General features: G+C 42.0%; 4 protein-coding genes and 1 pseudogene across 4 annotated transcripts; 4 read left to right on the top strand and 1 right to left on the bottom strand.

The window, feature by feature from the left end:
• Positions 1-1,126: 1,126 nt before the first annotated feature.
• Positions 1,127-6,129, top strand: LOC136149058 (keratin, type I microfibrillar, 47.6 kDa). Its single transcript, XM_065908927.1, has 7 exons — positions 1,127-1,474; positions 2,463-2,545; positions 3,666-3,822; positions 5,020-5,181; positions 5,276-5,401; positions 5,573-5,793; positions 6,012-6,129. Exons 1-7 carry the CDS (start codon positions 1,127-1,129, stop codon positions 6,127-6,129), a joined length of 1,215 nt encoding a protein of 404 aa, XP_065764999.1.
• Positions 6,130-31,290: 25,161 nt separating this feature from the next.
• KRTAP17-1 (keratin associated protein 17-1) lies at positions 31,291-31,617 on the top strand. The gene has a single exon (XM_065909847.1). The coding sequence runs from the start codon at positions 31,291-31,293 to the stop codon at positions 31,615-31,617; it is 327 nt and encodes a 108-aa protein (XP_065765919.1).
• Positions 31,618-39,434: 7,817 nt separating this feature from the next.
• Positions 39,435-41,450, top strand: KRTAP16-1 (keratin associated protein 16-1). The gene is made up of 2 exons (XM_065910894.1): positions 39,435-39,769; positions 40,235-41,450. The coding sequence occupies exons 1-2, from the start codon at positions 39,435-39,437 to the stop codon at positions 41,448-41,450; spliced, it is 1,551 nt and encodes a 516-aa protein (XP_065766966.1).
• A 6,183-nt stretch (positions 41,451-47,633) lies between these two features.
• Positions 47,634-48,620, top strand: KRTAP29-1 (keratin associated like protein 29-1). Its single transcript, XM_065910895.1, has one exon. It carries the CDS (start codon positions 47,634-47,636, stop codon positions 48,618-48,620), a length of 987 nt encoding a protein of 328 aa, XP_065766967.1.
• Positions 48,621-70,605: 21,985 nt separating this feature from the next.
• Positions 70,606-71,120, bottom strand: LOC136150127 (keratin-associated protein 9-3-like; annotated as a pseudogene).
• Positions 71,121-71,650: the final 530 nt, after the last annotated feature.

A 71,650-nucleotide genomic window follows, 5' to 3' on the forward strand; every position in this document is an offset into this window, starting at 1 on the left:
TCATTTATTTAAGCAGCATGGTATGATGGAAAGAACAGAGATCTGTGTTGGAATCCCGGCTTCACAACTTATTAATCCCTGTCCTGTATGTCTCCATTTTCCCATCTGTAAAATGAGGATATTACCAGGTACCTTGAAGAGTCATGGTAAGATGTGAATAATAGCATGATTGTGAAGAGTGTCTAGTACCACTTTGGGCTAGTACAGGTGTTCAACAAGTATGAGCTCCTTCTGACCACAGCCCTGGTCCTGTCTTCTGTTTCTCACAGTGCCCTGTATGAACTTTGATCTTGGTGACCATCTGCTATTTTATTGATTGACATGATTATGGATATGTTTCCTGATATGCCTATCATATTAGGAAACAAAACCACTAGGAACTATTTTAATGGTCTGAGAGGATCTTTCCTGGTGGCTCAGATGGTAAAGAATCCACCTTTAATGCAGGAGAACTGGATTCAATCCCTAGGTTGGGAAGATCCCCTGGAGGAGGGCATGGCAACCCATTCCAGTATTCTTGCCTGGAGAATCCCCATGGCCAGGGGAGCCTGGTGGGCTACAGTCCATGGGGTCACAAAGTCGAACACAACTGAGTGACTAAGCGCAGCACAGCACAGAAGGGATCTATTCCTCTTTCTAAAACCATGAATTTGGAATTTGACTTAGCGAATGATAAATGGGCAAGAGTTATGTTTTTCCATCTCAGCAAGAAGAACCAGAGGCTTGCCATAGTCAGGGCTGTCAAGCCAGAAAGAGAAGAAGCAATAGTGTCCCTGGACCAACCACACCCCAGTAATGAAGGTCAGGGCTTTCATGAGTCCAGCCCTTTGAAGCCACACCATGAAGCTCTTATTTCACTGATGCCCAGCATGGAAGAGGAGTTCTGACTTTGCAAGAAGCCCAAGTAAAGTCTTTTATGAGTTGAGGGACTCTTCTGAGGAAACATAGCAAACCAAGGGGAAGGGCTTTTGACAACCAAATGAGTAAGAAAATAAGGGTTGTCTTCCACATCCACACCCTCTGCAGAGCAGGTATAAATGCTCCCAAGAGGAGGGGGACCCACAACTCTGTGACTTGGTGAACTTGGACTCTGTGTTCAGTTGGGCACCTCTCTCCCTCCAGCACCATGTCTTACAACTTCTGCCTGCCCAACCTGAGCTTCCGCTCCAGCTGCTCCTCCAGGCCCTGCGTACCCTCCAGCTGCTGTGGTACCACCCTGCCTGGGGCCTGCAACATCCCTGCCAACGTGGGCAGCTGCAACTGGTTCTGCGAGGGCTCTTTCAATGGCAACGAGAAGGAGACCATGCAGTTCCTGAACGACCGGCTGGCCAGCTACCTGGAGAAGGTGCGACAGCTGGAGCGGGAGAATGCGGAGCTGGAGAGCCGCATCCTGGAGCGGAGCCAGCAGCAGGAGCCCCTCGTGTGCCCCAACTACCAGTCCTACTTCCAGACCATCGAGGAGCTCCAGCAGAAGGTGAGGGGGTGGGCACTCCATTGCTTCCAGCAGGAAATTGTAGGGAGAGAATCCGAGATATGGTTAAGGAACAATATTCCATAACCTATTTGATTGCCGTCTTGTTTTTTCATTCTGTTTTCCTGAGGATCCTGTTTTAGGACCAGGACTGTTAGATCTGAGTATTTGCATAGTGTTAGTCTTTGTGGAGGTAGCAGCACTTTGCATAAATAAACTATAATTAAAAGCTGCCTCTGAATGCTTCCGTGTATTTGCCAACTCTGGAATTATTACCCTGAGGTGAGAGAAAAGACTGAGCCCAAGAAGGACGCTGAGAAAGTGAGACATTTTGTAAGAACTGGGCTAAATTCTTTCTCCCTTATCTGGGCTTTTGGCTGCTCTGACCTCTTCTTGATGTCCTCTTCTGGGTACTTAATTATCCTGACCCCATCATCTTGACCTAGAAGCCTCTGGGCTTCTCCTGGTGCCCAGTGCCCAGTGAGGGCATAGAATAGTTAATTAGAACAAGAAAAAGTATAAACTCCTTAGGAGGACCCAGCTATACAGGATGGCTGGCAACACATGGCTCTGTCTCTGACTCAACCCCCTCCAATTGCTAGTTGACATATTGATCTTCTCCACTGAATTGGAAGTTTCTTGAGGGCAAGATTTAGTGCTCACTCATTTTTGTATCTTTAGCTCCTGCAACCATGCCAAATACAGAGTAGGTTTTTAAAGAGATATGTTAGTTATTATTGTCAGCTTCTCAATATTTCTTATGAGGAAAGAAAAGGAAAAACTGTGTATGTACTGATACTTTTCTGGCATATGTCTGCATTCTTCCTCCCCTCAAGTTTGAGTTTTCTAATATTGAACAACTATTGCACATGGGCAATAATCTTATATAAGATCTACCGTGATTTCTCATTCTGTTTCTTCCAGTGAATTAGTAGGGATGCTGTTAGCTAAAGATAACCAAACTCATTCTAGAATGTTTTGGGTCTTCTAGATCCTGTGCAGCAAGTCTGAGAACGCCAGGTTGGTGGTACAGATTGACAATGCCAAGCTGGCCTCAGATGACTTCAGGACCAAGTGAGTGGGCAAGGGGGCTGTTGTCTTGCCTCTTTGCTCTCCTTCCTCTTAGCCTGTCTTCTATACCAATAAACATTGACAAACTTTTGCCAACCAGAACTCGGACAACTCTTCTCCAGAGTCAGACTCCTTGCCTGCTTCTCTTTTCAGAGGACATCTTTGAATCCCATCCAGTGTAGAAGTCACGGTCCCCTGATGCTCTGCTAAGCACAGAATCTAATTAGGAGACTGGAGGAAGTGTATTACTTTTGGAAATCTCATGGTTTATGGACTTTTATCCCATTAAATCTGCTGTCTTTTCATTTATTAGAAAATACTTTTTGTTGTGCAGTCACCCAGTCGTGTCCAACTCTGTGACCCCAGGGGATGCAGCACACCAGGCCTCCCTGTCCCTTACCATCTCCTGGAGTTTGCCCAAGTTCATGTCCATTGCATTGGTGATGCCATCCAGCCATCTCATCCTCTGACGCCCTCATCTCCTTCTGCCCTCAATCTTTCCCAGCACCAGGGACTTTTCCAATGAATCAGCTGTTCACATCAGGTGACTGGAATACTGGAGCTTCAGCTTCAGCCTCAGTCCTTCCAATGAGTCAGTTCAGTTCTTCGGTTATGTCTGACTCTTTGCGATCCCATGGACTGCAGCACACCAGGCTTCCTTTTCTATCACCAACTCCCAGAGCTTGCTCAAACTCATGTCCATTGAGTTAGTGATGCTATCCAATTATCTCATCCTCTGATGCCTTCTTCTCCTTCTGCCCTCAGTCTTTCCTAACATCAGGGACTTTTCCAATGAACTGGCTGTTCGCATCAGGTGACCAAAATACTGGAGCTTCAGCTTCAGCATCAGTCCTTCCAATGAGTATTCAAGGTTGATTTCCTTTAGGATTGACTGGTTTGATCTCCTTGCAGTCCAAGGGACTCTCAAGAGTCTTCTACAGCACCACAGTTCGAAGGCATCAATTCTTATCAGTGCCTTTTCCTCCAGGAGCTTTGGCTCCATGCTGAAAACTTGAGTCAGCGAGATGGCTATAAAAACCACAAGCCCCAACTCCCAGATGTCTGACAAATTAAACCAAACTAGAGTCAAGGCCAGGCCTGACCCTGATTCTCTGCGTCACAGGTACGAGACAGAGGTGTCCTTGAGGCAACTGGTGGAGGCAGACCTGAATGGCCTGCGTAGGATCCTGGATGAACTGACCCTGTGCAAGTCTGACCTGGAGGCCCAGGTGGAGTCCCTGAAGGAGGAGCTGATCTGCCTCAAGCAGAACCACGAGCAGGTGAAGCTCCCCAACAGGACCAAACTTGCTAAGGCCTGTTTCCAACCACCGCGGGGTGCGGGAGAGGCTCAACTAGCTGAAGAATCTGTTTTCTAAACAAAAAGGGATTTGTAGAGAATGAGTCATATGATAGGAAGCAAGGATTTTTTCTGCTGGCAGCAAGAATGAGAGTGAAGGAAGTTTGCAAGCTCAGTAATAAGGAAAGGTCAACAGCCAGGCAGCACCCACAGCCTCTTTCATTCCCAGGGTGGAGCACACTGGGCCACAGAAATCTTTACCCCAATTCTTCATTTAGTCACTGGGGACACCAGCAAGACCACCCTGCAGAGAGGGCTGAGCTGGAAACACAACCCCACTCTCTTTTCTCATTCAGAGCTCCTTTTGTTATTCACTGAAAAGCACTCACATCATTGTTTGATTCGTTGCATGATAAAGAAGACAGATATTCTGTGCAAATTTTAAATTCCAGAACAATGTAAATGGTGATAGTTAATATTGGGTGCTTGTTGTGTGCCAAACACTGTGCTAAGTGCTTTAGAACTTCAGAGATAGTTCTCATCTTACAGATGAAGCACCTGAGGTTTCTAGAAGCTTCTAGCCTACAAAGTGGTAGGCATGAGATCCAATTTATATCTATCTGACACCCACTCAAGCCCAAGCACTAAGCTGTGTTGAGTCTGTGAAGAGATTAGCCTTGAAATGAGCACATAACTATTTCCTTTATCAAAAGTTCAACTAGTGAAATCAAGAAATGACCAGTTAGGTCTATTCTCTCCCAGGATGGCAGATTAAGAAGTATGCATTCTTTGTTTCCTCTTTAGCTGGACTCTATCCTTTTTATTACTCATGGCTAAGGTTCAAACCATAGGCTATATGGTATACTGGCAAGAACACTGGACTGGGTGTTTGGGCTTTTAAAATTATGGTCTAGTGCATGTTAAGTCAGCCCAAACCACCACACCTCCAAGTGAGGAGTGGTATACTGAGTACAAGGGTGGAAAGAGGCCATGGACTTGAAAACACTCTGTAAAGTAGAAGACACAGGTTACTCACTGAATATAGAACCCAGTTAATGAGAGGATCAGAGGGAATGGAGCTTCTGAAAGCTTAAGAATAATCACCAGTGGAATTGCACTCTCCCAGAAGAGAGCATCAGGATCTTCTGAGATACTTTGAATTGTCCCCTTCCTCCACCAGGAAGTCAACACCCTGCGGAGCCAGCTGGGAGACCGCCTCAATGTGGAGGTGGACGCCGCCCCCACTGTGGACCTCAACCGCGTGCTCAACGAGACCAGGGCTCAGTACGAGGCCTTGGTGGAGACCAACCGCAGGGACGTGGAGGAATGGTACATCAGGCAGGTGAGCATCTCAGCACGTGGTCTCTCAGGATCCTCAACTCCTTGGGGCCCTTCAGGTGGAATCTGATCCTGTCTTCTGCCCTTTGGTGTTTCAGACTGAGGAGCTGAACAAGCAGGTGGTGTCCAGCTCAGAGCAGTTGCAGTCCTGCCAGGCAGAGATCATCGAGCTGAGACGCACAGTCAATGCCCTGGAGGTGGAGCTTCAGGCCCAGCACAACCTGGTGGGTATTGATGAGACTCCTGGTGAGGAGGTGAGGTCAGGGAGTCAGGGGCACTGGGATGCCCTCCAGACCACCCTCTCTTGAGCTCTTGGGGCTTGTGACTTATTTGAAAGCGATGGAGAAGCCCCTGAAGGAGCAGCTCTGTGACCTTCCTCCCCTTTCCCCGGACAGAGAGACTCCCTGGAGAATACCCTGACAGAGACGGAGGCCCGCTACAGCTGCCAGCTGGCCCAAGTGCAGGGCCTGATCGGTAACGTGGAGTCACAGCTGGCGGAGATCAGGAGTGACCTGGAGCGGCAGAACCAGGAGTACCAGGTGCTGCTGGACGTGCGGGCCCGGCTGGAGTGTGAGATCAACACATACCGGGGTCTGCTGGACAGCGAGGACTGCAAGTGAGTAGGAGGCTAGTGATGTTCTCCTTGGGGGCTCATGAGGTTGCTATGAGGATGAAAGATTTTCCTGATGGAAATTAACTTATAGTTTCAAGGTTTTGACTGGAGGCACTCAGAGGAAGTAACAATACAATATTCTTATACAAAATATGTTTCATATCTTTCTAACTCTTCATTTCACTTTCCTGTAACATGCTCTAATGGTGTTCTGCCTCCAGGCTCCCCTGCAACCCATGTGCCACAACCAACGCTTGTGAAAGGCCCATCGGGCCCTGCATCTCCAATTCATGTGTCTCACGTGCTCGGTGTGGACCTTGCAACACCTTTGTTCACTAGAGGCCTCAGTGCCAACAAGAGGTCAAGGGCTCCAAAGTTACATCTCAGTTCTACTTCTGGGACCAGCCTTCAACGAGCATCAGCTTCCACTGAATTCCCAGCTAGATCCTTTAACACAAGAGGCTGCAAAGTCCACCAATGGCTCTGTCTTCTGAGTCCCACGAAGAAATCTACAGCAGGATCAAGTAATGTCTATGCTCACAAAGATATATTTGCCTAATGTGTTATGCTCTAACATATACTTATCTGTGATTTTAAATAATTACATTAAGTATGATTGAGCTGGTAGGGAAGCTATGAAACTGAACGTAATTGGAAGAAATCTTCCTTGTCACTCTTTTGGTCTTTGGAGAAGTGATAAATATCCCTTGTTAATCTCTTAATAAATTCTTATTCTGGCACAAAAATGGTAATTGTCCTTTTCATTCATTCATTTCAAAGTTGGGTGTCTTCTATAGATAAAAAAGAATCAGTGTTCTTCCCATCAGATGAAGGAGTCATCACCCCAATAGATGGTCTGTTGTTGTTTAGTTGCTAAGTTGTGTCTGACTCTTTGTGACCCCATGGACCGCAGCATGCCAGGCTTCCCTGTCCTTCACTATCTCTTGGAGTTTGTTCAAACTCATGTTCATTGAGTCCGTGATGCCATCCAACCATCTCATCCTCTGTCATCCGCTTCTCCTGCCTTCAGTCTTTCCCATCATCAGGGTCTTTTCCAATGAGTCAGCTCTTCACATCAGGTGGCCAAAGTATTGGGGCTTCAGCTTCAGCATGAATCCTTCCAATGAATATTCAGGGTTGGTTTCCTTTAGGATTGACTGGTTTCATCTCCTTGCTGTCCAAACTACCCTCAAAGATATCTCCCTCTGCCATGGATTTTGTGTTTTGGAGGAAGATGATAGGAAAGGATGAGAAATCCACCAGAGAGTATCTGCAAATATTTTCTGCCAACTTCTTCAAAGAGAATCTGAGAGAATCACAAGAAGGGACAACAGCATCATGTACCACTCTGACCTCAGGGAGCAGAGTCCTGTAGGAGGGAGAACAGATGTTTCTATTCTATTCCGAGATTTGAGAATCAGTGCCCTTTTCAGCAGAGAGGATCACTGGTTGAAATATCGACAGAGGACCACATGCACAAAACAATTCTTTAGTGTTCAGTAGAGAAGAATCAGTAGAAAATATTTTAAAAATTAACTTCAAAAATGATTAACATGGATACAAGATAGGTCTCAAATCCACATAGAAAGTCATATCATCATTATTAATAAATATCTTTTGCTTGCTTATAATAAGAAGAGAAATAAATGGGTCTGGAACTCTCTAGTTCTAGTTTAAAAACTCTCTAGTTTTTAAAATTGTCTTTCAGCAGCAACAAAGAGGCAGGAAGAGAAAAAGAGCTCTCTTATAGGTAAGTTCCTTCCATTCAACTCTGGGCTCTCTAGGCTTAAGATCAATTTCTTTCTTCCATGAGGGCCTCAGCCCACCATCACCAAGGTCATAAGTTCCTAGATACAGTGCTGTCATAGCCCAGAAGCAAGAGTACCAGAACCTGGGAACTGCCTCCCAAACCTTCTCTGCCCTCCATGTGAAATATGCAGCACAAGGCTGGGCAGAGTCTTACTCACCAGATGACAGCATCAGGTGTTGTTTACTTCCCTAACTTTCAGACTGTTCCTTTGAGAGAGCACCTGGGCTGGTGTCTCACGTTATGACGGTCACTGTACTTGGAGGCATGGCATTACATACGCATAATAAAAGAAAAAAAGTCACCAGAGAAGTCCCGTACTTGTAACAAGCCTTAATATTATTGCCATTGACCCTTTTAACCTTAAATACTAATTCTTGGGCTCTGAGTCTAATTTTAAGATTGTGTATTTCCTGCTTCCCCTTAGGTCCTTCTTTTCCTCCCTTTGACTGGTGTAAACTGGGCTCCTGTTTTTCAATGTGGAACTGGGTCATGCAAGACTAACTTCCCACTTCTCCTTAGAGATGACTAATCTCTTCCATTATTCCTGGTGTCCCTCTTCCCTGCATGTTCATGGAATTCTAGCACCCAGAGTAGTATGTGGTTGACATGAAAGGAGGAATCATAGAGACTGGAATGTAATGGGGAGCCTGGTGGTGAGCAATGAAAAGAATATTGTCTATGGGGAAATGTGGGAAGATGTGGGGTAAGAAATGTGGGATGGTCTGCCATCTTTCTCCTCCTGGATACATGTTTTAACCTCTTGTCTCTTATAGGAACCTGCATTAGTTCCCTTTTGAGGGTAGCTCTATATGGGTGACTCTGAGAGGGAGTCACTCACAGGATGGATTATCAAGAGGCTCAAGGGAGGACTTTGAACAGAAGCAACCTGGAAACATCCAGGACCTCCACTTGGCCAAGAAGATGTGGAATATCCACGTGTGGGGATTGCCGTTTATTTGGAAAATCCTATAGCTGCTAAGGCCCAGAAGTCTTGTTCCATTGTTCTGTTGAAGGAATTAACAGAATTCTTCTCAATCAGTCAGTCAGTCAGTCAGTTCAGTCAGTCAGTCAGTCAGTTCAGTCACTCAGTCATGTTCAACTCTTTGTGACCCCCTAGACAGCAGCATACCAGTCTTCCCTGTCCATCACCAATTCCTGGGGCTTGCTCAAACTCATGTCCATTGAGTCGGTGATGCCATCCAACCATCTCATCCTCTGTCATCTCCTTCTTCTGTCTTCAGTCTTTCCCAGCATCAGGGTCTTTTCAAATGAGTCAGTTCTTCACACCAAGTGGCCAAAATACGGGAGCTTCAGCTTCAGCATCAGTCCTTCCAATGAGTATTCAGGGTTGATTTCCTTTAGGATGGACTGATTGGATCTCCTTGCAGTCCAAGGGACTCTTAAGAGTATACTTCAACAGCACAGTTCAAAAGCATCAATTCTTCAGTGCTCAGCTTTCTTTATGGCATCCATACATGACTACTGGAAAAGCGATAGGTTTGGCTAGACGGACATTTGTTGACAAAGTGATGTCTCTGCTTTTTAATATACTGTCTAGGTTGGTCATAGCTTTTCTTACAAGAAGCAAGTGCCTTTTAATTTCATGGCTGCAGTCACCATCTGCAGTGATTTTGAAGCTCAAGAAGATAAAGTCTGTCAGGAGCCTTCATTTCCTCTCAGGAGGCTTCATTTTTCATCCAAGTCCTTGACTATTTCTAGAAGCCCATGTTTCATGGTTTTGGGTGCACCCAAGGTGAGATCTACTCCGTGAAGTCCTTGAATACAAAATACTGCTGATGTTGAAAGAGACTCAATCCCAAGCCCTGCCTCAGGCCACTGTTTGTTCCTCATCTGCCCATTTGGAATATTGACCCCACAACCTAGCCTGGTGGGTTGGACAGGCTTGTTTATCCAACTTGTGGAAGAGGAGCCTGCTCACAGATGGGGTGGTCTTGTTCCAAAACACCTGCTCCCAGCTGCACTCCCAGTCTGTGGGTCTTGTGCCGGTGAGGGCCCAGAATAGCAGAACCACTGTGGGTATTGGTACTTCCTTCTCAAATGTCCTCTTATCCACAACCACATCTGGGCTTGTTCTATGTGCCAAATGGGGATACATGGATATCACTATCTCCATTAAAATAAAGTTTCATCGATGGATAACTGACATACAATAAACTGCACATGTAAAGCATGCAGTTTGGTAAGGTTTGACAACAATACACACCAGGGAAGCATTACCACACATAGCCACCATCTCCCAAAGTTTCCTTGTGCTGCTTTATAATCCTCCCACTCCCACCCCCTCACCAGCCCCTTCTCCATTTTGCAAACAGGCAAACTGAGTTTTCTGAACATCTGGAGCAAGAACACAGACCACCTGTCTCTTCCCTTCTTCCTGCATATTGTGACTCATAAGGCCAGCAAGGTGGCCAGTAGCAGCAGTGTGGGGCTTCCAGTGCTTGATAAGAGAGGAGCTGACATCTATTTACTACCTACTTTTTGCTTTAAACCAGGGAGAGCAGTGAATTATGGCCACTCCATAGATGGAAAACTGAGAGTAGATTAAGGAAAGTTGGCCAAAACCTGCAGGTCAGTAGTGGAACCAGGTTCTCATCTTCCTATCCCTGAAATATGGCTTTTCTCCCCACACCAGCTTGGATCTGGTATGGTTGCTTTCACATCCATCCATCAAATGGAGCTTTTAAAAAAAATATTTATTTGACGGTGTTGGGTCTCAGCGGCAGCACACAGGATCTTCATTGCTTCATGAGGATATTTTGTTGCAGTACATGGACTCTATAGTTGTGGTGCATGAGCTCAGTAGTTGTAGAGAGTGGGCTTCGTTGCTCCACGGCATGTGGGCTCTTAGTCCCCTGACCAGGGATTGAACTCGCATCTCCTGCATCCAAGGCAGATTCTTAACTACTGGACCACTAGGGAAGTCCCTCCAATGGTGCCTTGACCTTCTCCCTCCATTCACAGGGGAGCTGATACCTTGACTTTTCCTAGACTGACACCTGTCCCACTGTGCCAGGCCTCCCAGGTACATGCATGTAAAGTACCCTTGCAACATGAGTCTTCCTTCCTTTGAAACAGAATGTCAGATGACACTTTGGAGATGGTTGAGAGATTCTGGAACATAGAGATGAATGAAGTGGGAAATGGACTTCTTCTAGGACAGGTTCATAGAAGAGACATATTTACAACATTACTTGGGCTTCCCTGGTGCCTTAGTGGTAAGGAATCTGCTTGCTAATGCAAGAGATGTAGGTTTGATCCCTAGGTTGGGAAGATCCCCGAGGAGGATATGGCTACCCACTCCAGTATTTTTGCCTGGGAGATCCCCATGGACAGAGGAGCCTAGTGGGCTACAGTCCATGGGGTTGCAAAAGAGTCAGGCACTACTTAGAGACCAAACAACATGGACAACATTACTTAGAAGTTCAATCAGTGGGAACACTGAGGATGTTTGGATTCATCTGTTTGCTCAGTGAATACTTATTAAGCACTTACACTGGGCCTGTTCTTGTTCTCAGCACCAGAGTGCCTCAGTGGAGAAGATAGGAAGGATCATGCTCACTGAGAGTTCACAGAACAGTGGAGGGGAGAGGCAGTAAGTAAGATGCACTGAGTAAGCCAGTCCAGCAGGAAGAGGATTTTATTTTATTTATTTATTTAAGAAGAGACTTTTAAACAATAGAAAGCATCGAGAAGAAAGGAAAGCAAGGTGATGGATGGGATCTGGGCAATAGTAGTTACCATGATCAAGGCTGGTCTTTCCAAGAGGTGGTATCTGAGCGGACCCTGAAAAGTGAGAAGAAACAGACCAGAGGAAAAGGGCATTCCAGACAGAAGGACATCATGGGAGGAAATGAGGCTGGTGCCTTTGAAGGAGGAGGGAAGGCCAGTGATGGAGTGACAAACCAGGGAGGAGCCATAGGACCTGGGGCTAGCGGTAGTCTCCCTGGCTCTGGGAACATCTGATTGCATTTTTAAGTGAAGAGGAAAGCCTTAGGAAGGCTAAAACAGTGCCCCTAGCACCAGAGACTTGGCAATATAATGCTGTTTTAAAATACTCGGTTAGGTAAGAAGATTCTGCCTAAATCAAACATAGAGACGATTCTTGGCTGAATTTAACATTGAGAACTGTACTACTGTTTAGAGATCGAGTCCCAGTATTTGCCTTCAATTGGCATCTTGGAGGCATTTATCTAGTTTAGACTTTCTTCCCATTTCAGTTCTTTATAAAGCGTTTACCTTCTCTGAAAAGAGTTTGGAGCCCAAACAATCATTTTTCACAGATTCTCCAGGCAAGAATACTGGAGTGGGTTGCCATTTCCTTCTCCAGGGGATCTTCCCGACCCAGGGATTGAACCCATGGCTCCCGTATTGCGGGCAGATGTTTTACCCTCAGAGCCACCAGGGAAGCCCCATCCAAGAACTCTAGTAGAGTCTAAAGGAGTATCTGAAAAAAGAAATATCTGCAAGTATCTGGAAAAGAAATAAAACGGTTAATAAAATTGTAACACTGAAAAATGCTTATTTTGGGGTTGTCTCAAGGCGGCTTCTGGGGACTAATCACTAAGTCATCAGCCAGGGAAATGACCTAAACTGAAGATACTCACTATTTTAACCTCCCAAGATCCACTGATGCTTAGAAACATTGATAGAAAAATTACATATCTCTGATCTTTCACACAGAGCACAGGATAGGAATTGACCAAATAATGATCAAATTTCCACCTCCTTCCCTTGTAAAAATAAGACAATAATCTTTCAAATACAGTCCTATGTTTGGCAAGTGATTTCACAAGAACTCTTGAAAATCTGGGGGAAGAAACAGGCTAATAAGACAGATTTGATTGACATTGATGTTAAAAGGAGCAATTAGTGGCTGAGTGGGAAATAGATCAGCTGACACTAACTTTTAAAACTAGAGGGTAGTGGATGACTTCCCAGGTTAAGAATCTGGGTGGTTCTTAACCTTAAGAACCTTAAGAATCTGGCAGGTGGTTAAGAATCCACCTGCCAATGCAGGAGACTCAAGAAACATGGGTTCCAATCCCTGGATCGGGAAGATCTCCTGGAGTAGGAAATGGCAACCCACTCCAGTATTCTTGCTTGGAAAATTTCATGGACAGAGGAGCCTGGCAGTCTACAGTCCCCCGGGCTGCAGAGAGCTGAACATGACTGAGCACAGAACACAGTGGATGATGTACATGTGTGTGTGTGTGTGTGTGTGTGTGTGTGAAGTTGCTTCAGTTGTGTCAGATTCTTTGTGACCCTATGGACTATTGCCCACCAGGCTCCTCTGTCCATGGGGATTCTCCAGGCAAGAATACTGGAGTGGGTTGCCAGGCCCTCCTCCAGGGGATCTTCCTCAGCCAGAGATCAAAGCCACATCCCACGTCTCCTGCCTTGGCAGGCAGGTTCTTTACCACTGGCACAGTGGATGGCAGTTCTAGTCAAATGCTTTGTTCTGTTTTGTTTTGTTTCAAAGAGTGTCACTGCGCTAACAACATCTCACAGTCCTCATCCAAAACAGGAAAGTCAGATAAGAAGTGCCCAAAGTTACAAGAACTGATAAAACAAAAAGAAGGTGTGATCGTGATGAGACCTGTCCTTTGTTATTGTGAAACTCACAGACACCTTGATGAGGGCGTGTCCCAGGCAGATGGATGGGCTCTTACCTGAGCCCACGGCAGGTGCTGCATGGTACTGCTCTCTTACTCTCATTTGTTGACATGCAGGGACAAGAATGGGTCTGAAATTTAAGGGAAGTCAGGACAGATTTGCCGCTCTCTTGGTCAAAGACAGATTTATAAGACATTAAACCATGTGTTCAGCAGCAGCAAGAAATGTTGGTGCCTATATGAGATGATTTCATGTGGCAGCAGAAATGAAATTGTGGTGCCCCAAAGGACTAAAGCTTGGAACGTGACACGCTGGAGGGTGCGTGTATTTAAAAAATTTTTAAGTTGTTCAAAGACCAGAAGAGAGAGAATATGAAGCAAGTCCCAGAAAAATCTTGCCTTTGGAAAAGTTTACTTCTGTTTACCATCACACATTGAGGACTGAGATTCAGATAGAGGCTGCTGGCTGAATCCCAATCTGGAATCAGGATTGCTGGGAGAAATATCAACAACCTCAGATATGCAGATGATACTACTCTAAAGGCAGAAAGTGAAGAGGAACTAAAGGGCCTCTTGATGAGGGTGAGGGAGGAGAGTGAGAAAGCTTACTTAAAACTCAACATTCAAAAAATTAAGACCATGGCATCCAGTCCTATCACTTCATGGAAAATAGATGGGGGAAAAGTGGAAACAGTGACAGATTTTAGTTTCTTGGGCTCCAAAATCACTGTGGATGATGACTACAGCCATAAAAATTTTAAAAGATGCTTGGTCTTTGGAAGGAAAGCCATGACAAACTTAGACAGCATATCAAAGAGCAGAGACATCACTATGCTGACAGAAGTCCATGTAGTCAAAGCTGATTTTTTTGGTAGTCATATATAGATGTGAGAGTTGGACCATAAAGAAGGCTGAGTGCCAAAGAATTGATGTTTCAAAACTGTGGTGCTAGAGAAGACTCTTTAGAGTCCTTTGGACAGCAAGGAGATCAAACTAGTCAATCCTAAAGGAAATCAACCCTGAATATTCATTGGAAGGACTGATGCTGAAGCTGAAGCTCCAATACTTTGGCCACCTTATGCAAAGAGTCAACTCATTGGAAAAGACTCTGATGTGGGAAAGATTGAAGGCAAGAGGAGAAGGGGATGACTGAGGATAAGATGGCTGGATGCCATCACTGACACAATGGAAATGAGTTTGAGCAAACACTGGGAGATGGTGAAGGACAGGGAAGCCTGGTGCACTGCTGTCCATGGGGTTGCAAAGTGTCGGACACAACTTAGTGACTGAACAACAACAACAGCAGTTCTCTATCCGAATGACAGCCTCTATCTGAATCTCAGCCCTCAGTGTGTGACTTGACCTGTCTGAGCTTCAGACTCTTAATCTTTCAAGTGGGGAGAAAAAGGCCCACCTCATAGCATTTTAAATAAGGATGAAATGATGCTGGTAAAGGTGCTTAACCCAATGCCTGATACACAGTATGTGCTCAGTCGCTTCAGCCCTGTCCAACTCTATGCAACCCTTTGGACTGTAGCCCATCAGGCTTCTTTGTCCATGGGATTCTCCAGGCAAGAATACTGGAGTGGGTTGCCATGCCCTCTTCCAGGGGATCTTCCTGACTGAGGGATCAAACCTCTCATGTCTCCTGCATTGGCAGGCAGGTCTTTTACCACTAGTGCCACTTAGGAAGCCCCTGAAAGGGAGTAAATTCCTAGTAAACGTTCATGTCCTTAGGGTTCTATCCCCGTGCTGTGATCCCCAGTTCTATTGACCAGGCCTGGGAGGCACAGCCTTGAGATTCAAAGGTTTTGCTGATGCAGATCCTTTGATGCCCAGGTTAGGAAGCTTGCTTTAAGTCCCCTCACGTTCGGGGCTGTAGGAAACTGACAAGATGAGGGTAACAGGCTGAGGAAACTGAGCTGGAGAGTGGAGACTCAGAAATAAGTCAATTCAGATGTGTGTGTGTGTGTGTGTGTGTGTAGTGTTGGGAGGGAGGAGGAGGGTTAAGAATATCAAGCTAGTGCCACTTTCACCAGTTGTGACAATCAGAATTTCCAAACTGAAAGATAAAAGTAAAGCAGAGATCTGGTGTCAAGGTCATGGTCTTTTAAGTCATGCATGGGTATTGTTTTCCCAAGCATATGCATATCCCATATCCCCATGGGATATCCCATGCATATCCCACTTATATCTATCTTCTACACGGGGAAGCAACGTTTAAGTTTATTGTGAAAGACTTGGATAAAATTTAACATGTATCTCATTTTAATAACAATTTCATACCAGCACATGCTACCTTCGTCATTGTTTGTGGAGCCTGGCTGGGTGTTGACCACGGAGATAAGTTTGTGCAGAAATATTGATTATCAGCAACCTGGACACTGGGGGATGGAGCCATGTGTGGTCCATCTTACAAGGGCACACTCGGGCCATATGCAGTAATGTGCAAGTACACACCACCACGGAGATCAGGTCTGAGGAGGGTGTGCTCTGGGGGTGGGGAGAGAGCATCAATGGGAGAGTTTCATGTCCGTTCTTGTTAAAGTCTTAATGAGGTTGGTTCTCCAAGGCAGCGTACCTTGTCCTTAGATGCAGAAGCACAGGTGGGCTGGTGGGAGGATGGGTGGGGATCTCTCCAGAATCACACAACTGAGATATGGCGAGCCCCATGCTGGCACGACTGGCTCTTGAGGCTTGACATTTGCACATCAAGGATTTTAGAAAAGAGAATGTCTGTTTTGTTCCTCATGTTTAACTGAGGGTTCACCTTTCTGCTCTGAGGCTGGTAGTGAGAGAGGAAGAGACAGAGAGACGGAGAGAGGAAGTCAGAGTTAGAAAGACAGAGAAGAGGAAGAGGAGAGAGGAGGAGAAGGAGGAGAGGGTGGGAGGAAAGGAAGGAAGCAAAGGGCCAGGCAACCCGAGTGACTCTTAGCCCCTCTCAGCGTACTTTTTATCACTTCGGCCTTTGTGACCCTGTTTCTGCCACTATCTTGGCCTTATCTCCCAATTCTAGCCTCAGATTTGCCCTTCATTTGTTGTCATTTAGTCACTAAGTCATGTCCGTCTCTTTGTGATCCCCACGAACTGCAGCACACCAGGCTTCCCTGTCCTTCACTATCTCCTGGGGTTTGCTGAAACTCCTGCTGCCCCCTTTACCTCTTTGCCCTTTATATTTAATGGGAAATCCAGTTTTTCTTATCCTCAATTTTGGTGCCCAGGGACACTGTCTGCCCCCATCCTCCAGCTCACGCTGCTCTTGTTCTCCCTAGCCAGGTCTATAATAACCCACGTGTGTCATTGGTGAAGTGGGAAAAGGCTCTCTTTCTGGCTGGACACACTCCACAGGTGCCTGGGTTGGCAAACAGGACATAAGCTGGCCTTCAGGTTCTATGCAGCCCCACAGCTGGGTGCTCTTGTGCCTGGTAGCCATGAGACACAACCTGCCCCAAGTCTGACCCTGAACTCCATACAGGCCTTTGTGTCTAAATAGGCCCTTGAATCAGATAGTTTAAAAATTTTGAAGAATTTTCACATTTCCTAACTGATCCTCATAGTGCTGTTGCAGGAAGGGGGACCCCTTCCAGGGCCCGAAACTGGGCTCTTGTCTAACACTCAGAAATGAATTGTCCAAGGAGACACATGTGCTGACAAAGCAAGAGATTTTATTGGGAAAGGGCCCCCGGGTGGAGAGCAGTAAAGGAACCTAGGAGAACTGCTCTGCCTCATGGCTCGCAGTCTCGGGTTTTATGGTAATGGGATTAGTTTCCGGGTGGTCTTTGGCCAATCATTCTAATTCAGAGTTTTTCCTGGTGGCGCACGCATCGCATCGCTCAACCAAGATGGATGCTAGCGAGAGGGATTCTGGGAAGTGGATGGACACGCAGTGTCTTCTTTCAACCTTTCCCGAACTCTTCCAGTTGGTGGTGGCTTACTAGTTCCGAATTCCTTATCAGGATCTCCTGTCATAAAACAACTCATGCAAATGGTTACTGTGGTGCCTGGCCAGGGTGGGCGGTTTCCATCAGCGTGCTTCCCCTAACAGTGCTTTGTATGGCAGACACATAGAAGATGCACAACAGGTGCTCAGTACATAACAACCTGCCTGCCTGAAATTACTAACTCATTTAGGGCAGATGAGGCAATGAGCCCAGAGAGGTTGCCTGAGCAATGTCACACAGCAAAAAAAATACTTTTTACTCATGAAGGGGAGATGCTTTTGGGTATCTCTGAGAAGAACAAGAAACATGCAGGTACACAGTTATTTTTTTTCTAATGAGAAGGGAGTAATTCCCCTTTCTTTTAACCTTGGCACTTGTTCTTTGAAGGCGGTATGTCATTTCTACATTAACAAGCACAACACAGGATTAGACATGAAACTTCATTGTGAAAGAATTTTGGTGACAAGAACAGGGTACAGAGAGTAATTTTTGAAATAAGCCCGATATAAAAGAGACATTAAGTAAAGAGCTAAAGTAGTTTGACTAAACAAAGGTGGGATTAATGCCAAGAGTTTTTCTGGTTCTTCTTGGAGGTACTTAAGTAGACCCAGAAAGTTGTCTGTGATGCGCATAACACAGTGCTGCCTGGTGAGCCAAGACTTAAAAGCTTTGGTCTCTCCCTGTTGCTTTTCTCTTTACAGAGGGCAGGGCACCTTCTGCTAAACAAAAAACTGATCAAAAGTGACAAAGAAAGGTACACATTCTAGAAAGTTTTGAATTTTAGTTGAAAGGGGCAAGGTGTGTCTGAAGAAACTTGTTTCTTCTCTAGTTAAGCTGTGACTGATAATAAACAAAGACCTGGTGAAAAATGAACCTTTTGAATGAAACAAAGAGTTCTTTCGAACTCATACTAATTGCATATCCAATTAAATAAGTTGACTGAAAAATGCTAGTTAATGTTTATGTTGGTAATTTAAAAATCTTGGACTTGTATATATCTTTATAAAAGCATGAAATGCTAGAAGGACATACATATTAAATTCATGTTTGTGTTTGTTTCTGGGAAGAAGGGATTGGAATTCAAATGGCCATGAAAGTCAAAGAAGTTCTCTCTGTTAACTCTGATGCTGTATTTACTTGAATTCTTAACATAGAGCAAATAAGAAAAAAAAATATTGACACCTTGAGAAACACAGACCTTAAAATATATTTCTTCTGCTCTTTTCTTCTTTTTTGTTTTAATGTCAAGGTCTTTAAGTTGTTTTTCGTTGCTGTTGTTCAGTAACTAAGTCATCTCTGACTCATTGTGATCTCATGGACTGCAGCATGCCAGGCTTCCCTATCCTTCACTATCTCCTGGAGTTTGCACAAACTCATGTCCATTGAGTCGGTGATACTATCCAACTATCTCATCCTCTGTCATCTCTTTCTTCTGCCCTCAATCTTTTCCAGCATCAGGGTCTTTTCCAATGACCTTTTAAAAATTCTTGTAAAAAAAAACCAGAGACAGACTGAGTAGAAAAGCAAGCCAGTCTCTTTATTTCAGCCAGTGCTGGCTGTGGTAATCCTGGGCATTAGACCTTCAAATCTGAATGGTGCAATTGTTTACCTGATGGAAACTTTTTGTGTTTTAGAATAAGCTGAGTAACCAAGGGGATACACATTCTTGTGTTAGGTCCTGGACTCCCAACAGCCACAAAGTAATGGCAAATGACATTTGGCCAGATCCTTGCAATATCCTTTAAAGATATTTACAATTTTCATTCTTATTATAATAAGGGTAAAGGAGGGTAAGTGAGATAAAGGCCACATTATAAAAGATCTAGCTGTTTTATGCTTTTACTCTAACTGCTTTTTCTTTATGTGCAATATCTAAAGTATTTAATATCCCCAGGTTTATTGAAATTAGAGAAATGTGAGGAACAGAAAAGATAGTCCATGGTGAATTGTTGAATCTCCATTCTCAAGAAGTCTGGGGTTCTCCTGGAAGTACTATACAAGTTTATACATAGTGAGCATCCCTCGCTCCATGATGGACTGGAAAACACCATATTCAAGATGAATATGGAAATGTTCTCAAGCAGAGAAGCATCAATAAATAAATGTATATACCAAAGGTGACTACATATGGGCAAGCAAGTTTCTCTAAGACACCTGTCTTGTGGACTATTTATCTTTCTGGTTCAGATCAGAGAAACTTTTTTTGTTCAGAATGGAGTTTCCTTTTTCAAATACAATTCCCTGATTTTTACTAAAAATATCTTCCAATGGTATCCTTCTTTGTGAGAACTTTTACAACAGAAGTAGACAGAAAAATGAGGATTGTGGAGTGTGATGGTTAATTTTATGTGTCAACTTGATTGGGCAAAGGGATGCCAAGATAACTGGTATACATTATTTCTGGGTGTGTCTGCGAGGATGTTTCTGGAAGAGATTAGCATTTTAGTTAGTAGTCTGAGTAAAGATCACCCTCCCCAATGCAGATGAGCATTATCCAATCCACTGAGGGTTTGAATAGAACAAAAATGTAGAGGATGAGTGAATTTGCTCTCACTGCCTTCGCTGGAACATCCATCCCCTCTCACCCTTGGACACTGGCACTCCTGATTCTTAGAATTTCAGACTCTGACTGAAGTTACACCCCCACCTCTCCTGGGTCTCTGGCTTGCAGATCACAGATCATGGGACTTCTCAGCTTCCATAATCATGTGAGCTAATTTCTATAATAAATCTCCACTTTTATTTGTATCTATCCTATTAGTTCTGTTTCTCTGAAGATTCCTGACTAATACATGGAGGCAGGGTTCCAAGATGGAAGGTATTAAAGTTTGTGGTGGCATGAATATGCCCCAAACATAAAGCACAGGATTGGGAAGCTTTTCCCAGGAATAGAAGACTGAGAATGGAGATGCATGTGCATTCAACATCAACCATCTTTTGTGGTTCTTGGAATTCTCTGATGTTGGTGAGCATTGTGATACTGAATTTGCCTTCAGAGCTGGGTGAAAGGGTTTCTCTTCCTTTTTATTTTTCTTCAATGTCCTTCCCATAATTTCCCTAATTTCTTGCTAGTAGAGAGAGAGAGAAGAAATAGACTGAGATGAGAAGTATGGTACTGTTAAAGAGTTATTAGCCAAGTTGAAGAAATGGCTAATATCAGACACCTTTGGCTTTGGTTTTGTTGTTGGGGAGAAAGAAGGGAGAAGAAGCAAAGAATAATGGCTAGGTCATTAGCATTAGACAGGCGGTTGGGGAGTGGATTGCTTGGGAGGGGAGAGATACTGTGTGAGGAGAGAACCGCAACAATGTCTCTTATCCTCTGTCTTCTTACAACAGACTTTTGCTGATGTTCCTGTTGACATAAACCCTCTCTTTGAATCAAGGTGAGTTTCTGACTGTAGAGGAAGTGACACTATGTGACTTTTTCTGATAAAACATGAACCATTTATTTGTTAAAGGTAAAGCAAGAAAATGCTACTTCAATAAAATTTTTTTAAAATGCAAGTCATTAGGTTAAATATTAATTTCAATGTTCACAATAATGGGTACCTCTGCTATTTAAGGAAGACATTATTCTACTGTGTAGTCGACAAGCACATTTTTTTAAAAAGTATTTATTTTAATTGGAGGATAATTACTCTACAATATTGTGACAGCTTCTGCCATACATCAATATTAATCAGCCATGGGCATATATGTGTCCTCTTTCTCCTGAACTCCCCTCCCACCTCCCTCCCAAAAGGGCAATACAGCTTCCACCTGGTTCTCCTGGACTGCTATGAGAAGGCCCAAGCAGCATTCAAGTAGTCCTCAGCTTCAAATCTTTCCAAACAAGGCTCCAGACATTACAGAGCAGAGATAAGCCATCCTCCTGTGGCTTTTCAGAATTCCTGGCACATAGAATCCATGAGCATGATAAAATGTTTGTTGATTTATATCACTCTATTTGGACTGTGTATTTTGTAGCAGTAGAGATTGGAACAAGGGCTTTCTCTAGAGCCTCTGGTCTGGCTTCACTTTAAGTGGGAGCCAAAAGAAAGCATCAGCTATGTCATGACTTCCCAAGAAATTCTAGGGGCTGACTTTCTTTTGTCAGTTGTATTTCCAAAGACCATACCTGTAGATATTTTCTAGCTTGTCTTTTATTTCTTTAAAGATAGCACTGTACTTTATTATAATTTGTGTCAGATCATCTCAGTGTCTGAACTGTAGTCTATTTATGCTCTGTCATTGCTACTGGTTCTCACTCATGCTGGGCTTAGTTGTATGTATGACTGTGAGTTGGTCATTGTATCTGTGAGGGTAGGCTGCATTGCAGTTATTGCAGTAATAAACAACTCTCGAGTTACCCAAATCTTATCACAATGAGAGTTTATTTCTTGCTCATGCTCCATGTCCAACACAAGCGATTAGGAGGCTCTACTTACTCAAGAACTCAGACTGACAGTAGCTCCAATTCTAGATATGCTTCCACAGATCGGCCTGAGATGGTGAAGAAAAAGTGGCAAATTGCATACTGCTTCATAAACACATTTACACGTTACTAGACAAAGCAAGTCCCTTGGTCATGCCTAACTTCCAAGGAGACAGAGAAGTGCATTACTGCAATGATCCTGAAAGGCAGAGAGAGATAAAAATATTTGGTGATAGAACTAATGACTGCCACACTAATTTTCTTTGGAACATCATACGTGGGACTTTGTTGAGGTAGGATGATGGTATGTTCCTCCAGAAAAGATTTGCTTTTGTTTCTGCCGGTGCACTGGGACACTATCAGTCAAAGGCTTCTTTCAGTTCATGGCCTGAGGTTTTTATAATCATCCCAGTAATATATAAGACAAGTTTCCTAAAAAAAAAAAAAAAAAAAAAAAGACAAGTTTCCTTAAGTGCCTTGGTGGTAGGAGTGTGTGGGTTGAGCCTGTTTCTGGGTCACCATTGCACCAAGGGTGTGGCCCTTTGGGGGTCCCAGCTTTATGGGGGGGAGTTTCTCCTAGAGGCATCTCCACCTTGGGTAGATTCTGGATCTTCTGTTTCTGTCTGAGAGGTCATGAAAATTGCAGTTCAACCCTCTTACACTGTTGGTGGGAATGCAAACTAGTACAGCCACTATGGAAAACAGTGTGGAGATTTCTTAAAAAACTGGAAATAGAACTACCATATGACCCAGCAATACCACTTCTGGGCATACACACTGACTGAGGAATCCAGATCTGAAAGAGACACGTGCACCCCAATGTTCATCACAGCACTGTTTATAACAGCCAGGACATGGAAGCAACCTAGATGCCCATCAGCAGATGAATGGATAAGGAAGCTGTGGTACATATACACCATGGAATATTACTCAGCCGTTAAAAAGAATTCATTTGAATCAGTTCTAATGAGATGGATGAAACTGGAGCCCATTATACAGAGTGAAGTAAGCCAGAAAGATAAAGAACATTGCAGTATACTAACACATATATACAGAATTTAGAAAGATGGTAACGATGGCCCTATATGCAGGGCAGAAGAAGAGACGCAGAAGTACAGAACAGACTTTTGAGCTCTGTGGGAGAAGGTGAGGGTGGGATGTTTCGAAAGAACAGCATGTATATTATCTGTGGTGAAACAGACCATCAGCCCAGGTGGGATGCATGAGTCAAGTGCTCGGGCCTGGTGGGCTGGGAAGACCCAGAGGAATCGGGTGGAGAGGGAGGTGGGATGGGGGACCGGGATGGGGAATACGTGTAACTCTATGGCTGATTCATGTCAATGTATGACAAAACCCACTGAAAAATAAAAAATTTAAAAAAAAGAAAATTGCAGTTCAAATTTTCCAACTTTAGCAAAGTTTTTAAGAGAGAAGCATTTTTAGTGTTCAATTCACCTGAGTACCTGCTTTACTTGTTCTTTGATAATCACTTGGCACTTTGTACTATCTTGTCAGAACTTGATGGTTTTAAGAAGACTCAAACCTAAAAAAATATGGCATATTTAGTTGTTTTCATGATGCAGGTTAATCCAAGTAACCTAACCTGACATACCATCTGAAACAGACCCTTTGGGGCTTTACTGTGTAATATAGAAGCCACTGGCATACGCAATTCTTTCAATATAAATGTATTAGCAATAGATAATATTAAAAATTCAGTTTCTTATCACAAAAGCCACAGTTCAAGTGCTCAATGACTGTAAGTGTCCAGTGGTGTTCCATATTGAACAAAGGAGATAGACTTTTCTATTATTACAGAGAGTTCAGTACTGTTTCTGGATCCAGGATTGAGTGAAGCATTGATTGAAAATGATGAAAGGTGAGTGAGATCCCATTTATTTCCACTCCTGTTGCCCTTGCCTGAAAGATGGATTCAAAAAAATATTCCTAAGACTGATGTCAAAGAGTATATTGTTTATGTTTTTTTCTTAGCAATTTTATGGTTTCAGGTCCTACGTTTAGGTCTTTAATCTATTTTGAATTTATTTTCATGTATTATGTGGGAAAATGTTCTAGTTTGTTTCTTTTACATTTTCTTGTTGTTGTTCAGTTGCTCAGTTGTGTCTGACCCTCTGTGACCTCATGGAGTGCAGCACACCAGGCTTCCCTGTCCTTATCATCTCTCGGAACTTGCTCAAGCTCATGTCCATTGAGTCAGTGATGCCATCCAAACGTCTCATCCTCTGTCATCTCCTTCTTCTCCATCCTTCAATCTTTCCCAGCATCAGAGTCTTTTCTAATGAGTTGGCTCTTCATACAAGGTGGCCAAAGTACTGGAGCTTCAGCTTCAGCATCAGTCCTTCCAAAGCATATTCAGGATTGATTTCCTTTAGGATTGATTGATTTGATCTCTTTGCAGTCCAAGGGACTCTCAAGAGTCTTCCCCAATGTCACAGTTCAAAAGTGTCAACTCTTCAGCCTTCTTTATGGTCCAACTCTCATATCCATACACAACTACTGGAAAAACCATAGCTTTGATTATATAGACCATTGTTGGTAAGGTAATGTTTCTGCTTTTTAATATACTGTCTGGGTTTTCCGAAGATTTTCTTCCAAGGAGCAAACATCTTTTAATTTCATGGCTGTCTTTATAATCATCCAGGTAATATATAAGACAGATTTTATAATATTTGAAATTAAACCCTAACCCTAACCCATCTGCAGTGATTCTGGAGCCCAAGAACATAAAGCCTGTCACTGTTTCCATTGTTTCCTCATCTATTTGCTATGAAATGATGGGACCAGATGCCATGATCTTAGTTTTTTGAATGTTGAATTTTAAGCCAGTCTTTTCACTCCTTTACATTTATCCATCCAATTTTTCCAATACCACTCATTGAAGAGACAATCTTTCTCCCCACTGGATACTCTTGCTAACTTTGTTGTAGATTTATTGACTTTATGTGTTTGATTTTATTTCTGGACTCTCTATTCTGTTCCACTCATCTATGCCTCTGGTCTTGTGCCAGTACCATACTGTTTTGATTACTATAGCTTTGTAGCATACTCTGAAGTCAGGGAGTGTGATACCTCCAGCTTTGTTCTTCTTTCTCAGGATTGCTCTAACTCTTTGGGGTCTTTTGTGGTTCCATGCAAATTTTAGGTTATTTGTTCTAGTTCTGTGAAAAATGCCATGAGTATTTTGATAGAGATTGCATTGAATCTGTAGATATCTTACGGTAGTGTGAACCTTTTAACAATATTAATTCTCCCAACCTATTAACACAGGATATGTTTTCATTTTCTGTGTTTTCAATTTTTCATCAACATCTTATTTTCAGAGTACCGGTCTTTCACCTTCTTGGTTAAATTTATTCCCTGGTATTTTACTCTTTTTCATTTGACTGTAAATGGAATTGTTTTCTTGATTTCTATTTGTTATATAATTCTGTATTCTGCACCTGGATTCATTCATTAGTTCTAATAGCTTTTTGGTGGAGTCTTTAAGCTTTTCTATAGTATTGTCATAGCATCTGCAAATAGTGAGAATTTTACTTCTTCCCTTCTGATTTGGTCTTTTATGTCTTTTATTTGTCTGATTGCTGTGGCTAGGAAGTTTTTGCACAGTGAAGGAAACCAACAAGACAAAAGGCAGACAACCCACTGAATGGGAGAAGATATTTGCAAGCAGAATGCCCAATAGGAGATTAATATCCAAAACATACAAGGGATGTATACAACTCAATATAAAAAAAAATAAACGACCAGATTTCAAAACAGGCAGAAGACCTAAATAGGCATTTTCCCAAAGAAGACAGGCAGATGGCCAAGAAGCACATGGAAAGACACTCTACACCACTAATCATCAGGGAAAAGCAAGTCAAAAACCACAATGTGATATTATCTCACACCTGTCAGAATGGCTATCAAGAAGATAAGAAGTAGCAAGTGTTGGTGAGATGTGGAGGAAATGGAACCCTGGTATACTGTTGGTGGAAATGTAAATTTATGCAGCCTCTATGGAAAATAGTATGGAGGTTCCTCAAAAAATAAAAAATAGAACTGCTATATTATCCAGCCATTCCACTCCTAAGCATTTATCCAAAGAAAATAAAAACATGAATTCAAAATAGATATGAACCCCAATATTCATTGTAGCATTAATTACAATAGCCAAGATATGGAAGTAACCCGTGTCCATCAACAGATGGATTAATACATAAAGAAAAAATGTAGCATATCTATCTATACACAAGCACAGTAGAATATTAGTTGGGCTTAGAATGAGCTTTTGCCTTTTGTAGCAACATGAATGGACCTGGAGGGTATACTCAATGAACTAAATCAGACAAAGACAAATACTGTGTATATTTCACTTATATGTGGAATCTAAAAAAAAAAAAATGAATAAACATAACAAAACAGAAACAGATTCACAGATACAAAGAACAAGCTAGTGTTTACAACAGGGGAGAGGGTTGGGAGAGGGGCAAAATAGATGAAGGAGACTAAGAGATGCAAACTAGCAGTTATAAAATAGATAAGTCACAGGGATATAACGTGCAGCACAAGGAATATAGTCAATATTTTATAATAATTTTGTATAATGTATAATCCATAAAATATTGAATCACATTGTGCACTAGAAACTAATACAATATTATAAGTCAACTATATTTCAGTTAAAAAAAGCTGAGTGAAGAAAGGTGACAGAGACCTCATTCTCTTCTAGTTGAATGCTTTGATTGTATCGCACTGCAGGGAGTGATCTCACATTCATTTACGATTTTATTTAATTCTTTAAGGAATATTGTACATGCTCACCATACAGTAGCCACTGGATGTAAACTGGTGAATAAAGCAGCTATAATCTCTGTGGTTGTGAAGCTTACAATTACTTGAAGATATTCTTACTTGAGACTTGCCTTAAGACAAAGAGGCTATTTTCTGTGGTATCTATAAGAAAGCCTGACATAGAAGAAGAGGGGATGGACTTCAGAAGTAGACAGATCTGGGTTCAAATTCAAGCCCTGCATCTTCCAGTGAAAGTTTTTGACTTTCCCAAGTCTCAGTTTCCTCATGTAGAAAATAAAAATTTTTATTATACTACTTATTGTATATGGTTATCTTGAGTTAAGGGGCTTCTCCCGTGGTTCAGTCAGTTAAGAATCACTAGCAATGCAAGAGACGGAGACACAGTTTGATCCCTGGGTTGGAAAGATTTCCTGGAGGAGGGCATGTCAACCTACTCCAGTATTCTTGTCAGGAAGATCCCATGGGCAGAGGAGCCTGATGGGCTACAGTCCGAGTGTGGGATCACAAAGAGTCAGACACAAATGACGTGACTGAGCACACATCTTGAATTAACCAAAAAAACACATATAAAGTGTATAGTGTGGTACATGGCACACAGGGGAAGGGCTGATAATGTGCCAGTGATGGTTAATTGGACACATGATTTAAACAAGTGCTTTGTAGATATAATCAGCTTCTACATCAAACCATGTTTCTGTTGAGTTGCTACTGGTGAGGTCAGAATTGTGTTTGTCTGTAAAAGAACCACCAGAACTGCATGTGTAATGTCACTTGGCAAACACTAGAGGCCAGCAGAAGAGACACCATGCACAGATTTTTCATAACTCCTGCTGCATCTCTCCCTTCTTGGATCACAGCCTTGTGGTGATTATGCAAGGCGCTTGCGTAACTCAGTGAAGCTATGAGCAATGCTGTGGGGCCACCCAAGATGGACAGATCATAATGAAGAGTTCTGACAAAATGTGGTCCACTGGAAGAGGAAATGGCAACCCACTCCAGTATTCTTGCCTGGAGAACCCCATGACCAGCATGAAAAGGCAAAAAGATATGACACCAGAAGATGAGACCTCCAGGTTGGAAGGTGTCCAGTATGCTACTGGGGAAGGGTGGAGGGCAATTACTAACACCTCCAGAAAAAATGAAGCATCTGGGCTAAAGTGGAAATGATGCTCAGTTGTGGATGTGTCTGGTGGTGAAAGTAAAGCCCAGTGCTATAAAGAACAATGTTGCATAGAAACCTGGAGTGTTAGGTCCATGAATCAAGGTAAATTGGACATTGTCAAGCAAGAGATCGCAAGATTGAACATCAATGTCTTGGGAATCAGTAAATTAAAATGGATGGGAATGGATGAATTTAATTCAGATGACCATTATATCTACTAATGTGGGCAAAAATCCCTTATAGGAAATGGAGTCACCCTCATAATCAACAAAAGAGTTTGAAATGCAGTAGTTGGGTGCAACCTCAAAAGCAATAGAATGATCTCAGTTTATTTCCAAGGCAAACCATTCAACATCATAGTAAACCAAGTATATGCCCCAGCCACTGATGCCTAAGAAGTTGAAGTTGACTGGTTCTATGAAGACCTCTAACACCTTCTAGAACTAACACCAAATATATATATACATACATACATATATATATATATATATATATATATATATATATATATGTATATATGTATCCTTTTCATCATAGGGGATTGAAATGCAAAAGTAGGAAGTCAAGAGATACCCAGAATAACAAGCAAATTTGGCTTTGGAGTATAAAATGAAGAAGGGCAAACGGCTTTGTCAAAAGAACACACTGGTCATAGCAAGTATGCTTTTCCAACAACCCAAGAGATGACTCTACACACAGACATCACTGATGTGATGGTTGGTCAATCACAAAATCAGATTGATTATGTTCTTTGCAGCCAAAGATGGAGAAGCTCTATACAATCAGCAAAAACAAAACCTGGAACTGACTGTGGCTCAGATTATGAGCTCCTTATTGCAAAATTCAGGCTCAAGTTGAAGAAAGTAGAGAAAACCACTAGGCCATGCAGGTATGACCTAAGTAAAATCCCTTATGATTATACAGTGGAGGTGATGAATAGATTCAAGGGATTATATCTGGTAGACAGAGTGCCAGAAGAACTATGGACAGAGATTTGTAGCATTGTACAAGAGGCAGCAACCAAAACCATCCCAAAGGAAAAAAAAAATGCATATTCATTGGGAGGACTGATACTGAAGCTGAAATTCCATACTTAGGCCACCTGGTGCAAAGAGTTGACTCATTGGAATAGACCCTGATGCCGGGAAAGATTGAAGGCAAAAGGAGAAGAGGGTAGCAGAGGATGAGATGGTTAGGTAGCATCACTGACCCAACAGACATGAGTTTGAGCAAACTCAGGGAGATAGTGAAGGACAGGGAAACCTTGCGTGCTGCAGTCCATGGGGTCACAAAGAATCAGACACGACTGAGTGGATAATGTACACACATATTAAAAAAAACCTTAGAAAACTAGGAGAAAATAAAGTTAATAATTGTATATTTTGGAGATAAGGAAGAACTTTCAAAGCATAAAACAATAGAAAGGAAAAGATTGACAGTGTGCCTATGTAAAAAGAAAATTTGGTGCACAAAAGAACCATAGAATTAAAAAGAAATGATGGCCTTGGACTAATTTTACAACATGTGTGAGTGACAGAAAGGAAAATTGTATACTCAGCATAAAATAAGCTCTTATAAGTATGCTAGGAAAGATTAGTAGCTTAATCAGAAAACTGGCATGCACAGATAATTTCTTAAAGAAGAAAAAGTGATTTATTACATAAACACAGTGACAAATAAGTACAAAAATATAGCAATGAGATTTCATGATTGGTCTATCAAATTGACAAAGAGACTAAAAAAATAGCTGGCATTGGTGAATGTACTGTGAAATGGGTGCAAATGGAGACAATTTTTCAGAAAATAAATAATTTTTTAATACATATTAGTAGTCATTATATTATTAACATGCTGAAGATTTAGTAATTTTATTTCTAGGAATTTACTATAGAAAGATAATAGGAAAATGCATAAAGACTCACATTTAAGGAAATTCACCTCAGTGTTTTGCTTTTAACATTGGAAAGTTGTAAATAGTTCAGATATTCAAAAATAGGGAAGGTTTACATCAACATGAAGATGTAAATTTTCAAATTTTCATAATACTTAATAATCTACATACTCATGAGCATTTTCACAGGTTAAGCACAATCTTCAGTATAAAAATCAATTTACACAGTATGATTTCAATTTTTAAAAAATATGTGTTAGGAAGAAACCTTGAGGTATTCACTGGTCTTATCTTTCTTCTGCAATTTCTTTCAACACTGCTCTTTCCTCTTTACCTGGGCATCAGTGGAACAGGGTTCTTACTGTGTGAATGCAGAGAGAAAAACTCAAGTCAGTGCTTAGCTTATGCAATTCAAAATAGACTTTTGGAGGTGGACTAAATTGGGTGGTCAGACAGAGAAGATCTTTGGCCTCCTGAATGGGGTGGTGGGTGCAGAATTCATGCAGAACAGGGAGAACTTGAATACATCAGCTATGCCATCAGAGAGAGGATTGTGGCTGAGAAAAAGAGAGGACCATGTACCTTTTTGAGGATGCCCACCATGAGCCAGTTGCCACACAGAATCTTCAGGCACCAGACTGCCTTTATCATGCCAAGAGGATGACAAGGTACCAAAGCCCAAAATGGAGACAGGAATTTTGACTCATCTCAGAATTTAACACGTGGACCAGAATCCTCTGTGGATTCTCGTCACTTTCTAAAGGAATTGTATTGCTTGAGATGATACTCTTGATGTTTTGTGTGCTAATCCCTCATTCTACTAGATAGTTGATGAAGTTGGAGCTCTCAAGTGTGCAACACTTGCATTTTAATGGAATGTTTTGGATATTCAATGATCTGCTTCCTTTTTCCCTCCTTCCTCTTTCCCTGCCTCCCTCCCTGCTTCTTTTCCTTCCTTCCTCCCTTCCTCTTTCTCCCCACCTCTTCCTCCTCCTCCATCTTCACCACCATCACCATCACCACCACCATCACCTGCTTCTATCAAGGAAAGGGCTGGGGCAAGAGGGTTGCAGGGTCTGACCACTGCTCTTCGAGCCCATTTAGAAGAAGAGTGAATGTTCAGTTCAGCGAGAATGTGGCTCCCAACCTCTTACAGTTTTATGATGAGTATCTCTCCATTTCATAGGGAAGTCATGACTGGTGATTGATGCTCACTCACCAAGCCCAAACAAACCTGTGGCACACGCCACATACCACACACAGACACAAATATTTGCCTTGGTCACATGGACCAGGATGAGGGTGCCCTTTGTACCTGGGAGGAGCCACATGACAGACCACCCTACCAGCCTCTGCCTAGGGCAGAAAAGCAGAGGACATCCAACTTTCAGTTCTGGTTTTCCAGGACCAGCATCCATGACAAGAAGGTTCATTGCCAACTTGCCTCTAGAGCTGATGTGGAAGGGTAGCACCCGTTCCAGAACCAGAGTCTGGAGCCGGCTTCCCCTCCTCTCTCCAACCTGGGCTAATGACAGCTGGCCCCTGCTTGGCATGATCACAGGTCTTTTCCAAGATGTATTTTTACCCTTTGGACAAACAGCAGTTGGGACGAGTGGGGCTATTTTATGAGTTGAGGCACTCGGGGCTGGAAAATAAACAGGCAGCTAATGAGACGTTCTTATGAGAACTGGCATAAATAATAACAAAGACAACATCCTGTCCCTCGTGCCAACACCCTCCAGGAGGGGATATAAAAGCTGCTGTCTGGTTGGCGACCATCAGACTTGGGGAACTCTGGTCGCGGTCCTGACCTGCGACCTGACCGGCGGGGACCATGGGGTGCTGCCCAGGGGACTGCTTCGCCTGCTGTGCTGAAGAGCAAGACTGCTGTGAAGTGTGCTGCTGCCAGCCGTCCTGCTGCGGCTGCTGCGGTTCCTGCTGCGGTTCCTGCTGTGGCTGTGGCTCGGGTTGCGGAGGCTGCGGGGGCAGCTGCTGCGGGTCCTCCTGCTGCGGATCTGGCTGCGGGGGCGGCGGGGGCTGCGGAGGCTGCGGAGGCTGCGGGAGCTGCTGCGGGGGCTGCTGTGGATCCAGTTGCTGCGGCCCCTCTGGGTGCTGCGGCCCCGTGTGCTGCCAGCCCACGCCTGTCTGCGAGACCAAATGAAGACCTTTCCTCCCGCCACTGAGGCAGCCCAATGGAGAATCTCCACCTGCTCCAGGTGGAGACCCCCTTGTGTCCAGGACCTTCCCTGCACCCCCCGAGACGGTGTCCTGCCTCTCGTGTTAACCTGTAGCTGAAGGTTTGTTCTCCAAAGCCTGCCCTGGCTTTTCAAGGCGCTGAGAACAAGAGCCACATGCTGATGAGAAGTGAAACCTGGGTCCCACCCACAGTGGCACCCGAAGCTCAAAGGGTGAACCCCTGTGACTTTTATTTTTTTTCATGAAGTTGAAAGAGCATCTTATTCAAGGTGGCTATGGGACTGACCCCTCCTCCTCGGCTGGCTTTTCTGCTGCTTTGAGATGCGAAAATTTCTCTTCAGTTAACTTAATAAATTCAAGAGTGCTGGCATAACCAAAGTAGTTCTCCCGCCTCTTCCTTGGCTCCCTCTTGGGCACTGGGCCAGGAAAATTTACTCTGGCATTCACAATCAGGGTTTTGAAATGTGGCTTCTTAGACCACCTGCATCAGAATCACCTGGGGGCTAGTTAAACATGGAGATTCTGGAGCTCTTTGAGACAAGCAGGATCAGAATCCACAGGGGTGTGGTCTGGCAATCTGTTTTTAACAAAACCCCAGATATATATTAAAGCTTCTAGGTACTGCGTGAGATTCACCTGGGAAGGATTTAAAAATTTGGGCCAGACGTTTGATCCTTTAGCTGTAGAGTGGGGGCCCTGGGACCTGCATTTTAAAAGCTTGCAGGTAACTGCTGATACTGGTCAAGTTTAACCTTGAGGGAGGGCACGTCTGCCTCCTGCAATATAGTTCTGCATGTAGGCTTCTGGATTGGTTAGAGCTTTCTCGCAAAGTCGGGAGAGGAGGCTTTGGTAAAACAAGCTTGGTTCTGAGTGGAAGGGATTCCTGTGGCAAAACCTTATGAGCACAGTTTCTAAAGATGTTCTGGGAAGTCCAGTTTCTTCCTCCAGCCTCATGATTTGGCAAAGTCTCCCTTTTCTGGGTTAGTTTTTCATGCCCAGGATAGTGCTGTAATTCTTCTGCTCCAGCCCCAGGGATGAGAAGGATGAGCATACATCTGCTAGGTAGAACCAGGCTCAGGTGTGTGAGAGTCCAGTTGGAATATTAAAATTCAGAGGATAGTTAATTCAACTCGTTTTTTGCTGAACATGATTTTAAACTACACATGGAATAAAAAAAATTCAGCTCTTTCCCTGGGAGAACATTTATTTTCATTCCCACAAAGCAGTTTCATTCAACAAACAAGTTTTCTGAATATAAGCAAAGTGATGATCCCTAAAAATATGAAAACATGCAGAAAAATATAAAGAAAGGATAATAGCTACCTGAATTATCACCATTTAGAGTTTATTACTGATATGTATCTTTCCAGACTCCTCCTAAACATGTTTAAAAATAAAGCTGGGATTATGTTGTTTTTACTTAAATTTTTTTCTTTCATATTTATAAGCCAAATTTATTAAGATATAATATAATAAAGGACTCCCTTTTTGAATGTACTGTTCAGTGAGATTTGACAATTATATATACTTAAATAACCACCATAGGATTCAAGATACAGAACTTTCCATCAACCCTCAAATTTCATAGTGTGCCTTTGCAGGGAATACTCCTCACTACCCACCCCAGCCTTAGGCAACCATCAGTCTGCTTTATAGCACTATAAACTTCGTATTTCTATGTGTGTCTGCTTGTTGCTCAGTTATCCAAATCTTTGTGACCTAATGGACTGTAGCCCACCAGGCTCCTCTGTCCATTGGATTTCCCAGGAAAGAATATTGGAGTGGGTTGTCATTTCCTTTTCCAGGAGATCTTCCTGACCCAGGGATTGAACCCATGGCTCCTGCATTGCAGGTGGATTTTTTTTTTTTTTTTTTTTTTTTTTACCACTGAGCCACCAGGGAAGCCCAGACTAAATTAAAAATACTCATCTACTGATGGGCATTTGAGTTGCTACCTGTTTTTTTGTTTTTTTTTTTGGCTACTATGAATAAAACTGCAGGGAACATTCATGTACACATTTTGATGTGAACATTCGTTTTCATTTATTTTGCATAAATACCAAGGAGTTGGACTGCTGAATAAATACTAAGTGAATGTTTAACTATAAGAAACTACCAAACTGTTTTTGCAAAGTGGCTATACCATTTTGTATTCCCACCAACAATGTCTAGAAGATTCATGTTGCTTCAGTTGCATTCAGTTGCTTCATGTCTTTGCTAAAATTTGATATTGTCGTTAAAATTTTCTTTTTAGCCATTCTAGCAAGTGTATGGTGGAAGCTCATTGTGTTTCTTTTTTTTTTTAATTAATTTATTTATTATTTATTTTTTTCCAGTGGGTTTTGTCATACATTGATATGAATCAGCCATAGAGTTACACATATTCCCCATCCCGAACCCCCCTCCCACCTCCCTCTTCACCCAGTTCCTCTGGGTCTTCCCAGTGCACCAGGCCCGAGCACTTGACTCATGCATCCCACCTGGGCTGGTGATCTGTTTCACCATAGATAATATACATGCTGTTCCTTCGAAACATCCCACCCTCACTTTCTCCCACAGAGTTCAAAAGTCTGTTCTGTACTTCTGTGTCTCTTTTTCTGTTTTGCATATAGGGTTATGTTTCTTTCCTTTAAAGTTTCATTCAAAAACCTAGCTGGATTAGTAGCATCTTGCATTTGGAAAGAATTCAAGATTTGGCTCTTCTCTAGTTGAGTTTCAGATTTTATTATTTAGGTCATTTTGGATCTGACTGGAATCAGCATCCTGAAAACTGGCTCTTTAACCTCCAAGACAGAGTCACAGCCAGAGCAGCAGTGTGTCAATGGAACCAATTGCCTAGAGTTCATTGAGTGTTGAGTGGCTGATTGTTCCCTTGTTTGTGGCCATGGTCTCCCAGATGGGTGAGTAGAGGGTAGTAATTTCTATTATCAGTAATTATCAGTAATTGATTTACTGATAATTGCCCTTTATAGTTGTTCACAGAGGTCTTCATTCATTCATTCAATAAATATTAATTGTGACCTGCCTATGTATCAAACACAGCTCTGGGTGCTGGATGTGTGCATGCGTGTGTGCTCAGTTGCTTCAGTCATGTCTGACTCTTTGCAACACTATGACTGTAGCCCACCAGCCTCCTCTGTCTATGGGATTATCGAGGCAAGAATACTGGAGTGGGTTTCCATGACCTCCTTCAGGGGATCTTCCCGACCCAGGGACTGAACCTGTGTCTGCCTGCATCTCTTTCATTGCAAGTGAGTTCTTTACCCACTGAGCCACCTGGGAAGCCCAGGTGCTGGATATACATTAGCAAATAAACAAAATCCTTGACATTCTCATGCTTGGATAACATCAAAGAGGAAAAGAGCTATTAAAAAGGACAAGGTAGAAATGTACTAGATAGTTAAAAGAGTGGTTTAAATCAGTTAGCAGGGAAAAATTCCTTAGAGATATGATATTCCAGCCAAACAGATGATGCTATATGTTTCTCTGCTAAGAGAGTCTATAAAGGATTTGTTGGGAGCAGAGCTGTCTCCATTTGGAATTTCATTGCTGACTTAGCTGAGGAGAAGGTGAATGGAGAGAATTGGAAAGGTGGGGACCAGGATCTTGGGAATGCGTCTTCTGCCTTACCTTCTGCAAAGCTGTCCAAAAGTCTTCTTTCCTTACTGCCTGAGAGCCACATCTCAAACAATGGCACTTCCTATTTCTAATCTTCCATTTTCAACCACTAAGTTCTGTAGATTCTTCCTCTTATTGCTGTAGTCCCAAGGTACTGCTCAGTTTAGGTTGATAGCATGAAACTTTTGGGTAATTGCCCCAGATTCATGGAATTCCCTAGTAGCTCAGTTGGTAAAGAATCTGTCTGCAATGCAGGAGACCTGGATTCAATCCCTGGGTTGGGAAGATCCCCTGGAGAAGGAAATGGAAACCCACTTCAGTATTCTTGCCTGGAAAATCCCATGGACAGAGGAGCCTGGTGGGCTACAGTCCACGGGGTCACAAGAGTTGGACACAACTTAGCGACTAAAACACTCCGGATCCATCCATAATGATCTCCTTACCTTCAGGCTTGCCTTCCTTTACCAATCCTTTCTCCAGGGGCAGAGAGACCTTCTGAAGGTCAAACCTGGTCAAGTTACTCCATTGCTTAAAATTCCCAGGTGTCAGTATAAAACCCAAGTCCTGATTATGGTTCACAAGGTCTTTCATGAGTGCCCAGTAACCACTCTAGTCTGGTCACTGTCCTAGTCTGTCCCGTTGAATTTTCATCCTGGCTATTGAACCATTTGTTGCTCCCCAAATGTATCATGCTCTTGCCTTTGTTTTCCATAGCAGATTCTTTTCCTACCTTTACCATCCCATTTTCAGCCTTATTCCTTGAGGATTCAATTTGGTCATCCTATTACTTGAGAAATCTTTCCTAACCTCTCCCAAAAGCATGTTTGTATTTCTCCTGGGTGTCCCCTGTAACTCTTTGTGTATCCATGTACTATTGCACTTATACATATATTGTCCCATAATTACTTATGTATATATCTGTCTTTCTTCTAAACTTGGACTCCTTGTGGAGGAATTGAAAGTCATTTTTTTTTTTTTGTATCCCTCATACAGAACCCAACGATGACTGAGTTGAATGGATGAGTAAAAGAGAAATTTGTAGTCTGAATGGCTACATTAATTAATGAATGAAGGAAGGGATGATGAATGGTTTCCATAATAGTCCAACTTTTCCAAAAGAGAGCCTGCCTTATGCATTGATATTGAAAGAATGTGGTGGAAACAATGCAGGTCCTTCATTTAGCAAGGGTGTCAGGCCTTGGTGTTTAGAAGCCTAGGCTTCATTTTTTTACCTTGTGTCTTGCACTGACAAAATGCTTTGAGAAAGCATTTGTGTTCTTTGTTTTTGTTCACTATGTCTTCTTAAAAGACCTCTTGTCTTTCCTCTTTACATCTCAGAGGAGTTGTTTTAGTAGTTGCTAAAATCACCAAAGGCAAGAAGGATTCTGGAGGGCTACTGAATGCTTGAGGTGGGGGCAGGTGGAAGGAAAGGAGGGAGGAGAAGCAGAGAGGCTAGGTCAATTCCAGGGATAGGGAGAGCCACTGTTCTAGAGGAGAGCTGCTCACAAAACAGGATGGAGGACAGCATTGTGGGCTGAGCCTGTGACATGTGGCTCCTGAGAAAGGTCTGTCCAACAGGATGGTGAAGAGGAAGAGAGTAGCCCTAGATTAGTGGGCAAGCTGAGTGATCTTTAGCAAGTGAGAAACCTTCTAACTCCCTTTGTTTTCCTTCACCTATAATCAGGGGGATGGGGATGGAGATGAATCCTTGCCTCATGGGATTTCTGATGGTTTTAAATGAGATCTTCATTGTGAAGTGCAGCATTTATTTTATTTTTTTTATAAATTTATTCATTTTAATTGGAGGCTAATTACTTTACAATATTGTAGTGGTTTTGCCATACACTGACATGAATCAGCCATGGGTGTACATGTGTTCCCCATCCTGAACCCCCCATCTTGAACGCCCCTCCCACTGCCCTCCCCATCCTATCCCTCTGGGTCATCCCAGTGCACCAGCCTCGAGCACCCTGTCCCATGCATCAAACCTGGACTGGCGATTAATTTCACATATGATAATATACGTATTTCAATGCCATTCTCCCCAATATTCCCACCCTTGCCCTCTCCCACAGAGTTCAAAAGACTGTTCTATACATCTGTGTCTCTTTTGCTGTCTTGCATATAGGGTTATCATTACTATCATTCTAAATTCCATATATATGCACTAGTATACTGTATTGATGTTTTTCTTTCTGGCTTACTTCACTCTATATAATAGGCTCCAGTTTCATCCACCTCATTAAAACTGATTCAAATGTATTCTTTTTAATGGCTGAGTAATAGTCCATTGTGTGTATGTACCACAACTCCCTTATCCATTTGACTGCTGATGGACATCTAAGTTGCTTCCATGTCCTGGCTATTGTAAACAGTGCTGCAATGAACACTGGGGTACACATGTCTCTTTCAGTTCTGGTTTCCTTGGTGTGTATGCCCAGCAGTGGTATTGCTAGGTTGTATGACATTTCTATTTCTAGTTTTTTAAGGTATCTCCACTGTTATCCATAGTGGCTGTACTAGTTTGCATTCCTACCAACAGTATAAGAGGGTTCCCTTTTCTCCACACCCTCTCCAGCATTTATTGCTTGTAGATTTTTGGATAGCAGCCATTCTGACTGGTGTGAAATGGTATCTCATTGTGGTTTTGATTTGCATTTCTCTGATAATGAGTGATGTTGAGCATCTTTTCATGTGTTTGTTAGCCATCTGTATGTCTTCTTTGGAGAAATGTCTGTTTAGTTCTTTGGCCCACTTTTTGATTTTTTTTTTTTTTCATTTATTTTTCTGGAATTGAGCTGCAGGAGTTGCTTGTATATTTTTGAGGTTAACCCTTTGTCAGTTGCTTCATTTGCTATTATTTTCTCCCATTCTGAAGGCTGTCTTTTTACCTTGCTTATAGTTTTCTTAGTTGTGCTAAAGCTTTTAAGTTTAATTAGGTTCCATTTGTTTATTTTTGCTTTTATTTCCATTACTCTGGGAAGTGGGTCATAGAGGATCCTGCTGTGATTTATGTCATAGAGTGTTTTTCCTATGTTTTCCTCTAGGAGTTTTATAGTTTCTGGTCTTACATTTAGATCTTTAATCCATTTTGAATTTATTTTTGTCTATGGTGTTAGTAAGTGTTCTAGTTTCATTCTTTTACAAGTGCTTGACCAGTTTTCCCAGCACCACTTGTTAAAGAGATTGTCTTTTCTCCATTGTATATTTTTGCCTCCTTTGTCAAAGATAAGGTGTCCATAGGTGTGTGGATTTATCACTGGGCTTTCTATTTTGTTCCATTGATTTATATTTCTGTCTTTGTGCCAGTACCATACTATCTTGATGACTGTAGCTTTGTTAGATAGCCTGAAGTCAGGCAGGTTGATTCCTCCAGTTCCATTCTTCTCTCTCAAGATTGCTTTGGCTATTTGAGGGTTTTTGTATTTCCATACAAATTGTGAAATTATTTGTTCTAGTTCTGTGAAAAATACCATTGGTAGCTTGATAGGGATTGCACTGAATCTATAGATTGCTTTGGGTAGTATATTCATTTTCACTGTATTGATTCTTCCAATCCATGAACATGGTATATTTGAAGTGTAGCCTTTAAAATGCAGCTCAGATATTCCCCCTCTCACAGAGCTCACCGCTGCTCCACTCTGCTAATCCCTTTATGTCTATTGTTGAGTTTATTAATGCATTGTAGTGAGTTTACTTGCATGCTTGCCCATCAGACAGTGAGATCCATGAGAGTGGGTGAGTAGGTCTTATTCATGTGGATACCCCCTGTGTTCTCCCCAGGGCCTGGTGCAAAGGACTAGAAGATGGTTAAATTATAGTTCCTTTCTTCTTCCTCTGTTCATGACGCTCAGAAATACAGATCATTCAGCTTGGAGGTGATGATGCTTATTCCAAGATGACCTGTAGCTCCAAGGATTCCAAAGTTAACAAGTCAATAAACAAACAGCTTCTTTATGGGTAGGTAAACAGCTTCCAGATCAACAAACCTTGGCATAATAAGATGTTTCTCTGAAAACTGGCCCAAACAGCAATAAGGAAAAGATTCAGGGGCTCAAAACAGCACGTGCCAGGGTTGGGGGTATAAAAGTGATGGCTCTGGAGAGCTGACCCAGTCAGGCAGCAACCTCTCAGCACTGGCAAGGGAGCAGAGGCACCTCCACCATGTCTGGAAACTGCTGTTCTAGGAAATGCCCCTCGGTGCCAGCCATCTCCCTTTGCTCCACTGAGGTGAGCTGCAGAGGGCCTGTTTGCTTGCCCAGTTCCTGCCGGAGCCAGACGTGGCAACTGGTGACTTGTCAAGATGACTGCGGATCATCCAGCTGTGACCCACAATGCTGTCAGCCCTCCTGTTCTGTGAGCAGCTGTGCCCAGCCTGTGTGCTGTGAGACCACCATCTGTGAGCCTGCCTGTCCTGTAAGCAGCTGTGCCCAGCCTGTGAGCTGTGAGGCCACCATCTGTGAGCCTTCCTGTCCCGTAAGCAGCTGTGCCCAGCCTGTGTGCTATGAAACCACCATCTGTGAGCCTGCCTGTCCTGTAAGCAACTGTGCCCAGCCTGTATACTGTGAGGCCACCATCTGTGAACCTGCCTGTCCCGTGAGCAGCTGTGCCCAGCCTTTGTGCTACAAGGCTACCATCTGTGAGCCTGCCTGTCCCGTAAGCAGCTGTGCCCAGCCTGTGTGCTACAAGGCTACCATCTGTGAGCCTACCTGTCCTGTAAGCAGCTGTGCCCAGCCTGTGTGCTGTGAGGCCACCATCTGTGAGCCCTCTTGCTCTGTCAGCAGCTGTGCTCAGCCTGTGAGCTACAAGGCCACCATCTGTGAGTCTGCTTATCCTGTGAGCAGCTGTGCCCAGCCTGTGTACTTCAAGGCCACCATCTGTGAGCCCTCTTGCTCTGTGAGCAGTTGTGCCCAGCCTGTGAGCTACAAGGCCACCATCTGTGAGCCTGCCTGTCCTGTGAGCAGCTGTGCCCAGCCTGTGAGCTGTGAGGCCACCATCTGTGAGCCCTCTTGCTCCGTGAGCAGCTGTGCCCAGCCTGTGAGCTGTGAGGCCACCATCTGTGAGCCCTCTTGCTCTGTGAGCAGCTGTGCCCAGCCTGTGAACTGTGAGGCCACCATCTGTGAGCCCTCTTGCTCCGTGAGCAGCTGTGCCCAGCCTGTGAGCTGTGAGGCCAACATCTGTGAGCCCTCTTGCTCCGTGAGCAGCTGTGCTCAGCCTGTGTGCTGTGAGGTCCCTTCCTGCCAACGAGTCCTCTGCGTACCCACTTCCTGCCAGCCCATCCTCTGCCAGCCAGTGATCTGTGAGCCCAGTTGCTATCAGCCTGTGTCCTCCGGTGTCAGATGCTGTCCATCTATCTGCTCTGTGGCCAATAGCTGCCAGTCTGCCTGCTGTGACTCCAGTCCTTGTGAGCCATCCTGCTCAGAGTCCAGCATCTGCCAGCCAGCCACATGTGTTTCTCTGGTCTGTGAGCCCATCTGCATCCGTCCGGTCTGCTGTGTTTCAAGCCCTTGTGAGCCACCTTGTGTCTCCAGCACTTGCCAAGAGCCCTCTTGCTGTGTCTCCAGCATCTGCCAACCCACCTGCTCTGAGCCCAGCCCCTGCTTACCAAGTGTCTGTGTGTCCAGGCCATGTCAACCTACCTGCTATGTAGTCAAGCGCAGTCGGTCCATCTCCTGTGAGCCCGTTTCCTGCCCGCCTCCATCCTGCCGACCTCTCTCCTGCCGCCCAGGGTCTTCTGCATCTGCCGTCTGCCAGCCAACTTGCTCGCGAACTTTCTACATACCCAGCTCTTGCAAACAACCTTGTACTACTTCAACCTCCTACCGCCCGATTTGCCGCCCAATCTGCTCTGGAGCCATCACCTATAGGCAGCCATATTTGACATCCCTCTCCTACCGCCCGGCCTGCTACCGCCCATATTACTCCATCCTGCGCCGTCCAGCCTGTGTCACTTCTGTCCCTTACCGCCCGGTCTGCTCCCGCTTGCCTTGTGCTGACTCCTGCAAACGAGATTGCAAAAAGTCCACTTCCAGCCAACCGGATTGTGCTGACTCAACTCCCTGCAAGACGGAGGTCTCAGAGGCCAGTCCCTGCCAGCCCAATGAGGCCAAGCCCACCAGTCCCACCACCCACGAGGCTGCAGTCAGCCAGCCTGCTGCCACCAAGCCTACCAACTACTGAACCGGCCCTGACCAATCAATTCTTGCAACGCATGCCTCCGGCTAGATAAAAAATTTGTCTGCTTTCCCCAAAGCTCATTCTGACTTAAAATCTTTTTCTTTCTGTACCATCACTTGCCATCTGCTCATGCTTCAAAGAACTCATCAGAAATGTCAGTCTCTTAATGGCCCAAATGACGATCTCTTGGGCATGAGTTGGGGCTATTCTGGGTTCCTTTCTGCTACTGCCATTGAGCTGAGAAAATCTGTTTTGCTGTATCATCTCAAGTCTCTTTCCTGGAATAAATATTTTTCTGACCTCATGCATGTGCTCCCTTGCTGTGTGGGCTCCTCTTCCTTGGAGACCTTTTCCATGACATAAAGATATTTAACTATCCAACAGACATGGTTAAAGTTGAAGTAACAAACTCTTCTCATTTATGTCTTGTTCATGTCATAGTCTAGTCAGCTGACTTGCTTCATCTTTGAGAGCAGCTTTATTCATCTATTCATCTGTCTGTCGGTCCATCCATCCATCCATCCATCCATCCATCCCTCCATCCATCCATCCCTCCATCCAAGAAGCTTTGCTAGATAGCTGTTAGATGCCAGGGACTGAGATGAGTTTTGGGAATGAAAAGATAGAAGCTTCAGTCCACTCTCAGGAAGCTTATTCTCTGATGGGGAGGTACGCAGAGAAGCAATTACTTCATTCCACTGTGCTAAGTCCTGGTGTAGAGGCAAGCATTCAGTACTGTGAACCCAGCAGGGCATGGGGAGAAACGGAATTACTCTTGGGACAGATAATACTGAAGCTGAATCTTTTAACACAAGTAGGAATTAACCAGAATTAACTAGGAGGGAAGAGCTTCCTAGGCAGAGGAAATATATACAAATGAATTGAGCTTGTAAGCATACTACTCATTAAGCAAAGTGTGGGCAGAGGTGTGCTTAGAAGAGGAGTGAACTCTGAGGTCAGATAAGTAAGCACTGACCTGCTCTCATCAGGCCTTGTGTGCTAGACAGAGCCATCTGAGTTTGGTGCAGGGCTGATGAGAAGGTATTGAGGGATCATAGGCAGGGCAGTGATATGAGGACTACTGGGTTTTGGAATGTCCCTCTGACCTTGGTGTGGAGACCTGAATGGTGAAACATGGACTTGGTTATAGGGAAAATGAGGGGGAAACCAAGGGCTTTGGGGTCCACAATAGGATGAAAACAAGTGGGGAGGTCATACTTACAATAAAGAAAGTAACCTATCTTGTGCAAGAGCTTTGATATGTTATCTCAGTCTCTATAGGACACACCTTTTATGTAGACTCCATATGTATGCTCTTTCAATCTGCAAGGACAGAGTCTCTTTAAAGTAGTCTCTTTAAACCCCTTGTACTTAGTGCATGGGTCAAAGGTCTATCCCTTGTCCTCAAGGTGCAGCTTGGGCTATCCTAATCACAAGAGGAGATAGCTCAGTGCTTCTCAACTTTGGTGCCATTTATATTTTGGGCTGGATAATTCTTTGTTGTGGGGACTGTTCTTTGTATTGTAAGATATTAAGCAGTATCCCTGACTTCACCAAGGAGATGCTAGTGGCATCCCCTGAGTGTGATGACCGAAAATGGCTCTAGACATTGGCAAAAACTGCCCACCTTCAGAGCGGAGGGGCAAAAATCTCCCCTGTTTGAGAGCCACTGGGTTATACAAGGACAGAGGGAGAAACTCAAAAGTGAAACTTATCCTGCACTTTGGTATTCAAGTTACTGTCTCATTCGACCATTGGGATCTATCTTTATCTCCTTCCAGAGTCAAGAGATGAGTTGGCCAGATTTTTAAATCTCCGTGCCTAACACAGACCCAGTGTTTCATGTAAATCATAGAAATTCTGTGAGGTAAGATTTCTTTCCCCCTATTTTATAGGTGAAGAATATGAAAGACAAGCAATCCAAATGCCTGTTAACACAGATAAGAAAATTGTGGCATATTCATTCACACAATAGAATATCATGCTATAGTGAGAACAGCTGGACAAAGGCTACATGCAACAAAATGAGTGAACCTTAGCACTGTAATGTTGATTGATAGAAAAAGCTCTTGAGGCCACGTTGTATGCTATGCTTAGTCACTCAGTCATGTCCAACTCTTTGCAACCCCATAGACTGTAGCTTACCAGGCTCCTCTGTTCATGGGGATTCTCCAGGAAAGAATACTGGAGTGTGTTGCCATGCCCTCCTCCAGGGGATCTTCCCAACTCAGGGATCAAATCAGGGTCTCCTGCATTGCAGGTGGATTCTTTACCACCTGAGCTACCTGGGAAGCCCCTGCAGAGGCCATATGTATATGTTATTTAAAGTTCAATAACAATATACCCACAAATACATATATGTATACACATATGTATATACATATATTTACAAATATATACATTATAAAATATATTACATATCTATATATATGATTTTATCTCAATCTATCTATTTACAAGGAAATGACAAACACAAAATTCAGGATATTCACAGCTGGTAAGTAACAAAAACAATTGAAGTTCAGTTCTGTCCAAGCGTGTGTTTTTAATGCATCAGCATATTTCTTGATGTGACCACAACAGTCCTTTGTGATAGATGTCTTTAGTGCCTTGAACCATAGCAAAACCAAAGTTGTTTCTATTGAGAGCTTTTTTTCCCCTTCAGTTTATGCAGAAAGAACTGACAAAATTTTGAGATAATTTAAAGTGTACACTGTGATGATTTGATATACATATATATTGTGGAAGGATTCCTCCCATCTAGCTAACACATTCATCACCTCACATATTTACCTTTTTTGTGGTGATAACCCTTAAGTTCTTTTGGCAAATTTCTATTATATGATGCAGAGTTATCAACTATAGTCTCCATGCTTTCCACTAGATCTTCAGACCTTATTCATCTTAGAGCTGAAAGTTTGTGCCCTTTTTTGAAACTATTGAGATGTTTCTTTAAGAAGAAGGGAGGCAAGAGCAGAATCAGAGAAAAATTGATGTAAAAATGGATTACTTTGAAAAAGTAAATGTGATATATATGGATATCGTGTATTACACTTTTTCAGATTGAAATTTTCATGCTTTCTCAAATATGTTCATGTTCTCATTTTGATTGACCTATTTGGTAAGACCAAAAGTATTTCCCCTTGACAGATGAGAGTTTTGGGATGTAGACTTTCAGGAATAAAACATAGGGCAGGGATCTCTGAAGTCTGCAAGATGCTAAAATGAGTATCAATGAGATGGAGGGCAAAAGAAGTGACTGATGGCATAGCATGAAAAGCAATTGTTGAAGAAGTGCATTTTTACGAGAAGGGTAAGGATTTTTCAGGCATTGTGATCAGAAAACTTTGTCATTGTTTTAAAGCAAGAATGAAGAGAAGCCACTTTGTAATGGGTACTTTGAAAATTGTGAGGCAGACTGTAATAATAAAAATAACCTGAGCAGTAGCCATGCAGTTGATTAACTCTCAGTACTTTGAACTCATGGGTAAAGAGCTAACATGTCCAGCAGACCGAGTTTGCAGCAGAGCCAGAAATCAAAACAAGCCCCATCTGCACCCCAAACTCATGATCTCTATTGCATCTTGTATCTTCAGTGTGAACCATGCCAGGACATGGATGAGTGTGGGATGCTGGAGTTGGTCAGTGATGCAGAGCCTGGACCAGCCCAAAGGAGGAGGGGAAAGTCACTCATGAATCTCTTTTGGATGAGGTCGATTTGACACAAAATCCTCTTTGCAGAGATGTCCTTATATAACTTCTAGTTATTGTGTTTCATATTTATAGAATTGACATGCTGTTGACTCTATAGTATGAGTTTAATCTTTCTTAATGAAACATTTTGTAGTTTTAAATTTACAAATTAAAAGATTGTCTTTGGGCGTATTGATACAGTTTGATCTAGCTGATGATTACAGTCACTGGAGTGGGTAGAGGATCCCCAGCATGGGGCCTAGACCACCTGTGCTTGAAACAGTGTGGCTGGTCAGCCTTCAATCATTGTTTTAGAGTCTTCCTCTCCACCTCCAAAGTTGGGAGGTCTAAACAGGTGGTTAAGATAAAAGATTTGGGGATCAACCCAACCTAGGTTTGAATCTTGTTTCTACCCCTTATTACTGGCATGAGCTTGGGAACATGATTTAAATTCTCTGAGTTAATTTTGCTACCTTGAACGTGATGGTGACAACTGTATCTGCTAAGTAGGATCACTGCAAAGATTCAATGAAAAATGCAGTCAAAAGCTTGGTACATAGTAAGTATGCTATTATGAATGAAAAATATTGCCAGCCATGTCAATAAACAAAAGATGTTGCATCCATCAGACTACCACATTACAGCTGCCCTGATGTGCTGCAGCCAGCTCTAATAGTGCGTCCTGAGGAGACATGGGATACGAAAAACATAGGATACTGGCCTCAGATAGCTGGGGTGCATTTCAAAGGAAAGTTTTCAATGAACCCAGACTTTCCATCCTCCCATACATAGAAAAGCTCTAATTTCATTAATTTGATATGTCTGATTTTTTTTAATTAACAATAATGGTTTCACGTTCTGACTATCTGGCCTTTTGTTGCAAAAGCTGCTAGATATCCTGACTCCTCCCTTGTCTCTTTGAAACAGTTGCTCAGTGTTATCTGAAATGCTGTGTCCGGGTTTGAAGTCTTCAGAATGCTCACCAAATAAAGCATAAGTCTTAACTTTTAGGTTGTGCATTTAAGTTTTCAGTCAACACTATAAGTGGAAGCCATTACTATTGTTCTTATTTTTAGTGGTACTAGTAAAGCCGAGTTTCAGGAAACCAAACAGGAAGATTCTAGAAAGAGGTGGAGACACTGAAGTATCCCTTGGGAGGCATGCCTTGATTTTGTTTGCCATCTCTACTCTCATCCTCCCTCAGCTGGGTCAGGGCTTCACTTCCTGGTCGTCTAAATGGTGTGGAACTGCATTCCTGGTGGAAGAGTGGGCTGTGGCCTCTTGATGAGAGGTTAACCTGGGGAGAGTCCTGCTTCAGGGAAACTGGACAACAAGCTATAAAAGAGATAGCTTAGCTCAGAGCAGACACAGCAGCAAGGAACCCACACTCGGCTATGAAAACTCCCCAACTCAACAGATGAGATTTTTAAAAAAAAATTATAGTATAGTTGTTTTACAATGCTGTGTTAGTTTCTACTGTACAGCAAAGCAAATCAGCCACAGGTATATATATATATATAGGGGATATATGTATATATATCCCCTCTTCTTTGGATTTCCTTCCCATTTAGGTCACCACAGAGCATTGAGTACAGTTCCCATGCTATACAGTTAGGTTCTCATTAGTTATCTATTTTATATGTAGCAGTGCGTACATATCAATCCCAATCTCTTAATGCATCCCACCTATTCCTTCCCCGTATGGTAGCCATATGTTTATTCTCTACGTCGGCATCTCTATTTCTGCTTTGCAGATAAGTTCACCTATACCATTTTCTGGGCTTCCCTGGTGGCTCAGGTGGTAAAGAATCCGCCTGCGATGTGGGAGACCTGGGTTTGATCCCTGGGTTGGGAAGATCCCCTGCAGGAGGGCATGGCAACCCACTCCAGTATTCTGGCCTGGAGAATCTCTGTGGACAGAGGAGCCTGGTGGGCTACAGTCCATGGAGTCACAAAGAGTCGGACACGACTGAATGAATAAGTACATACCATTTTCTAGATTCCACATATATGTGTTAATATACAATATTTGTTTTTCTCTCTCTGACTTACTCCACTCTATAATGACAGTCTCTAAGTCCATCGATGTGTCTGCAAATGGCACAATTTAATTCCTTTTATGACTGAGCAATATTCCACTGTATATATGTACATCTTCTCTATCCATTCCTCTATTGATGGACATTTAGACTGCTTGCATGACCTGGCTATTGTAAATAGTGCTGCAATGAACACTGGGGTGCATGTTTCTTTTTGAATTTTGGGGTTTTTCTCTGAACAGACAAATTCTTAAACTGGGAACAATGTCTCCCAGGCTCCTGAAGCCTGCTAATCAGATGTTTATATGCAAACAGATGGAAACAATAACAAGGAAAGATGCTCTGTTGTGCCAACACCCCTAGCAAAGGACTATAAAAGCCCTTATGTATTAGATGTCTTTCAAACTCAGGTATACTGAGGTTGCAGCCTCCTGAGAGTGTTAGCACTGGCACCATGGGGGACAGCTGTTGCCTTGGAGACGCCACTGCCATCCCAGCTGTGCCCACCACCTCCATATGCTCCAGTGGTGGCAGTTTCCGACATGGTATCTGTTTGCCTAGTTCCTGTCGGAGCAGAACATGGCAACTGGTTACATGCCAAGAAAACTGTCAGCCATGTGGCAGCGCCCCAGTTGGCTGTGAACCTGCTTCTTGCCAACCTACCTGCCTTCCAGCAACTTCTTGTGTGGGTTTTGTTTGCCAACCCATTTGCTCCTACACGGCCTGCTATGAAACTGGCATCGGTCAGTCTCCTGGTCCAGTTAGCTCATGCCAGCCCTCCTGTTTGGACTCCACCGGCAGTTCGGTAAAGTGCTGTGAACCCGGCCCCTGCCAACAAAGCTCCTGCCAGGAACGTGTCTACACATCAGAGTCTTGCCAGGCAGCTTGTGACCAATCAGCCTGCTGTGATGCTGGGTCCTGTCAGCCAGCCTGCCCTGAGGTCACTTCCTGTCCTGAAACTTCTTGCCTACCAACTGTCTGTGCAGCTAGTCCATGCCAGCCAACTTGCTGCCATGCAGGTTCATGTCAGCCCATTCGTGGTGAAGATCAGCCCTGCAAATCATTTTATTACCAACCGATCTGCTACCTTTTGAAGCCTTGCCGAACGGTTCTCTGTATACCGGTTCCCTGCCAGCTGTCTACTTGTGTGTTCAGTTCTTGCAGTCCTACATGCTGTGTGACCTCCCCTTGCCAGACACTTCACTACCAATCTGCACCATGCATATCCTTCATCTGCCAGCCAGCGGCTAACAGACAGCCCCCTTGTTCTGTAAAGAACTCTTGCAAACCAGCTTCCTGTGGCACCGTGCTTTCTGGCCAACCAACTAGTGGAGAACCCACTTTCTGCAATCAAAGTGGCTGCAAATCCCCTTCTTGCCAGCCAGCTTGCTGTGTGACGGGTTTTGGCAAATCAGCCAGTGGTGGCTCCAGTTGCTTCTGACCAACTACCCCAAGTCTCTGCAAAGCTGGCACCTACTTGCCGACTTCCTGCCAACCCAGCTATGAGTCCAGCTTCTGCAAAGCAACATTTCATTGAGGGAGTACCTCCACTGAAGTCTGCTGCTTTCTACAAGTGCATAGCCGTGGTGCCTGACTCTGGCTAGCACAAATGCTGCCTGCTTGCTAACTTTTCTCTGAGTTCAGTCCCACATTCCTTCCAGATGCTGGTGAGGAAATTTATCCTGAGGTCATTTCTAACCAAGGAAAACCTTTCAGCAAGTATGGTCCATGCTGTAGTTAGCCTTTCCTGGTGTTATCATTTCATTTCATTTCAGCAAAGCCTTTCCTTCCATCCCCTCCCCCTCCCCCACTTTTGGATGCTGCCAAGTCTTTAAGGAGACTCTTGTTGACAACTGCTAATAAAAATGTGTCCGGTTAAGCATAATGAGTAAGACTCTCATATGCTTTTATTTCTTTCAATATATTACATGTAGATTTCCTTCAGGTTCCATTTGAACACAATGACTTTGCCCTCCAAATCACTGTGTCTGCTTCGGTCTGCAAGGGTAGTTTGTGTCTAAGATTATAGGTGCTCAAGCTGGAAAGGAGCAAGGATAAACAACCTTGACACCACCAAGAGCTCTTTTGAGTTGGGTCATCTCAGTTTCCCCACAGTGAATAGATTGGGGAAGGCAAAGACAGAAATGGTCCAAGGAAGCCATAGATAAAAATAAATATGAGGTTTCGGCCATGAAAAATAATTAAGGGTTAAGTCACTTAAAATTGGTTTTAGTGATCAGTGCACCTAAGGGCAAATTTAAATGAAATTTAAAACTGTTTAGAAAATTTTAGCAGGTATTTGCTATGTTTTTGACATTTTAAGAGACAGTTTTAAGGATATAATCTAAGGGAACTTTTGCCTAAGTTTTGTTATTTCTAGCATGTAATTATTGAATTCAAACTCTCATTCTTTGGATTGTTTCTTTGGGGGAAAGTTTAGAGGAAGATTCATAGTATGTACTTGTAGCAATGGCACAGAGCCTTTCTGAAAGGGGATCTGACCTCCCTGTTAAACAAGGGGTTCTGGGTGTGCAAAACATTTTAAGAACCACCCCCCCAAAACTCTTACATAGATCATAAAGGGACATATAGGAGGATGTTCACTATGGCATTTATGCGATGACATAAATTTTATTTTATTTGTTTATTTAATTTATTTATTTTTCCATTTATTTTTATTAGTTGGAGGCTAATTACTTTACAATATTGTAGTGGTTTTTGCCATACATTGACATGAATCAGCCATGGATTTACATCCCAAACCCTCCCTCCCACCTCCCTCCCCATCCCATCCCTCTGGGTTGTCCCAGTGCACCAGCCCCCAGCACTTGTCTCATGCATATGTGATGACAGAAATTTTAAAGGAGAACAGAGTGGGTAGGCAACATGTGGTGATTCCTTCCATGGGGTATTGTGTTAGGCTGATTCTCCAGAAAAACAGACCCAATTGAAGATATATATATATATACACACACACACACACATATATATGTATACATACACACACACACACAGTTATTAAAAGGAATTAACTCACACAATTAAGGAGGCTGGCAAGACCCAATCTGTAGTGTGAGCCTGAAATGTGGACTGACAGGCAGAGACCAAGGAGAGATGATGGTGAAGATGAAGTCTGAAGGCTGTCTGCTGGGGAATATACATTAAACAGAAAAAAATAGCTGTCTGTTGAAAGAGAATGAGGCATAAGAAAAGCAGGAATTAAATTAACTGATACATAAGTATGTAAAGAAAAAATTAAGGAACTTGCAAGGACAAAAGTGATAATATGCTTTATAAGGAATATAACTAATTCAATTATTTGCAACTGAAGTTCAAACAGAAAATTAAAAAGAAGAAAAAAGGGGGGAGAGGGACCTTGATAGAGCAAAAGAATTACCATGGATGGAATGTCTTCTAGAAATGAAATATTGATGGCTGCTCTATCTAAAGCCTCTCTCCCACATCTTCCATGTAAATTCCTCAGTCATGCTGGAGGAGGGATGAGGTAAGTGGAATGCATCTTAACTCAGTCCTGAACAGAATTTTCAACAAGATTTCTTACATTGTAAGTTTAAGAAGTCACATCTCCTTAAATAATTTGGGTAATTAATACCAGAATCCTTGACACATCCGAAATTTCAAATTTTATCTTGCAATGGTTTTTTGACCAGTCTAAGTCTATCTTATTCTAAGACTTTCCTGTTATGAATTTCTGTTGCACTAGTAAGTGTTTTGCTGGCTGCTTGCCAACATGCAAAACTGCATGTTTTAAACATGTCAAGGGTAAAAGGTGTGTTGGGAAGCCTTGTATCTCCTGTGCTTGGCAACAGTTTAAATACCAAAGCATTTATTAGCTCCTTTTAGGTTTGCTGGAACTTGTTCATTAAACCTACAAACCTCCAATTATAAATATTGTTCTACTGAGCCTGCTGAGCCATGCTTACAACTAAATCTTTATTTACATTTATGTCCTGGATAGGGGAGTAATTTTAAAAATACAGGGATGTTTTGAGAAAGACAGGCATACCTTGTTTTTTTAATTGTGCTTTGCAAATATATTTTTTTGTAAAAGCTGAGGGTTTGTGGCAACCCTGTGTCAAGCAAGTCTATTGGTGCCTTTTTGCCAACAGCATTTGCTCACTTTGTGTCTCTGTGTCACATTCTGTAATTCTTGCAATATTTCAAACTTTTTCATTAATGTTGTATTTGTTGTGGTGATCTGTGATCAGTGATTTTTGATACTGGTATAATTGTTTCAGTGCACCACCAACCTCTCTCATATAAGATGGTGAACTTAAGATGTGCATGTTCTAATGAATGGATAAAGAAGATGTGGTATATATACATATGCAATAGAATACCACTCAATTGTAAAAAGAAATGAAACAATGACTTTTGCAGCAACATAGATAGATCTAGAGATTGTCGTACTAAGTGAAGTAAGTCAGGAAAAGAAAGATAAATATCTTGTGATATTTCTTATATATGGAATCTAGAATATGACACAAATGAACTTACAAAACAGAAACAGACTCATGGGCATAGAAAACAAATATACGGTTACCAAAGGAGAAAGAGAGGGGAGGGATAAATTAGGAGTTTCGGATAAGCAGATACAAACAACTAATTATAAAATACATTAACAACAAGGCCCTACTGTAAAGCACAGGGAACTATATTCAATATCCTATAATAAATTATAAAGAAAAAGAATATGACAATATATATATGTCACTTTGCTGTATGCCAGTAACTAACATAATATTGTTAAATCAGCTATATTTCAATTCAAAAAATGTGGCTGTTTTGACTGCCCACCAACCAGTCATTCCCCCATCGCTCTCCTTCTTCACAGGCTTCCCTATTCCCTGATCCATGACAAGTTGCTTCAGTTGTGTCTGACTCTTTGTGACCCCATGGACTGCAGCCTGCCAGGCTCCTCTGTCCATGGGATTCTCCAGGCAAGAATACTGGAGTGGGTCGCCACGCCCTCCTCTAGGGGATCTCCCTGACTCAGAGATCAAACCCACCTCTCTTATGTATCCTGCAATTGGTAGGCGGGTTCTTTACCACTAGAGTCATCTAGGAAGACTCACTATTGATCTTAGGCCAAATAATAACCCTACAGTATAAGTGTTCAAGTGAAATGGAGATTCTCTAAGTTTCTCACTTTAAATCAAAAGCTAGAAATGATTAAGCTTAATGAGGAAAGCATGTCAAAAGCTGAAAGGCCAAATACTAGGCCTCTTGAACCAAAAAGTGAGCTAAGTTGTGAATGTGAAGGAAAGTTCTTGAAAAAAATGAAAAATGCCACTCCAGTGAACACATGAATGATAAGAAGGTGAAACAGCCTTGTTGCTGATATAGAGAGAGTTTTACTGGTCTGGATAGAAGATTAAACCAGTGACAATATTCCCTAATGCCAAAGCCTAATCAAGAGCAAGACCCTAAGTCTCTTCAGTTCTGTGAAGGCTGAGAGAGGTGAGGAAACTACAGAAGAAAGTTTGAAGCCAGCAGAAGTTTGTTCATGAAGTTTAGGAAAGAAGCAATTTCCACAACATGAGAGTATGAGGTAAAGCAGCAAGTGCTGAGGTAGGACCTAGCAGCAAGTTATCCAGAAGATCTAGCTAAGATAATTAACAAAGGTAGCCACACTAAATATCAGATTTTAAATGTAGATGAAACAGCCTTCTATCGGAAGAAGATCCCACCTGAGACTTTCATGACTAGAGAAAAATCAATGCTGACTTTAAAGCTCCAGAGGACAGGGTGACTCTCTTTTTAGGGGCTACTTCAGCTGGTGTCTTTAAATTGGAATCAGTGCTCATTTACTATTCTGAGACTCCTAGAGCCCTTAAGAACTATGTTAAATCTACTGTTCGTTGTGTATAAATGGAACAACAAAGTCTGGAGTACAGCATCTCTGTTTACAACATGGTTTAACTGAATACTTCAAGCCCACTCTTGAGACTTACTGCTCAGAATAAAAAAGATTTCTTTCAAAATGCTGTTGCTCATTGGCAATGCACCTGGTCACCCCAAAGCTCTGATGGAGGTATACAAGATTAATGATGTTTTCATGCCCGCTAACATAACATTCATTCTGCAGCCCATGAATCAAGGAGTAATTTTGACTTTCAAGTCTGATAATTTAAGAAATACATTTTGTAAGGCTATAGTTGTCATAGATAGTGATTCCTCTGATGGACCTGGACAAAGTAAATGGAAAACCATCTGGAAAGGATTCCTCATTCTGGATGCCATTAAGAACATTTGTGATTCATTGGATGAGGTCAAATTATCAACATCAACAGGACTTTGGAAGAAGCTGATTCCAATGTTCATGGATGACTGAGGGTTTCAAGACTTCCTTATAGGAAATAACTGCAGATGTGGTGGAAATAGCAAGAGGACTAAATTTAGAAGTGGAGCCTAAAGATTGGACTGGATTGCTGCACTTTCATGATAAAACTTCAATAGATGTGGAGTTGCTTCTTATTGATGAGGAAAGAAAGTGGTTTCTTGAGATGGAAACTGTTCCTAATGAAGATGCTGTGAAGATGGTTGACATGACAACAAAGGATTTAAAATACTACATAAACTTAGTTGATAAAGCAGCAGCAGTTTTGAGAGGATTGACTCCAATTTTGAAAGAAGTTCTATGGAGGGTAGAATGCTGTAAATAGCATTGGTTGTTGTAGAGAAATCGTTCATGAAAGGAAGAGTCAATTGATACGGCAAACATTGTATGTGAATGCGTGTTAAGTCACTTCAGTTGTGTCTGACTTTTCGTGACCCTTTGGACTGTAGCCAACCAGGCTCCTCTGTCCATGGGATTCTCCAGGAAAGAAAACTGGAGTGGGTTGCCAGACTCTCCTCCAGGGGATCTTCCCAACCAAAGGATCGAACCCACGTCTTCTATGTCTCCTGCATTGGCAGGAGGGTTCTTTACCATTCGCACAACCTGGGAAGCCTGTGGCAAACATCATTGTTGTTTTATTTTGAGAAAATCCTATAGCTACCCCAAGCTTTGAACAATTTACCATGCTGATAAGTCAGCAGCCATCAGTATCAAGGAAAGACCCTCCACCAGCAAAAAGATTACAACTCTGAGCTGAAGGCTTAGATGATGGTTAACATTTCTTAGTAATAAAATATTTTAAAATTAAGATATTTACATTTTCATATATAATGCTATTGTATACTTAATAGACTACAGGATAGCATTAGCATAACTTTTATGTGCATTGGGAAACCAAAAAGTTTGTGTGGTTCACTTTATTGCAATATTTGCTTTATTGTGGTGGTCTGGAACTGAATTCACCACTCAGAATTGACATTCTTCGTCATGTGATTTGAATTTTGCCTCCATCCCTAGGATATCTGCTCTCCTTAAAGCACTTTCCAATTATCCAATATTCTTTTAAAAGGTACATCATCAGAGCCTAATTCAAGATCTAGCTGCTCTTTAACAGCCCAGGATGTAAAACAGTTATCCTCCTTTTTTGAGTATAGTCCATATTTTCCCCCAGGCCATGTCTGCCTGATGATATAATTAGGTACTGCTCTTTAAGTTAGTCATTTCAACCCCATTAAGAAATATGCTGGGATCTGAATGACTAAATCCCTGTTTAGTGAAGTGGCATGTGACTTCCTGAAGGGGTCATTTCCATCACTCCTCAAATGGTTTCCTGGTCCCTGTGTTGATATTCTCTGTTCCTGCCTTTATATGACTAATACTAAGTTCATAATCCCACTCCAGTCATACTAATATACTTATTGTCATCATTTGGAAGAGGGAGTTTCTTCAGGTTCAGCTTTAACATCATCTTCAGACATATCGTTCTTTAATTTGAGTCCAAGTTAGCCATAGTACATCCTCCTTAGCAACCTCCAGGTGCTTTGAGTATCAGCAGAAAAGACTATCCCAGTGAGTCTGCTCCAAGCTGTCTAACTGCCTTTCTAGTATATTGTTTATCCAGAGTCTCAGCTTGAGTTTGGGGTCAAGTGTTTACTATTACTGAATGATGTGAGATGCTATCATTGGAAATGAGACATGTCTTGGCAGTTACTGAATTCTGTCTAAATTTCTGCATTCTCTTCATAAGCTATTATGAGAATCCTTTTTAATTGTCCTAATAAAATTCAGGTTCATTTTCTAATGAATTTCATTGATCAACTAATAAGACAAAAATAAGTTAAATTATTTGACAAGATTTGGTCTAAGTGGTCCCATGTTCTTTTTCCAGAGGTCCACAAAGGGTCTTTTTAACAACCCATTCTGTGATTTGTAGAGACTTGAAAATGGAATGGCATTTGCTTATCTCAACATCTTTAGTGTCTCTTGCTCTCTAAGATTCCTCAAAATCAATGTTTGTGAAGACTGTTTGGGGAAAGAGTCCCTGTATTTTCCTTATTTGCTGCAAATAATATATTCTTCCTTCTCCTGCTTAAAAAAAATCAGTGTATGGTTTACTTCAAATCTCTGAGTGCTCTGAGACGTACAATGACATGAGTTTATTTTGAGAATCTAGGCATTTGTAAAATTTATTTGCCTTTGTAAATGTTTAGTTATTTTTCCAATTTGATTATTCCCCACAGTCTAAATAAACTGACACCAAATAAGAGCCTGTATAGCGTACGTTTCACATTCCTTGTGCTACATTCCAAGGGGAGATCTCAGATCTTATCTCATTGCAGGTCTCAGCATGAGCTAAGGAGAACAGACGCCTTTTACAAGCCTGGATTTTCACTGCCAGATACTGACATGTTTGACAGCTCATGGATCATGAGTTGAGTGAGGGGTGAGAGCAAATGCAGCATGCAAAACATTTTTTTCAGGATCACACTGAGAAGTTTACTTCATATTAAGAGTCTTAATGTATTTTGAAGTAAGATTTGATTCTCCCTTATTTAAATAAAAAAAAAGTTAAACTCTCTTTTTCTCTTCTCTCTCTCTCTCTCTTACAGTTACAAATTTCCCAATTTAGTTCAGAAGGATATTTTACAATCTTCATTTTTACTTTATTTTACTATAAAAATAGTTCAAGAGTTCCCTGGTTGCCTAGTGGTTAGGATTGAACTCACTGCTCTGCATTGGATTCAATCCCTGATCAGAGAACTGAGATTCCACAAGTGGCATGGCATGGCAGAGGCAAGCAAACAAACAAATAGACTCATGCTTAAGGCAGAAAAAAATGTATGAACAAAAAATGGAAAGCCTTGACTCACAAAAACTCCCTGAAAATCCTGCTCCCCTGGGGACAAACTATTGGTTTCTATTTAGCTTGCTTAGTCACTTAAGCCCACAGAGCTCCTGAGACCGTGGAATTCTTATTATGCCCTGATATTTTACAGATGGCTGGTTATTTTCTCTATTTGAAAGATGGAAGAAAAATAAAAAAGGAGCATTGATTTCTCTATCTCAAGCACAAACACCAGATTACCACACAAAGTAACAGACTTTTGTCTTGCTTAAGGGCATCCTTAATGTATTTATATTCACTTAATAAAAAACATATTTTGATGTGTTTTCTATTTTTTCCCTTTGTAAGCATCAGAAGCTTCCTTCATTTTTCTCGTGTGTGTGTGTGTGTGTGTGTGTGTGTGTGTGTGTGTGTGTGTGTGTGTTTAGTTGCTAAGTCATGTCTGACTCTTGCAACCCCACGGACTGTAGCCCGATAGGTTCCTCTGTTCATTGGATTTCCCAGACAAGAATATTGGAGTGGGTTGCCATTTCCTTCTCCAGGGGATCTTTCTGATCCGAGGATCAAACCTGTGTTTCCTGCTTGGCAGGTCACTTCTTCACCACTAAGCCACCAGGGAAGCCCTATGGGTGTGTGCCATCCCTATTTAATGCCTAGATCATGAAACTTTTGTTGAATTAAATTGCTATGCTTTAAGTTAGCTCCCACCAGGAAATTTGCTGGGATTTGAAAGCGATGGCATCTGTTCACCTATAGGGGCCACTTCTGTCACTCCTCAGATATTCAACTGCAGATTATCAATTATTTTTGACCTACAAAAATGAAAATTTTGTATGGTTCAAGCCAACATATTCTTTACTTGGCTTTTTCCAGTCAAATCCTTGTATACAGCTACTTATAACTCTCTCTGATATCTTTGTATACTGAGAAGTATTTTAAAAGGCGCTAGGACAATAATCACACTAAGGAAAACATTTTTCAAAGAATTAAGACAAGTTAATCAGCAATATGTGAACCGTGAACTTCCAGATGTTCAAGTTGGTTTTAGAAAAGGCAGAGGAACCAGAGATCATATTGCCAACATCTGCTGGATCATCAAAAAAGCAAGAGAGTTCCAGAAAACCATCTATTTCTGCTTTATTGACTATGCCAAAGTCTTCGACTGTGTGGATCACAATAAACTGTGGAAAATTCTGAAAGAGCTGGGAATACCAGACCACCTGACCTGCCTCTTGAGAAACCTGTATGCAGGTCAGGAAGCAACCGTTAGAACTGGACATGGAACAACAGACTGGTTCCAAATAGGAAAAGGAGTACGTCAAGGCTGTATATTGTCACCCTGCTTATTTAACTTATATGCAGTGTACATCATGAGAAATGCTGGGCTGGAAGAAGCACAAGCTGGAATCAAGATTGCCAGGAGAAATATCAATAACCTCAGATATGCAGATGACACAACCCTTATGGCAGAAAGTGAAGAGGAACTAAAAAGCTTCTTGATGAAGGTGAAAGAGGAGAGTGAAAAAGTTGGCTTAAAGCTCAACATTCAGAAAACTAAAATCATGGCATCTGGTCCCATCACTTTATGTCAAATAGATGGGGAAACAGTGGAAGCAGTGCCAGACTTTATTTTTTTGGGCTCCAAAATCACTGCAGATGGTGATTGCAGCCATGCAATTGAAAGATGCTTACTCCTTGGAAGGGAAGTTATGACCAACCTAGACAGCATATTAAAAAGCAGAGATCTTACTTTGCCAATAAATGTCCATCTAGTCAAGGCTGTGGTTTTTCCAGTGGTCATGTATGGATGTGAGAGCTGGACTGAGAAGAAAGCTGAGCACCAAAAAATTGATGCTTTTGAACTGTGGTGTTGGAGAAGACTCTTGAGAGTACCTTGGACTGCAAGGAGATCCAACCAATCTATCCTAAGGGAAATTAGTCCTGGGTGTTCATTGGAAGGACTGATGCTGAAGCTGAAACTCCAATACTTTGGCCACCTCATGTGAAGAGTTGACTCATTGGAAAAGACCCTGATGCTGGGAGGGATTGGGGGCAGGAGGAGAAGGGGGTGACTGAGGATGAGATGGCTGAATGGCATCACTGACTCGATGGACATGAGTTTGAGTAAACTCCAGGAGTTGGTGATGGACAGGGAGGCCTGGTGTGCTGCGATTCATGGGGTCACAAAGAGTTGGACACAACTGAGTGACTGAACTGAACTGAACTGAATTCATTGATTCTACCAGTGTCCTTTAGGACAAAATTTTGCCTATCATTTTTCTGAATCTTTTGATATCTATTTAATAAATAGGGTGAATATCAGACTTGTCCTGAGAAATTCCATTCTTAAAGAGCAAAAACTATTTATTATTTATCTTACGACTGTAGCCATGAAAACAAAAGACATTCCTTTGAAGGAGAACTATGAAAAATCTAGACACCATATTAAAAAGCAGAGACATCACTTCGCCAACAAAGGTCCATATAGTCAAAATTATGATTTTTCCAGCAGTCATGTATGGATGGAGAGCACGACCACAAAGAAAGCTGAGCACCGAAGAATTGATGCTTTTGAACTGTGGTGCTAGAGGAAACTCTTGAGAATCCCTTGGACAGCAAGGTGATCAAACCAGTCAATCCTAAAGGAAATCAACCCTGACTATTCATTGGAAGGACTGATGCTGAAGCTAAACCGCCAATGCTTTAGCCACCTTATGTGAAGAGCTGCCTCATTGGAAAAGACCCTGATGTTGGTAAAGATTGAGAGCAGGAGGTAAAGATTGAGAGCAGGAGGAGAAGGGGAAGACCGATGATGAGATGGGTGGATGACACCATGGACTCAATGGACATGAGTTTGAGCAAACTCTGGGAGATAGTGGAGGACAGAGAAGCCTGGTGTGCTGCATTCCATGGGATCGCAAAGAGTCAGACACAACTGAACAAAAACATTTATCTTATCTTCATAATCCCAAATGTGGACTGCCATAATGGACTTTGATAAAGACAGGGGGCAAAAGAATCTGTGTGGTGACTGAGGCAACTTCATAAAGGTCGATTTTGAAACCAAAGATCCACAGGGAGTCATCCCAGTGATTATTAATAAAGAAAATAGAATGGAAAGCAATGTCTGAGACACACAAATGGATACATGTAAGAAGCCTAAAAGATGAATCCCAAACACAATATGGATAATTTCCCCATCTATGTGATATATGATGCTGGGTGTTATTTTTGTTGGTCTCATCAGTTTGCTCATATAAACAGCTTCATCTTATAACAATAGTCTGATGACATCAGGAAGTAAATTTCCTCTTATAATCCACTTTCTTAGAAACTTCTGGGCAATGCCCAGAACTTAGATGGAACTGGATAAATATTTGATGATTGTGACTTAATGATACATAGTAGAGAACTGTTACAAACAAAATCATATAGGTGATCCTCAAATCCTCTTCTGACTTATACTCCAAGCCAGCTCAGAGTGGTATCCATAATCCTAGCCAAATGTCTTTAAATTTGGCCCCTTGCCTTTGTGTGCAGGAGTAGAGTAGAAGAATTTTGTACAGACACAGCACATCCTGTAAATAAGGGCTTATGAAAGACATACTGTACACATAATCTAGGTCATTAAAGGACATGCAAAATGAATAGAGTTTATTAAGAAATCAGGAAATCAGGAAATGCCTTAGTTGCAAAGAAAATTTAGATGACAGTAGAGGGTAGAAAAATAAGTTATAAACACAATGAAGAAATGTAAAAGAAAGATATTTTAGAGATGGAAAAATTAACCAACTATTAACACCATCAGGAGGGATGGATAAGGTAGGTGGAGATCTTATTCCTATCTGATTCTTAATGACACTCATTAGTTAAACCCAAATTATTACTTGTGGCCATAAAGCCCAACCCTTGAACAAGGGCAATGAAGAATAAGACATGTTTTCTTATATTAAATCCAGTTATTTCCCTGATAATGTATTATTTCAGGTTACTTGAATAAATGCAAATAGCCTGTTTTACATGTATCTCAGACCACCGGAAAAGGAGCTGACACCACTGAACTAAACTATCAGGAAAGAAGGGGAAAAAAGAGTATGCCCTCAATGCAAGGAGGTTTACCTGGCATGGCTGCACCAGATGCACACTTCATAGGACAGATCTGCACAAAGCAAGTTAATATTGAGAGCAAAGAGAAACAGGAGGAAGCTGCAATTCAGGCACTAATAATCTGAAATACAGCAAATGCTGTAAATGCTATTATAAAAGAATGACAATAGTAATGACAAACTCCTTATTATATAGTAGGTATCTGGGAAATGGGCTTCCCTGGCGGCTCAGATGGTAAAGAATCTGCCTGAAATGTGGAGATCCAAGTTCTGTCCCTGGGACTGGAAGATCCCCTGGAGAAGGGAATGGCTACCCACTTACTTAGAGACAGAGATTGTTTAAAGCCTTCATGGACATGGTAGGATATTAAGGGCCAGCAAGCAAAAACGGTTCATATAATCCAAATCCTGGTACATTGTAAACTCTGGGACACTCACTACTTTCTGAGGGAGTCTGTTTCTTGTTTTAGTTAACTCAGATGGTATGAAAATTATCTGATGCAGATATCCATCTAGTCTTTTTTTGCCTTACATCATCCATGGGTTTTCAAAATTTCAACAAGTGTTCTAACTTGGAAAGTATCTTAGTATTTGAGAAGTAATTTATCTAAGGATAGCAAACTAGAACTCATTTAGAGAAACCAAATTTTCTCCAAACTGTTTACACCTACTTGGAGCTATGGATCCCTCTTTCTAATTTTCTTTCTACACTCATGTTCAAATATTATCCTTTATATATTAGTACATAAGCAATATTGAGAAGTCCTCTTTTCTTAAGTTATAATCATAATTTTATCAGTGGATCTTAAATGAAAATTTATCCTTTCTTAAAATCACCTATTTGTGTGGTGAAAAGCTCTTTACTGGGGAAAGGGTCTTAGTTGTTTGTTTTATATATTAAGTATATTTATGCTTTGCTATATTTGCTACTGTTGGCAGGTAAAAGGGAATGCTTAGGGAAAACTGGGTTAACTTTGCTATTAATAGATCCCAATCTTAAGAAGTAGAAGATCATTTGAAATGTGTCCCTTTCTATCTTAATCATTGCTTCAAGCAAGAATCTGAATGAGGCTCAAGAGCTTGGTTTTTGATTATACCCTTATCTTAGGTAAGGAATGCTTTTGTTTAGAAGGATGGTCAATGGCTTTCTGGCCAGAGACAGTTATGAACACAATCATCATAAAGGAGAGGTGAAGCAGTCATACTTTCCTTATCAAGTTTACACAAACCAGACTTCTGATTTATGATTTGGGCATGGAGGAAGAGTCTGATAATGGTCCACGTTGGTGTTGTAAATCAAGAGTCTTCAAACAAGAAGGCCTGGGAAGAGATAACACAGGATTCTACTCCTCCTATGAAGGCCTCTAACTGAGATGTTTTTGTGGTGTCAGGAGAGGCTGGGAAGAGTTTGTTGTGTCAATTTTGAGATTGGGCAGGACGTGTCAGGGCCCTGCTTCCACTAACAGTTGTAAATAGACATTTAAAAATATGCTCTCTAGATCTTTCCATTTATGCAAGGTAATGGAGTAGCTGGAGGAAAAAAGATGACAGTGACTTGAATCGTGGGTTTGACTTCTGAGTCTGGCAGAACTGGCAGAAGTTAAGGAGCACGGAAGCCTTGAGCAGCTCAGATAAGAGGTTGGGGACCCAAGGTACTAAATGTCCAAGAAAAGGGAGAGGAGTGAACGGATGGCTCACATGCCAAATGTTCAAGGGATGTGAAGATCAAAGGCAGAAGATTTGTTTAAACCATGATAGGTGTTATAAAACATGCCCATGTTTGCAACTGTGTCAGAGTAATAAACTGAGTCTTTTAAATGACACTTAATGTAGTCCCTTCTTATAAATGAATTACTGGGTGCACAGCTTCATGAAAGAAAGAACCAAAAACCTTCTTATCATTAGCCCCCCAGTATTGCCCAAATCTAATGGAGTGGGTGGGTGGAGAGCTACTAACTAGGAATGAAAGAAGAGTTCTGATTAAAATCTGCAATTGGCCAGAGACATGAACACATAAAACCTGGCTCAGCTATTTTCTCCTACGTTGGTCTGATCCATCCTTAAGAAGCTCCTTGAAAGAGTTTCTCCATCTTCCAGGTTACACTCATCTAGGCATATGAACATATTCTCTATTGGAAGAATCTGTGACTATACAATCAGAATGGCATTTCTGAGCATTTCCCTACCCTTATTAACTCTGCCCTTTATTTCTGCACTCTTTGCCAGGAAATCATATTCCTTTCCCTACAAACATGGCAATTATCTTTTTGCTCAGTTCCAGTCAAGCAAGGAATTTTCTTGACTGACTATCAAGAAATTTAAGATAGTCTGTCTGTAGTAAGATTACCCTCATTAACTTTACTTAGCAAGTCCTCCTCATTGTTAATATCAAGTTCAATGTGGTTTACCTGAATGTTTAGAGCTTTCTGTGGTGACCTAAAGGAGAAGGAAATAAAAAAAAAAAAAAAAAAAAAAAAAGAAAGAGGGGATATATGTATATAAACAAACAGCTGATTCACTTTGTTGAAGAGTAGAAACTAACACTAGTAGGAATTAATCCCAAAGAAAGGCCAAAGAATGTTCAAACTACTGCAAAATTGCACTCATCTCACATGCTAGCAAAATTCTCTAAACGAGGCTTCAACAGTATATAAATTAAGAACTTCCAGATGTTCACGCTGGATTTAGCACCACCCTTATGGCAGACAGAGAGGAAGGGACTAAAGAGCCTCTTGATGAAGGTGAAAGAGGAGAGTGAAAAAGCTGGCTTAAAATTTAACATTCAAAAAACAAAGATCATGGCATCTGGTTCCATCAGTTCATGTCAAATAGATGGGGAAACAATGGAAACAGTGACAGACTTTGTTTTGGGGGGCTCCAAAATCACTGCAGATGGTGACTGCAGTCATGAAATTAAAAGACATTTGCTCCTTGGAAGAAAAGCCATGAGAAAACTAGATAGTGTATTAAAAAGCAGAGACATTAGTTTGCTGACAAAGGTCCATCTAGTCAAAGTTATAGTTTCTCCAGTAGTCATGTATGGATGTGAGAGTTGTACCATAAAGAAAACTGAGTACCAAAGAATTGATGTTTTCGAACTGTGATGTTGGAAAAGACTCTTGAGAGTCCCTTGGACTGCAAGGAAATAAAACCAATCAATCCTAAAGGAAATTAACCCTGAATATTCATTGGAAGGACTGATGCTGAAGCTGAAGCTCCAATACTTTGCTCACCTGATTTGAAGAACTGACTCATTGGAAAAGATCCTAATGCTGGGAAAGATTGAAGGCAGGAGGAGAAGGGGGGCAACAGAGGATGAGATGGTTGGATGGCATCACCGACTCGATGGACATGAGTTTGAGCAAGCTCCTGGAGTTGGTGGTGGACAGGGAAGCCTGGCATGCTGCAGTCCACGGGGTCGCAAAGCGTTGGACACTACTGAGTGACTGAACTGAACTGAACTGAACTGAGAAACTATCACAAAATTGCAAGGCAACTATACTTCAATAAAAATTAATTTTAGAAAAAGAACTTTCTACTCTGCTTTAGCCTAAGAACTAACATACAATACCCAGAAATTTGAATGTCCCTTCATCACTTTCCCTTGCATACGTGCCCATTTTTGATTTGTATTTTCAATGTGTCATCAATTCTCTGCATCTGGTCAGGAAGGCTATAGAGCATGCCCACCTAATGAGAGGTCATTTATGCATCACTCCTTCTATGCTCATCCATATGTTTTCAGTTTCAGAAGAAGACAGGAGAGGTTGGGCCTCGGGGATCAAAATCAGAGAGATGAGTATCTATATCATGCATGTTCTGTTACCTACTAACTGCAGGCTTTTGAAAGAATTACTCCATATATTTCAACCAGTCAGTGTTCATTGTTTTTGCATATAAATTATTGGGGAACCTCTGCACCCAATTTCTTTTAATATCATCCTTTAATATTTTTCATGTGGTAAGTTGATTCATGGAAACAATATGAAATTTCCTTCTTCCTTCCTTCCTCCTCCCTTCTCTTACTCTTTCCCTTTGTCCTTCTCTCCTTCTCCTTCCTATACCCTTTCTTTCTTTCCCTCTCTCTTTGGGTCAGCCATATACAATCCTGCCTACATATAGCCTTCTCAAACCACTTTCCCCATATCATTAGTGATATATGCTCATAATTCCTATATTTGGTGTATAAATTTTATTTCTTTGTATTCCACTAAGTACAATAAGGATCGGGAACTTGAACTTCTTGTTCATTTCTGTAGTGCCAAACACCTGGCATGGTACTTAACACACAGCTAAGTACTCAGTAAAGTTTGTTGAGGACTTATGGACACAGCAGGGGAAGAAGAGGGTGGGACAAATGGAGAAAGCAGCATTGAGATGTATAGATTACCATATGTAAAATAGATAGCTAATGGGAAGTTGCTATACAACACAGGGAGCTCAACCTGGTACTCTGTGACAACATAGAGGGGAAGGATGGAGTAGGAGGTAGGAGGGAGGGGACATACGCATATCTATGGCTGATCCATGTTGATATATGGCAGAAACCGACAGAACATTGCAAAGCAATTATCCCCCAATTAAAAATAAATAAATTAAAAAAATAAAGCTTGTTGAAATAAAAAACCACTTTCATTTCCAGATGTAACTCTTAGTTTTCATTCTCTCTTGCAAACTCATAACTACTGATAAGAAAGTGAGACAAAAATGTGTGAAACCTACAAGTAATTTGCTTTCATGATCAAGGCTTCATAGACCCGAGTTCTCTCCCCAGCCTGGTGGGAGCAGGGAGCACAGGGCACCTAATGAGTATGATGCGAACAGCCTAGTGCTTGAAGCCTAGTAAAGTGTTGGCCTATGGCGCAACTTGAAGAAAGTCCCTTAGCCTATAACTCCTCCTGTGTAAAATGGGGAAAATAAAATCTTTTATTATGGCAAGATTATGAATTACAAATGATGAGAAAATATCAAGCTTAATACTTGTATTAACTCAGTAAATGACAATCCCTCAGCTTATCCCTCCCCATTATGAAGAAAGCCTGGGCAGCTTCTTCACAGAATCCCTGTCCCTGTGAGTTCTTCTAGGATTTAACACAAGAAGACAGCTCTGGTCACAAAATATTCCTTTCCTTCCAGAGCTAATATCAGGTCTTTTTCTAGTAAATATCTGGAGATCTTTATTGTTCAGTTCTTCTTCAGAAAATATGTCTCCCACCTTGCAGAATTACACCACCATGGCTTCTAGGAGTGCCTGGTTTCTTTTCTTTATTGAATCCTTCGATTTTCAGCTAGCACTTTGATATTGAATCTTTTAAGCTCCATCTTTGCCTTACAAAACCTAGAAACTGGTTGGATCAGAGGGTTATATATTCATTGCTCAATTAATCCTATCCTTAGGACTCTAGGGTTTCCCAGGTGGTGCTAGTGGTAAAGAATATGCCTGCTTATCCATTCATCTGCTGATGGGCATCTGGGTTGCTTCCATGTCCTGGCTATTATAAACAGTGCTGCAATGAACATTGGGGTGCACGTGTCTCTTTCAGATCTGGATTCCTCAGTGTGTATGCCTAGAAGTGGTATTGCTGGGTCATATGGCAGTTCTATTTCCAGTTTTTTAAGAAATCTCCACACTGTTTTCCATAGTGGCTGTACTAGTTTGCATTCCCACCAACAGTGCAAGAGGGTTCCCTTTTCTCCACACCCTCTCCAGCATTTATTGCTTGTAGACTTTTGGATAGCAGCCATCCTGACTGGCGTGTAATGGTACCTCATTGTGGTTTTGATTTGCATTTCTCTGATGATGAGTGATGTGGAGCATCTTTTCATGTGTTTGTTAGCCATCTGTATGTCTTCTTTGGAGAAATGTCTGTTTAGTTCTTTGGCCCATTTTTTGATTGGGTCGTTTATTTTTCTGGAATTGAGCTTCAGGAGTTGCTTGTATATTTGTATATGCAAAACAGAAAAAGAGACACAGAAGTACAGAACAGACTTTTGAACTCTGGGGGAGAACGTGAGGGTGGGATGTTTTGAAAGAACAGCATGTATATTATCTATGGTGAAACGGACCACCAGCCCAGGTGGGATACATGAGTCAGGTGCTCGGGCCTGGTGCACTGGGAGGACCCTGAGGAGTCGGGTGGGGAGGGAGGTGGGAGGGGGGATCGGGATGGGGAATACGTGTAACTATATGGCTGATTCATGTCAATGTATGACAAAACCCACTGAAATGTTGTAAAGTGATTGGCCTCTAACTAATAAAATAATATTTAAAAAAAAAAAAAAAAAAAAAAAAAAAAAAAAAAAAAGAATATGCCTGCTAATGCTGGAGATGTAAGAGACTTGAGTTCAATCCCTGGATTGGGAAGATCCCCTGGTGGAGGGCATGGCAACCCACTCTAGTATTCTTGCCTGGAGAAGCCCATGGACAGAGAAGCCTGGCGGGCTACAGTCCATGGGGTTGCAAAGAGTTGGACATGACTGAAACAACTTAGCAAGTCTCTGGAGAGTAAACAGGGCTATACCCACTGCTGTGGCCATTTTGGGGGGGAGGGGGTGGGGGAAATACAGTGTCTGACACCAAATGAATGAGACCAAGCAAGACTTCCATTTCCGTGATATGGAGGAAAAAATACTGTAGGTGAGCTTCCTTTTCAATGCCCTCTGACAGTGTCAGGAAACACCATGGAATGATCTACTCAGCTGCAGACCAGAGCCCTCAGACAATGAGAGTCTCCTTTCACTTTCCTGAGTCATTAAAATCAGTTGCTATTTTTTGTAGATATGTGGGAAATGAAGTTGGAAACTGCCATTTTAGGTAGAGAAGTGACCTGCATGTGCAAGGTATTATTATTCCCATTGGCAGACAAGCAATGTCTGCCAAAACTTCCCCAAAGTCAGTCACCAGAATTATTTTCATTTATAGTAAAATCTAAATAAAAATGACCTGGATCAGAAGTCGGACCATCTGGTTTGGGCTATCGGACTCAATTCTATCAATTATTAACTGTTTCACACAAGGCAAGTGACTTTTTCATTTGTGGAAATGATCACCCTTGCTCTGTTCGATTTGTGGGGTTCCTATGAGACTCACTATGACAGTAGAAGAGATAATACGAGATGCAGTAAATGTGAAAGGACTTTGAAAGGAATCGCCATGCAAAACAAAATCCCAGGGTATGGTCCACTTCCCTGTGGCTCAGCTGGCAAAGAATCTCCTGCTATGCGGGAGACCTGGGTTCAATCCCTGGGTTGGGAAGATCCCCTGGAGAAGGGAAAGGCTACCCTCTTCAGTATTCTGGCCTGGAGAACTCCATGGACTGTACATGGGGTTGCAAAGAGTCAGACACGGCTGAGCTAATTTCACTTTCTTTTTCTTTTGGAATGTAATTCTAAGTGCTCATAAAAGTGAAGAGCAGGACACGGGGTAATGAGCATATTGATATAATATGGTTGATACTTATCATTTGCAGATACACTGATCATTTGCAGACCCTTAAGAGAATAAGCCTAAGAATTTGTTTTCTAAGATTCTTTTTTTTAACCTGCACATATTCTCTGATATACTTTATTTTGTTTGTTTTTGTTTTTAAGGTACAGTTGATTTACAATATTGTGCTAGTTTCAGCTATAGAGCAGAGCGATTTGGGATGTTTGCAGATTATACTCCATTGTGGATTATTACAAGATAATGACTAATTCCTTGTGGTATATATTCTTATTGTTTGTCTATTTTTAAAAACCTTTAAAAATTTTCTTAATTTTGCTTTACAATGTTGTGTAAGTTTCTGCTATACAATGAAGTAATTCTGCTATATGTATACATATATCCCCTCCCTCTGAAAGAGAAACTGTATGAACATATTTCTAAGACTGATATCATGATTTTGTGTTGAGGACAAATGAAAGAGACCACAAGGATCTACAGGAAATCAGGAAGACAAAAATCAAAACAGGCTCCACTCTACTGAGAAGCCTCACAAATTAACAAGATAATTAGCAGAATGTTTGATTGTCAACAAAGTTGGGGAAGTGGAGTTTACTGGCAAGTGTGATTGACGGGCCTGTCATTTAGGAGAGTTTGTTATACAACAACAGATAATTAAAATAATTTTTACTATTTTAAGTCTCTGTTTAATCTATATTTTATGCCTAATTTTTCTTTTATAATATTAATTTTGTCTTGTTTCTTTTTAGCTACTCAATCTTCCCAGAGTTTTTTTCTATTTTGTTTACTTTTTTTAAAGACCAAATTTTGGCTTTGTCAAGCTTCACTATTTTCCCTTTATTTTGTTTTACTAATCTTCACCCTTCTGAGTATTTGTTTTCTTTTAGGTGGTTCGTGGGCAGCCGTGTTGTTTTTCCTTAATTTCTTAATGTGAGACATCTAACACGTTAATTTTGAGGTCTTCTTCTCTTCTGATATCAAGATTGAAACATGTAAGTTACCCTTAAAAGGTTGCTATTGTAACATCTTATGGGTTTTGGTGTCACATTTCACTACTATCCAATTTTATAGATCTATGCAGTTCCTCTGTAGATTGCACACTTGTGTTCTTACCATTTACCCACCTCCTCCATCCATCTTAGCTCTGTGTCACACAAACTAGAATGGGACGTTAGTGGCTTTTAGTGGGTAGAGGTAGGCTGCTGTTAACCTTTCTCCATGTTCACAACATTGCCCCCCACCCACCAATCCAGATATTAACAGTCCCAAGTTGCAGAACACTGATTTAGACTACTATCTAAATATAATTAACATATTATTACCCCACCTTCTCTCCTTCCCTTATTATAAACTAAGCAGTGTCTTCAGAGAACCCCAGACACATTTGGATTTGATTCATGTTTCAGTTTCATGTCATAAACCTCAGGATGTTTTGTAGAGACTGTGGATAGCTCTAAGGTAAAATTTCCATGGTGTGGTTAGCTCGTTTCCCAGTTCTGCATGCATACATAATTGTCTTGATAATATTTTAATTTGGAGAAAAAAATGAACTTAGAGTTTAGAAGTATAAGAAATATGGCTGAGTGTGTATGCTTCACCAGATTCCTTTTTAACATTCCATACTATGTGTGGTCCCAGGAAACCCCAGATTTATCTAATCAAACCATCCCGGGATGACATATTCTGACATAAAAAAGCAGGTGTTTTTAGACGAGCTTCTGGCTTAAATGTGCCAGCAGAGTGCCAGGAATACAAAAGATTCTTAAACCTAGTAGTTGGCTTTTTAAATCAGCCTATTGGCCTTATGTGGGCAAATGGTCACTGAAGTTTGGGAAATAGCTGAGGGAATACATTTGTAGACAAGAAAATTATCTGCATAGGGAAAGGTTTATATTCAATGGTACACAGGCAGTCCAAAGCACACATATTTCCAGCGCTCAGATCACTTTGTGCGTGTAGTAAGATCTTACTGTAAGACCCTGGAGCACAAACCAAAGAGACCCTAGCTCTCAACCAAATTCTACCTATGAATAGTCAAGTGGCTTTTATTCATCCATAAGAGGGAGGCAATCATCTTGGTTCTGCCAGTTTAGGGGTCATTGTCAGGCTCAGAAATACAGTATGAATGAGAGAAAATGGTGTACAAAAAGTCAAATCGGAATATAGGCTAGAAGACAGCACAGATTTTATTCCAAAGGAATCAGAGAAACTTTCTCACAGTTGGGAAGACAACACAGGGTAATCCTAAGGAGGAGGAAGTAAAGTAGAATGAGTCATTTTCTCTAATGAATCCATTAGAGAAAAAAATTATTAAACATGAAAGAAACCTAAGAAAACCAGCACAATGATTTGTGCTTTAGGTTGCTTAAGAAAAGTGGTGATCATTTTTGCAAGGGTGACACAATGACTGCAAGGCAAGGAGACCTAAAACTTGCAGGTATCACAGAGTTTAATAGAAAAGGATGATGGAGAAAGTCAGACTGAAGTCAACTGCATGCTACCATACCACCTCACAGTGCCTCTTAATCAGGAATATGACTCATAGAAAGATGGTGTCTGCAAGCTGGATGCTAGTGAAACCTGGCAGTGGAGCCTGTGGCAGTAACTGGAGAACTCATAGGTTAGCTCTCAGAAGATTGATGTGTCTCACATGATTCCATGATGGGAGGATCAGCAGGAGGAAGGGCAGCAGGTGGACACAGAGCGGGGGCAGCAGCAGGTGGCCCTACAGCAGGTGACCCTACAGCAGGTGGTCTGACAGCAGACGGGGCGGCAGCAAGGCTGGCGGCAGCAAGGCTGGCAGCAGCTGGATCTATAGCTCTGGTCTTGGCACCCAGGCAGGCAGCAGCATGTGGGGTGGTAGCAGATTCTGTGGCAGTACACGGGTGCACAGCAAACCGGCTGACAGCAAGGCTGGCTGCAGCTGGACCCACTGAATGTTCGTCCACAGCTGCTGGACCCACAGCAGGTGGGCTGACAGCAGGTGGTCACACAAGCAGGCTTGTGGCAGGTGGTCCTACAGCAGGTGGTTTCACTAGTTTGATAGCAAGTTGGGGGGCAGGAGGGCTGGCAGCAGATGGTCTCACAGCCGGTGGGCTGACAGCAGGGGTCACACAAGTAGGTTGGCAGCAGGTGGTCCTACAGTAGATAGGCTGATGGAAAGGAGAGCAGCACGAGTGGGTCATGGTGTCAGCAGTGGAGGGTGGGTTCCTCTTTAATGATGAATTTTCCAGAATATAATGACTCCTTTGGTTCTAGAGTTTTTATACAAGGACCACTCCCCACCCCAAGTTGGAGCCAACGAGTGGAACTTTCCTTCTTGTTTACGTTGTTTTCCATAGTCACTGGGAGAATTATAAAAGAGGAAGTTTTTCCCTAAAAGCCATGAGTCTTCAGAACATAAGTGATTAAGATGTTTCTTAATTGACAAAACAATCATAGAACTTTTTCAGACAAAGGAAGGTGGTCATGTCATCAACACCATTCTTGTTTTGATCATAAACTGCTTATATGTTATAGTTCCTGATGGCCTCGTGAAGGTTAGTGCAAACATCTCTTTTCAATTTCATTCCTTTGGTGTATGTAGATTAGAAAGTATCTTTGGGGTGAGGGACATGATACTGATCCCTTCACAGTGACAAACTGAATCCATGCCTGAGTCTAAGTCTGTTTTCTCACAGAAGCCTGAATTCAAGACTACTATAGGAATCCATCT

The sequence above is a fragment of the Muntiacus reevesi genome, chromosome 18 (assembly GCF_963930625.1).
Source record: "Muntiacus reevesi chromosome 18, mMunRee1.1, whole genome shotgun sequence".
Lineage (NCBI taxonomy): Eukaryota > Metazoa > Chordata > Mammalia > Artiodactyla > Cervidae > Muntiacus > Muntiacus reevesi.

What these genes read in the sequence shown, in the direction of transcription:
- LOC136149058 (XM_065908927.1), top strand. Translation starts at nt 1,127, where the DNA reads ATGTCTTACAACTTCTGCCTGCCCAACCTGAGCTTCCGCTCCAGCTGC. An exon ending in TTCAGGCCCAGCACAACCTG is followed by an intron (nt 5,402 to 5,572) that starts GTGGGTATTGAT and finishes TTCCCCGGACAG; the next exon opens with AGAGACTCCCTGGAGAATAC. An exon ending in CTGGACAGCGAGGACTGCAA is followed by an intron (nt 5,794 to 6,011) that starts GTGAGTAGGAGG and finishes TTCTGCCTCCAG; the next exon opens with GCTCCCCTGCAACCCATGTG.
- KRTAP17-1 (XM_065909847.1), top strand. Translation starts at nt 31,291, where the DNA reads ATGGGGTGCTGCCCAGGGGACTGCTTCGCCTGCTGTGCTGAAGAGCAA.
- KRTAP16-1 (XM_065910894.1), top strand. Translation starts at nt 39,435, where the DNA reads ATGTCTGGAAACTGCTGTTCTAGGAAATGCCCCTCGGTGCCAGCCATC. An exon ending in AGCAGCTGTGCCCAGCCTGT is followed by an intron (nt 39,770 to 40,234) that starts GTGCTATGAAAC and finishes TCCTGTGAGCAG; the next exon opens with CTGTGCCCAGCCTGTGAGCT.
- KRTAP29-1 (XM_065910895.1), top strand. Translation starts at nt 47,634, where the DNA reads ATGGGGGACAGCTGTTGCCTTGGAGACGCCACTGCCATCCCAGCTGTG.